The 71,592-nt window shown below is 34.1% G+C and overlaps 7 protein-coding genes across 7 annotated transcripts; 3 read left to right on the forward strand and 4 right to left on the reverse strand.

The window, feature by feature from the left end:
* Positions 1-4,815: 4,815 nt before the first annotated feature.
* Positions 4,816-5,448, forward strand: LOC148584631 (uncharacterized). Its single transcript, XM_088518547.1, has one exon. It carries the CDS (start codon positions 4,816-4,818, stop codon positions 5,446-5,448), a length of 633 nt encoding a protein of 210 aa, XP_088374673.1.
* Positions 5,449-6,583: 1,135 nt separating this feature from the next.
* LOC132184523 (transcription factor MYB114) lies at positions 6,584-8,949 on the forward strand. The gene is made up of 4 exons (XM_059598191.2): positions 6,584-7,092; positions 7,197-7,378; positions 8,106-8,235; positions 8,554-8,949. Exons 2-4 carry the CDS (start codon positions 7,243-7,245, stop codon positions 8,885-8,887), a joined length of 600 nt encoding a protein of 199 aa, XP_059454174.1. The 5' UTR covers positions 6,584-7,092; positions 7,197-7,242; the 3' UTR covers positions 8,888-8,949.
* An 805-nt stretch (positions 8,950-9,754) lies between these two features.
* On the reverse strand, positions 9,755-13,936 carry LOC132184813 (cytochrome P450 CYP72A616). Its single transcript, XM_059598584.2, has 5 exons — positions 13,485-13,936; positions 13,125-13,345; positions 12,760-13,004; positions 11,693-12,056; positions 9,755-10,411 (listed from the first exon to the last, which is right to left on the reverse strand). The coding sequence occupies exons 1-5, from the start codon at positions 13,762-13,764 to the stop codon at positions 9,983-9,985; spliced, it is 1,539 nt and encodes a 512-aa protein (XP_059454567.2). The 5' UTR covers positions 13,765-13,936; the 3' UTR covers positions 9,755-9,982.
* A 16,224-nt stretch (positions 13,937-30,160) lies between these two features.
* LOC132185146 (transcription factor MYB123-like) lies at positions 30,161-31,370 on the reverse strand. Its single transcript, XM_059598959.2, has 3 exons — positions 31,220-31,370; positions 30,965-31,094; positions 30,161-30,644 (listed from the first exon to the last, which is right to left on the reverse strand). Exons 1-3 carry the CDS (start codon positions 31,350-31,352, stop codon positions 30,161-30,163), a joined length of 747 nt encoding a protein of 248 aa, XP_059454942.2. The 5' UTR covers positions 31,353-31,370.
* Positions 31,371-41,342: 9,972 nt separating this feature from the next.
* On the reverse strand, positions 41,343-42,374 carry LOC132185145 (transcription factor MYB11). Its single transcript, XM_059598958.2, has 3 exons — positions 42,242-42,374; positions 41,974-42,103; positions 41,343-41,884 (listed from the first exon to the last, which is right to left on the reverse strand). The coding sequence occupies exons 1-3, from the start codon at positions 42,372-42,374 to the stop codon at positions 41,392-41,394; spliced, it is 756 nt and encodes a 251-aa protein (XP_059454941.2). The 3' UTR covers positions 41,343-41,391.
* An 8,595-nt stretch (positions 42,375-50,969) lies between these two features.
* On the forward strand, positions 50,970-53,106 carry LOC148584632 (uncharacterized). The gene is made up of 2 exons (XM_088518548.1): positions 50,970-52,358; positions 53,026-53,106. The coding sequence occupies exons 1-2, from the start codon at positions 50,970-50,972 to the stop codon at positions 53,104-53,106; spliced, it is 1,470 nt and encodes a 489-aa protein (XP_088374674.1).
* Positions 53,107-63,541: 10,435 nt separating this feature from the next.
* On the reverse strand, positions 63,542-66,486 carry LOC132185144 (ARM-repeat/Tetratricopeptide repeat (TPR)-like protein). The gene is made up of 2 exons (XM_059598957.2): positions 64,701-66,486; positions 63,542-63,651 (listed from the first exon to the last, which is right to left on the reverse strand). Exons 1-2 carry the CDS (start codon positions 66,484-66,486, stop codon positions 63,542-63,544), a joined length of 1,896 nt encoding a protein of 631 aa, XP_059454940.2.
* Positions 66,487-71,592: the final 5,106 nt, after the last annotated feature.

Genomic DNA, 71,592 nt, shown 5'->3' on the forward strand with positions numbered 1-71,592 from the left:
TTACAAACGACAAACACCAATGAAGCCCAAGCAATGCTTGAACTTGAGGATCGGAAGTGGCTTAGTCAACATGTCTGCTGGATTTTCCACCGTAGCAATTTTCTTCATTATGATATCACCTTGTGTCACGACCTCCCGAAGAAAATGATATCTGACATCAATGTGTTTGGTCCTCTCATGATACATTTGATTTTTGGTCAAATGTATTGCGCTTTGGCTATCATAAATACAACAGTCTCATCCTGCTACAAACCCAGATCACTAACCAAACCTCTGAGCCAAATTGCTTCTTTCACTGCCTCTACTGCTGCCATATACTCTGCTTCCGTAGTGGACAAAGCAACCATTGACTGTAAAGTCACTTTCCAACTAATGGCACACCCCAAGAGAGTGAAAACAAAACCTGTCAGAGATCTTCTTTTATCCAAATCACCAGCATAATCTGAATCAACATAGCTAGTGACACTGGAACTGATACCACTGCCTCTATTATAGATTAAACCAACATTTGTAGCGCCCCGTTAATAAGAGCGTATCCATTTCACTGCCTGCCAGTGAACCTTGCCCAGATTCACCATGTAGCGACTAACAACACTGACTGCCTGTGAAATATTTGGACGAGTGCACACCATAGCATACATGAAGCTCCCAATTGCACTGGAGTACGGAATATGCGACATGAACTGCTCCTCCTCCTCACTTTGTGGAGCTGACGCTGCTGAAAGTCTGAAATGAGCTGCAAGTGGAGTACTCACTAGTTTAAAGTTATGCATACCAAAGCATTCAAGTACTTTTTCAATGTACTTTTTCTGTGACAAGTACAACTTTCCCGCTTTTCTATCCCTATGAATCTCCATACCAAGGATTTTTTTCGCAGCACCCAAATCCTTCATTTCAAACTCATCACTCAACATAGATTTCAATCTCTTAATCTCCAACATGCTTTTAGCAGCAATAAGCATGTCATCCACATAGAGTAACAAATAAACAAAAGAACCATCAGACAATTGCTTGAATGCACACAGCTGTCATAGCTACCTCTTGTGTAACCATGTCCGATCATAAAGCTATCAAAGCACTTGTACCACTGTCTTGGACATTGTTTTAAACCATACAATGACCTCCTCAACTGACAAACATGATCTTCTTTACCTTCAGCAATGAACCCTTATGGCTGATGCATGTAAATGGTTTCCTCAAGCTCACCATGCAAAAATGCAGTTTTCACATCAAGTTGCTCAAGTTCCAAATCATTTAGAGCAACCATGGCAAGCAAAACACAAATAGAACTATGTCTCACAACAAGAGAGAAAACTTCATTGAAGTCCATACCTTCTCTCTGACAGTGGTACGCGCCCTTTGCTACCAAACGTGCCTTGAACCTTGCATCTTCAACACCTGGGATTCCTTCATTTTTCTTGAAGATCCATTTGCAATCAACAGTTTTAGCGCCTTTAGGCAATTTCACCAATTCCCATGTTTGGTTCTTATGAAGAGACTCAATCTCCTCATTCATAGCAACAACCCATTGAGCAAACTCACTACTTGTGACAGCTTCTGAGTAAGTGGAAGGCTCCTGGACTGCAGTGTCCTCTGCCACAGTAAGTGCATATGCTAGCAAATCTGTATAGCTATATTTCTAAGGTGGCCTAGTCTGCCTCCCCTGTCTACCAGCCGCAATACTGGTCTCTTGCTCTTCTTGTGGATCATCATCATCAGAACTAGAATCATGAACATCTGTAACAGGCTGACCTTGAGTGTTATCTCGCACCCTTTGTGAAGCCTCCATCTGAAGCTTCACATCCTTGCTAGAACCTTGCTCCTTTCCTGCATAAACAATAGACTCATTTCTCGGGTGAAGCATGTCAGATTCATCAAATACAGCATCTCTACTAACTATAAACTTAGGCGATTTAGGATCAGAACACCACAATTTATATCCCTTCACCCCATCTGCATAGCCTAGAAATATACATTTCTTTGACCTAAGCTGAAGCTTACCATCATTTACATGACAATAAGCGAGACAACCAAAAGTTTTTAAAAATGAATAATCAGCAGGAGTACCAGACCATACCTCATAAGGAGTTTTACAATCAATGACTGTTGATGGAGAACGGTTGACCAAATAGCAAGCAGTATTGACTGCCTCAGCCCAAAAATCTCTAGACAACCCGGCATTTGAAAGTAAGCAATGTGCTCTCTCTAAGAGAGTCTTGTTCATTCGCTCAGCAACCCTATTTTGTTGTGGAGTATGACTAACTGTGCGATGTCTAGCGATTCCTTCATCCTTGTAGAATTTGTTAAATTCACCACCACAAAATTTCATACCGTTGTCTGCTCTGAGTCGCTTGATTTTCTTGCCAGTCTGATTCTCAATTAATGTCTTCCATTGCTTGAAAGTGACAAACACATCACTTTTCTTCTTCAAAAAATACACCCAGACTTTTCTCGAATAATCATCAATTATTGTAATAAAGTATCGAGCACCACCCTTTGATGAAACCTGAGAGGGACCCCATAAATCTGAATGGATATAATCCAATGTACCACTTGTTCTGTGGATGCCTGTACTGAACTTGACTCTGCATTGTTTCCCGAACACACAATGCTCACAAAAGTCAAGAGATCCTGTTTTCTGGTCACAAAGCAAACCCCGTTTGCTCAGGATTGACATACTCCTCTCACTCATATGACCCAACCGCATATGCCATAACCGGGTAGTATTTGAATTTGGATCATTTGAAGAAGACACAGCAGCAGAACCTGTTACTGTACTACCTTGAAGAAAGTAGAGGCCATCAACCTTGTTACCTTTCATTACAACCAATGAGCCTTTGCTAACCCGAATGACTCCACCTTCATCGGAATACTTGTATCCAAGGGAGTCCAAAGTGCCCAATGAAATAAGATTTTTCTTCAAATCTGGTATATGTCGAACATTCGTCAAAGTCCTCACAATCCCATCATGCATCCTAATTCTGATTGTACCAATACCAACAATCTTGCAGGCGATATTATTTCCCATCAAGACTGAACCACCATTGACTGAATAATAGGTAGTAAACCAATCCCTTTTAGGGGACATATGAAATGTACAAGCAGTATCAAGGACCCACTTGTCGTTAGCATGATCATTAGAAAGGGTAATTGCAAGGACAAGGTTTGAACCCTTAGAATTTCCTTCGACAACATCAGCCATAGAAGAGGAACTTTGCTTGTCACCTTCCTCTTTATTTTTCAACTTCGGACACTCGAATTTATAATGCCTATACTTTTTACAGTAGTAACACTTTACTTTCTTCTTTGACCTGGACTGCGATCAACCTCTTGATTTACCTTTACCCAAATCCCTCTCACTGGATCGATCTCTAAAATTAGAAGAATTTTCTGAACGACCCTTAACAAATAAACCCTCTGCCTGATTATCACTACCTTTACTATTCAATCTTGTCCTCAACTCCATAGAATTTAAAGCAAATTTAACATCAGCTAAGGAGATAGTATCTCTACCGTACAACATTGAATTAACAAAATTATCAAAGGCATCCGGTAATGAACACAACAAAATCAGGGCTTGATCCTTATCATCTACTTTAATACCAATATTTTTCAGATCCAAAATAATTCTATTAAAGTCATCAAGATGATCACAAAGAGGCATACCTTCTTTCATCTTGAGGGTATATAATCGTTGCTTCAAATACAATCGGTTAGTGAGGGATTTCATCATGTACAAGCTCTCCAGCTTCTCCAAAGTCCAGCGGCTGTTTCTTCATCGGCAACTTCTCTTAAAACTCCGTCTGAAAGAGACAACAAAATTGCACTGTGGGCTTTTTCTTCAAGTTCCTTCGTTTCCTCCGTTGATGATGTTGATGGCACCTCGCCATCCAAAATCTTCGCCAAGCCTTGTTGTCGTAATAAAGCTCGCATCTTGATGCGCCAAAGGCTGAAACTATTCTGACCATCAAACTTTTCTATTTCAAATTTTGCAGTAGCCATCCCACAAAATAAGTACCCGAGCTCTGATACCAGTTTGTGGTGACAAATGCAAATCCAAGATCACCAAAGAAGTAGAAAAGTATAGAATAGAAAAATTAACACAACCACGCAAGACACCAAGATTTAAGTGGTTCGGCTTAACAAGCCTACATCCACTGGCGGAGACGATCCATGAGAAATTCACAAACAAAAGAGTGGAGTACAAAGAGTAGTACAAACAAAACCACTCAAATCCAAAAGCCCCAATACACCCCAATCTCACTCAAAAGAGAATTAAATACAAAAGAGAAAATATTATCTAAAATTCTCTAAGCTTTTCAGCATTCCAAATGTGAGATCAAATTGAATAAAAATGGTGTATTTCTTCTTCCCTCTGCAACACAAGTCTCTTTCTCTCTATTTTTTCTCAACTAATGTTGCTGCATTCTCCCCCTTAAGACCGAATGGCTCCAACCTGTTAACAACCAAGCCATTTTGTCAAAGCTTCTAGAAGAAGCTTAATAAAGAAGGGACAAAATAGACGTGTGAGAGAGAGAAGCTTAAGTCAAAAGGTATGGGTGTAAAAGTGACCATCATTGTTTGGGGCCCACGGTAAGGTTGAAGAGGAAATGCAAGTCACCTCTTCTAACACATTCTGTTGGAATGTCATTCTTCGATGGATGTTTAGGGGGTGTGTGAAAAGACACAAGTGCAAAGCCCTTCTTTCATTGACGTGGTGGCTGGTAAGCTTGACCACGAGATGCAGCAGAGAGGAGTTGAACCTTTTTGCTTTAATCGCAAAAAGAATATGGGCACATCGTAATGTTGTGGTGCATGGGGGGGGGGGGGGGGGGGGGGGCGTTCACCAACCCAAATAGGATTGTCAAAGAGGCAAGTGCAACATTTTTTCAGTTTCTTCATGGAGAGGACCCGGATGAGCCATTGCAAACAAAACCTACAGTACTGGAAAAATGGAAAAACCCTCCTTTTGGTCGTTACAAGGTAAATTGGGATGTTGCCGTGGATAGTCAAAAACTTTGTCTAGGCTGTGGAGTAATTTTCAGGGATCATAAAGGGTTCGTTATCGCTTCCCAAAGCAAGAGAATCAATGCCCTCCAAGAGCCGGTGATTGCGGAAGCAATGGCAGAACTGGTGGTGATGGAATTTAGTAGGGACTTGGGGCTACAGGATATTATCCTTGACAGCGATTATTTACAGGTTGTCCAAACTTTTAGGGATCTCAGGAGTAATTTCAGACCCTATGGCCCGATTGTGGATGATGCCCGCTCGATTTTACAGAGTTTGCGTAGTTGGATGATATGTCACATGAAGCGGGACGCTAATACGGAGGCTCATGGCCTAGCGAAGTTCGGACTCAACTGTGCCACTAAGCACATTTGGATGGAGGAAATCCCTGGTTCCATTTATAATATTGTTACCTTAGAGCAATCAGCTCTCCTTATTTAGAGCTTTTGCTTTAGTTGTATTACTTCTTTTGAAGGAATAAAAATTATCATTTCTCCAAAAAAAAAAAATCAAAACAAGACTTTATGGCTACAATTTTAGTATATTTAAGAGAACAATGGCAATTATTAATATTATTTTTTTTGGAAAAATTATATTTAGTCCTTAGGTTTTTATTTGATTTGCATTTAGTCATTGATTTTTCTATTTCAAGAATTAGGCCCTTAGGTTTTGTCCAAGTTTAAAATAGACCCCTCTATCACTTTCTTATCAAAATTAACAATTTGTCATCTACCACATGTATCTTATTTGACACGCTAAGATTTATCTCAATAATCCAATGCAATGCCACGCCAACCGAACTAAAGTTTTTTGTTACTATACGTTTACTCTTTAGGTTCTTAGCGGTGACGGAGCTTGGGCTTGCCGGTGTAGGCCATGCCCCTCAACATAAGGGGAAAAAAAAAAAAAAAATTATAAGGTAATTTTTTTTTTTTATGGGCCAAAAAAATTTATAAGGTATTTTTATTTTTTTATTTTTGCCTATTGGCCCATACCCACTAAAATTTTTGGCCCTTAGTCCCTGCCCATACCAAACTCTGCTTCAATCCCTGATTCTTAGGTTTTGTGTTTATCTAAGTTCTACGCGTCAGACTAATGTTTTTCTTTTTTCTTTTTTCTTTTATAAATGACTTAACACTTGTTGACATGTCATTGTATTAGAATGTTTATGATGTGTCAAATGAGACATGTAGGACATGACAAACTGTTAACTTTGATAGTAAAATGATAGAGTGACATATTTTAAACTTAGGCAAAACCTACCAACTGTATACTTGAAATTGAAAATTGAAAGATTAAATGAAAATCTAGGAGATAGATATGATTTCCTCCTTTTTTTTTTTTAAAAAAAAAAAAAATTAATTTTAAATTTTTATGTACGAAGTGGTTAGTTAATTCTGGGGTTTAGGGACTTAAGGTAGAAGAGCTGCAACTTTTTGAAGTGTCAGGAATAGAACATTATAAGCAGCACGTATGTTGTCTAACTTTTTTAATCTTTTTGTCAGAGTTTGGTAAATTATTCATGTCATCATGTGTCCAGGAGTCGAGCTCCATGTGCACATTTGGGTCCCAGACTTTTAATCCATGACAGTTTCCAAGTGGGTGATGCCCTTGACAAGAACAAAGAATGAAAAAAAACCATAATGAGGCGCAGAATTCTCTGTGACAGGGAAGCAAAAGGATCATGTGGATCCAAGCGAAGAGGCATCACCCATTTTCCTCTGACCGATGAATCTAACCAACAACAGCAATTATTTACAGTCGAGTGTACTTTATAATGAATTTGACTGCTATTTTGATCTACATTTGACTCCCTTGTTGTCATCAAATCGTTCATTTTTTGTTGTCATCATTCCATACTTGCCAAGCACTTGAAAGACGCAAAATCCCACATGTAAATAAGCATATCAATGATAACGATCGCGATTGATCTGTATACTTTTCGTTTTTTATTCTTTGTATAGATGTTTCACATACTAGATATCCTCATCCTTCAATCATCAAACAAACACAGATATCTTGTGGGAAATTACTCAACTCAAGGCTCCATTGATTTACTCCAAATCTCACGCTCGTCTATAAATGGTTAGTTGGGGTTCAAATTCTTCTCGAAGAATGGTAGCTACGATATTGATATACGCATATCTCACCATCTATTAAACCCCCTCTGTATATGTCTCTCAAAGTAGAAATTTGGTAGCTTGTCTTGCTTGCACATAGAAGAAACGATCGACAATGGATCCTTTGAGCAGTCGTTGCAACAAGAAAGATGCTAACAGAGGAACATGGACAGCTGAAGAGGACCAAAAACTGGCAAAAGTCATTGAAATCCATGGGCCAAGGAGATGGAAGAAAGTTGCAGCTAATGCAGGTAAACTGTTTGTTTGTTTGTTTGTGGGGAGTTAAATGTGAGGTAAATTGTTTGTTTTGTGGAAATTTCATTGAATGTAGACATCACCTAGTCTTTGATTGTGGCTTTAGTAGAAGACTTTGGAGGGTTAAGTGTTGGATAAATGCATCCAACCTGATATTCCTACTGGCTGGAAGGAAATCATAAGTAAGGGGATTAGGGAATGGAGGGGTAGGAGCTTAAAAGCTACGATTTGCAACTTGGCTCGGGGTGCAGCAGTTTATAACATGTGGAGGAAGAGAAACAGAGTTATGGGGATTGGGAAATTTAAGGCAACTAATGAGAATGTAGCTATTTGTAGCAGTTGGGGTATCTCTCAAAATATTTTGTTTTAATGGATCTTGGTGTCTGTTAATAGAAGGGGGTGTTTAGGAGCTGTTGTTTTTGTACAAAGCAGATGGTGTAGTCTGCATAGAGGTGAGTTGCTCATTTGTTGTTAGTTTAGAGAATTTTGGTGTAATCTGTAGATAGTTGCTTTGTCTAGCATTAGAGATTCCCAGTGGTTTGCTGGAATATGTTTGTTTGATGTTGCTTGTAGAGAGCTATATTCTAGAGAGTTGGTGGTCGCTTGTAGTTGCTGGAGTGTGTATATTATAGAGGAATAAAAATATGTCCATTTTCTTCTCTTCTCTTCTGGGTATTCTTCTAGCTAATGTTTTGTTTGAGCATGAGTTAGACATTGTTGCAGGTCTTAATCGATGTGGGAAGAGTTGCAGGCTGAGATGGATGAATTATCTTAGACCCAATATTAAGAGGGGCAATATATCTGACCAAGAAGAGGACTTAATACTTAGACTTCATAAACTCTTAGGAAACAGGTAAGCTTGTTCTTCATCTGCATGCTTATTCTGCTAGTGTTTGATAACCTTTTTTAAGAGGCGTTTTTGGTGTTTTGGTTGAAAGAATACTTTTATGTGACATAAAGGTTAAAAGACTTGTAGTGTTTTTTTTTTTTTTTTTTTGGTAGAAAGAGAAAAGAGTTAGCAACCACGGTTCAAAGACCTCTGACTCTCATGCATCAGTTGTCTTAAAAACTATAGTTGACAAAAATTTAATTATTTTACTTTAACAGTATATATTGAAGATATATTTGCTTGCGGGGATTTACAGCTCAATTAATTTTGATGAATATTTAGATGGTCTTTGATTGCTGGAAGACTACCAGGTCGGACTGATAATGAGATTAAGAATTATTGGAATTCTCATTTGAGCAAGAAGAAGAAGCAGAAGCAGAGACAAAATAGAGGTTTCATAGTAGAGTCTCAGCCTGAAGAAGCAAAGGCAATGGAGATGGAGAATATGGTGAATAAAAGTGAAGAGGGTGCCTCCAAGGGAGAAGAGAACACACAGGCTAGCTTCAACGAGGGCGACTTCTTTTATGGCTCCAGTGAGGGAGCTCTAGATCTGCAGTGGATGGGCAAATTCCTTGAATTGGAGGAGAGTTGGTTTGAGTTTTTATATGATAAGTGAGTTTTCATTATCTTTTCTTCATTTAATTAGTAGTGGTTTATGCGTCTGTCTTTGATACTATTGCCGAGCCTTTTGATAAAAGGATAATCGCAATTTCAGGTTTTTTTTTTAATCACTATTATTATTATTATTTAAAAAAAAATCGTAAATTGCAATATCTCTATCAAACTTAAAAAAAGTTTTAGTTAAGCCCCAAACTACCTAACCCTTTCACTTATTTTTTTTTTAGGATCTTTCGTTAAATTTTATGGAAAATTGGTAAAATGTCCGTTATACCCCTATCTATGTGAAAATACATTTATGCCCTAAAATAAATAAAAAAATTATAATAATTCCCTAGCCATTGACCACGGCCAAGCTAGGGAAATCCATGACCGTGCGCCTTTGACCACCTTTGGTGTCAAATATAATAGAAAATCTTAACAGACGGAGCTAATGAAAGGGATGGGTAATTTGGATGGTCAATTGCAACTTTTTTTTTTTTTTTTTTGACATGTTCACACATGGGAAGGGAGAGGAGGATTCAAACTAGTGACTTCCGCTTCATGAGGCGTGGTTCACAGCCGATTGAGTTACTCCTTGAGGGACTCAATTGCAACTTTTTGAAAGTTTGAAGTGGACATTAATTTTCAAGAATTTTGGCATTTTGAGTCATTGATAAAGGTCTTTAATTATGTTGTTCAAGGGTCATTGTAGTTAATTATCTCGTCCAGAATTCTCATTAGCAACGACATAGTTCTTCTTAGTAAATGATCACAACATCAAAAGTCATTGCTGTTAAGTTTCTCGATAATGGCTAATATCTAGATGCTCATATGAATTAAGAGTCTCACCAAATCTATTACAGAAAGTCTCATCTCTTAAACATTACCATAGGAATTGAACACTTTTCATTAATAATTAATCATAATAACCTTCGTTACATCAACTTATTGAATTGTAATAGAACACAGCCAACAGACTTGACTGAACAAAACAGACATAAACATGAAACTGAACACAAACATGACCAAACACAACCAACAGACTTGACTGAGCAAAACAGACATAAACATGAAACTGAACACAAACATGGCCAATAGAAACACTTAATTATTAGATTCGGTGTACGATGATTGGAGCCCCATATTGTGGCTGAAGACTAATGAGAGAACAAGGAGCATGAGTGTAAGAGGGTGAGAGTTGAAAGGAAAAATCTCGAAGAATCATTGCAAGAGCCAACTTTGCTTCAATCATGGTGAAATTTTGGCCAAGACATATTCTTGGGCCCCAACCAAAGGGATAGAAGGCATTTTGATCATCCTTTGAAGCTTTGCGAACCCCTTCAGAAAACCTCTCAGGCTTGAATTTCTCAACATCTTTGCCCCAATAGTTTGGATCATCGTGGAGAAACAGTATTGGCAAGGTCAAGTCAACCCCGGCCGGAATGGAGAAGCCACCAATATTTGTTCTTTGCCGAGTGTGTCGATAGAGACAAGTGAGAGGTGGGTATAAACGCAACACTTCATACAATATCATTTGTACCTGCATGTAATTAGATTGTGTGACCGGTTATCTCTAAGCTCTATATTTTGACCATTTTCCAAGTGAATCAAAGAATTTCAGCAGCTTAAAATCAACTAAATTTAGAATAGGGGTATCTTTTCAATGTACGCCTTAAGAGTAATGTTATATATCACACTCATCTTCCATAATCTTATTAGAGTGGCTCACGTACACAACATTTGGTGCATGAAAATTGGTTAATTATTTGAGCATAGAGACTAAGCCACATAGGATTGGGGGATAGGAGGGGGATGGGCGGTGTTGTATTGAATTACTCTAGCATAATTGTATCGGAATACATATGCTCTTTATTTATAAGCTAGATTAGAGACTCTCAATGAGAATTTTATCTTATTTATCACTTCTATCATCCAAAATAAGAATTAATTCTGATTTTAATTCCATAATAATTTTCTTATTTGAAATAAAATACCCAATACTCTAAATTTCTGTAAATCGCATATTAATTATTTACTCAACTTCGAAGGGTCAATTACTCTTTTTTTCTCATTCATAAATGAAGATAAAATATAGTCACCTTTTTATACATGAATGAAAGGGGAAAGCAAGTTCTGGAGGAGAAACTAGGGGAGGTGGTTTTTAACATTTAAAAAACTTCTTTGTTTAAATTAATATATTTTTGTACGAACCTCATAGGATTTCAATAGTCAGATAAATAGATAATATTTTTTTAAGTAGCACCCTTTATACTAACAGTAGGTATTCATGTCCTATTTTTACCAATTTTTATTTTTTTTTATTTATTTATTTTTTTTTAGCATGAACTGAATCTCTATTTCTATACTCTTTCCAGCTTAAACGTCTATTTCAGATAAAAAAAAAGAAAAAGAAAAAGAAGGGCAACTTCACGCACGCTTTGAGAAGACTCACCAAAATTCAAAAACTCTTAGCCATATTTTAAACGTTAAAAGTGATAAAATGACGTTTATACTCCATATTTTTTTTATAAAATTCTAGATTTACTCTTAATTTCTTTTTTTTTTTTTTTTTTTTTCGAAGGGTAATTTGGTCTTTTTAAGCATTTTCGTTAGAAGAATGGCTAAAACTAATAGAAGGGTAAATTGATTAAAATTAAAAGTTCAGGAGTGTAAATTGAAAGTTTTTGAATTTTGAGGAGTTTTCTCAAAATGCGTCGTAGTTCAGGGGTCTAAAGAAGTTTTTTTTATTTTTTATTTTTTTTTAAAAAAAAAACAAAACATATAGAAGGATTTTCCAAGGAGGCATGAGAAAGGAACATACAATCTTGAGTTGATTTATAGCTTCAGAATCAAGTGGTCTCTTGGCACAGATTTGAAGAACCTCGCCTCTTGCCTTTTGTTGCCAATCGGGATGCATAGACAAGACAATCATTGTCCACGTCAGCAAGCCCGCCGTGGTCTCTTGGCCGGCGAAGTAGAACAGCTTGCACTCCTCTATTACATCATCGATTGTCATACCACTATCAGACTCTTCCTTGCATTGCAACAGTAGGCCCAGTAAATCATTGTCGCCAAACTCTCCGTTTCGCATTGCCTGCTCTTTTCCGGCGATCATTTTCCTTAACATTGATTTGATCTCCTTATCTATCTCATATCTCCTTTTGTTCTTCTTTGTGGGTAAGAATCTGCACAAATAATTAAGCATTTGAATTATGACTAGTTGGGATAATTAAACACATGCATACAGAACGCGCTAACCCATTTAATAAACAAGTTGTGTTGGGTTGATTCGACACAGCTTGACCCATATAACCCATTGTTTACTAAAAAGTTTGAGTTGGGTTTTGTTTTTACTAAACACTTATGTGAATTTTAGCCTTTTAGGTTTTTGTTTTTTAATTATAAAAAAATTAATTTAATTTATACAAGTTATGCGGGTCACCTATGTGTTATATGAGTTAGCCTGAAATAGACCAATTCATTAAATAGGTTAATTTGGGTTGACGTGAATTGACACGACGTGAATTGGGTTCGTGTCAGATTCGAGGTTGGTATAAAAAATAAGGTCATCTACTTGTGCTTATCCAAACAAAACATAAAGAAATAGAACAACAAAAAGGTCCTTTTTTGTGCTCATGTATTACTCCCTTAGTTGTAGACTGTTGGATCAACTAAAACACCCCCACTCCCCCAGCCCAATTGCTATTGGGCATTCACCACAAATCACTTTCAAAAGGTTCAGTAAATAAATATTTCTGTCAACAACAAGTGCACCAAATTATGTTTTAATAAACAACTTGTGACACATCTAGATGTAGACCTTGAAAATGGTCCCAATTAATTATGCATAATAAGATTAATGTTAAACAATGGGTTCAATAATTGCACCTGAAACCTGGGATGTAAATGTTGGTGTAGGCTTCAATCACCAATACACCTTGCTCTTTCTGCAGTTCAAATATCCTTTTTCCCTCTTCATAGCTGCTTCCAAAGGCTGTTCGAGCAATAACATCCCCGGCAAGATTTTGAAATTCCTGTGCAACATCTATTTCACTCGATCCTTCGCGACCAATCATTTTCTTCCATCTGTCAATCATCCCAACACAGCTCGTTGAAAATGCTGGCACCATACTCTGTAATTAGTGCAATCATCAAAAATCATTGTTAAAATTTTAAAAACTCTTCAAAAGTTTAAATTAATAATAATAAAAAAAATTAATCATTTAATTTATATTCTAACATGATAAAATTACCTTCAACTTTTCAAAATGGAAAGCGGGTGTGATGAGCCTTCTGCGCTTGGCCCATCGTTCTCCTTGCAAGGTTGCCACTCCCTGTTGGAGAATTTTCACTAGAGGATTCAATGGCGGAGAAACGAACTCATCATTCTTGTCTGCTAATATCAACCTGATTAACTCCGGGTCCCCGATTATCAGCCTGGGTCTTGTTTCAATCCAACTCAGACAAACTTTTCCTAGAACAATTCACTCATGAATCAGTTTCTTGTCTTTTAATTAAACACAAAACAAAAACATGAATTTGGTCAAAGATTTTTTCATATTTACTGCAGAAAAGTAGAGAGAGAGAGGGAGATGAAACTTGATTATAATTACCATATTTTTGAACCATTTCATGAAAGAATGGTAAGACACGTGGAGCAATCCGATGGTTTAGGGTCATGGGTTTGGACAATGCTTGTATGGTGGACTTCTTAATCTCTTTCATGTCACCATGCAAAAGCTTGTAGGAGGTGCCTTTGATTCCCTGCTGCCTCAGTTGCTTCTCAAGGCTTTTGGGTCTCCACCAAATGGTGTAAACAACTCTGATAACTGCACAGAGAATCAGTAAAGCGGAGGAGATTGCTAGGTTTTTGAAAATGTTGTAATCTTCCATCTTCTTCGAGTTCTTAGCTCTCAAGTTAGAATCAAAGGCTTGTGCTTTTGATAGAGGAGTGTTCGAGGATATTTATAAGGCTTCAGCCTTCAGGACTTTGCCACTTTTCAAGGAATTATAGGAACCTCCCATTATTTTCCTTTTTCTTTCTATTTTTCCTCTGATTGATTGGAACCCCTCATCTACCCTTAACCTTTTATGATTTAAATTTTGGAGCTGATATCATATATATATATATATATGAATAAAGAATTATCATATTCTAATTGATAGTACGGCTTGATGTGTGTTAAAATATATAGGGGAAAATGCAGTTTACCCCTTGAAGTTTCAGGAATTTTTCAATTTTAACCCCAAAGTTCAAAAATTGGCAATCTACCCCCTGAAATTTCAAAAATTGACAATTTAAACCTTCCGTTTAATTTTTCCGTTAAATTGGACGGAAATTTTTTTTAAAAAGCCTGAGGGCAATGATGTAATTTCATAGATTTTCGTCTATTTTGACGAAAAAATTAAACGGAGGGTTTAAATTGCTAATTTTTGAAACTTCAATGGGATAGATTGCCAATTTTTGAACTTTTGGGTTAAAATTAAAAAATTCCTGAAACTTCAGGAGGGGTAAACTGCATTTTTCTCAAATATATATTGATTATATGCATGCATAATTAGTACCTCTAGTTTTGCTCTTTACAAAAATAAGTACTTGAGATTTAAAAAGTAATAAAATTGAATCATACACTATATATAAGTTGGGTCATATACTTTTTTATTTTATTTTATTATTTTATTTATTTTATTTTATTTTTTATAAGTGTTTTGCCTCAATATTAAGTAGTCGTATTGGATTTTATTAATGGTTTATGATTTCATGTTTGGTCCAAAAATTTAATTATTCGCCACGTCAAACCTATCCGCGATTACCATGTGTCATTTATATATGCCCCCATTAGTTGTTTTACTATCGTAAAACAAAGTAATTTATAATAAGACCAAATTAAAAGCTAGCTAAAGTAATATACAGTGACTTTCTCCACAAGATGGAACAAAAGAAAGGATTGGCTCCCAAGCTATCTCGAGGAACCGGTGGGTGGCTTTCAATGCACCGGCAGCAGAAGTTTGTCAATGTTGAAGCACCAAAGCAAAATGGTGTCACAATCTGTCCCTACACGCCAAATTCAGCTAGCTGCGCATGGGAGGGGTTTGTCCATATGAATCATATGATGGGACGAGCCCGTGGGCACCAAGCAAAATGCGGTCAATATCTATCCATAAGGGTCAAACTCGGCTGCATGCCCTTGGCAGCTTTTTTCCACATGATCATGCGATGATATTCGTGGGCACCAAGCAAAATATATTGTCAATATCTATCAGTACAGGTCTTCTCAAGTTCTACTGGCCTTTGATGCCATGGAGGGTCTATAGGGCTATGCGGTGCCCCTTGGGCCGTAAACTAGTTGATACACTCGACAACCCATTCGATACCCACTCGATTAAGCTTGACCCAAACTCAAGTTCGACAATGTACAATCTTGCGCGTTACTCTGGAAACCCGCTCGATTAGCTAGTGATACATAACCGGCTCGCTCGATTAAATTCGACGGGGACTCGTGAGTTTGACTCGTTAAACTTGCGAATCACCCGGCTCCTATAGAGTTCATGAGTTCGGCTCATTTAGGGATTGTGAGCTCGACCTGTTTATTGTCCCAATCTTTTAGGGCTTGCAAGCTTGACCCGTTTATCGCCCAACCTAACCCGTTCACCCAACCCAACCCGTTCACCTGACAATGTGATGTCATTCATATGTGTGTTTTATAAATTGTAATCAGTATACTGAAAACTAATCACAATTTAAATTTAAAAACTTAACAATTTGATTTTAGATCACATGTGGTGATCATAGCTAGATTCATTATAGGGGAAAATACACTTTACCCCCCTTGAACTATCAACCAATTTGCACTTTTAACCCAAATATTTAAAAAGTGACACTTTACCCCCCCATCCCCCCAAACTTTCAAATTGTTGCAATTTGACAATTGTGACTTTTTTTTTTCCTAAAATGCCCCCATCCCAAGTTTAAAAAAAAAAAAAAAAAATTAAAGGGTGGCCGAAGTCACCCCCAGGCCCAACTGGGGTGGCCACCCCTTCATTTTTAATTTTTAAATTTATTTTTTTTATTTTTTTACCTTGAGATGAGGGCATTTTGAAAAAAAAAAAAAAAAAAAAAAAAAAAAAAAAGAAGTTAGAATGGTCGATTGCAACAATTTGGAAGTTTGGGGGAGGTAAAGTGTCACTTTTTAAATATTGGGGTTAAAAGTACAAATTGGTAGATAGTTGAGGAGGGTAAAATGTATTTTCCCCTTCATTAATATCTATGATAGGATCATATAATTTAACAATTAACATTGACTGCGGATTGACAGGTAATGATACAATCATATAAGTATAGAAATTACTACATATATAATGTATGATATATCAATTAGATATTTAATATGTAACTATGTTTATGAATTATGTTATTAATCAGAGATTTAATGTGTATACAATTATAAAAACTTATATTAACTTTTTTTTTAAGGGAATCTTTCATATTCATTCATTGAAAAAATATCAAGCGTATAAAGCTCTTACATCAGAGAACATAAAGCTCTAATAAATCATAATCCAAGCTATAAGGTTACAACGTCATAGAGACAAAATATAAAAATCTTACAGTCAAGTCCTATCTATAACTTCAACATCCGCTAACCCATGTCCAAACTTCAGTTATAGAACAGAGCTGCTCCAGACAGACTCAATCTAATACATACGTAGCCCATATTCCCAACTTTTATTTTCCTGGCCATGGGAGCAAAACCTCACACCGAAACTAATCCTCCTCGACCCAAAGGTCAGGACACAAACCTTCACCCCAAAGATCGCCCATGAAAACTGATTTAAGGAGAAGTCAAACCCTTATTCACAAAAAGCGCACTGGCCGACGAGTGGTGATGAAATGGAGCCATTTTGCGCCCATGGACAGCGGAGGAGTCGGGGAGCACGGTGGGTCGGCGCGTTGTAATACCCCGATAAATTATCACCTATTTATGAAAGAGTTAAAATTTCCTTAAACCAATGATTTCTGGAAAATATGCCCAAAACAGAAACCCTAAAACCTTCCTTGATGGGCCCAAGCATTTAGGGCCTTTTTGCATGCAAAAGCCCAAGTCTACCTTCTCTGGATGAGCGCTCGTCCATGGAGACCACACTAAGGGCTCATCTACTGCCCACGCCACCCTCGTGGAAACTGTACTCTGAACACTTTTGGCATTTTGTGAACAGTACATGAATGCTTGTATGAATAGTACACACGAGTGCTCGTTAACCATTTTTGGACCCTTGGTTAATACCCAGGACGCACGCCTGAAATTATTTTTGGCTCGTTGTAACAGTACACAAGCGCTCGTCCATGGGGACCACACGAGCGCTCGTTCCTTTCTGGCAGAATTTCCATTTCGCCCCCAGCTTCCTTCACCTATAAATACCCCTACACCCCATTTGACCCAGCCCTCAAAAGTACCCTCTGGAGCATTGGGAAAGCCCTGCTACTTTGATATTTGAAAGTGTTTTGAAAGTGTGTAAGCCTTGTGAGTGACTTGGGTGAAGGGAGAAGCACTCTTGAGAAACCTACTTGTTGAGGTAATCCCCACACCTTCTTGTTATTATATTGTTAAGTTTCGTTTTTTACAATAGCCTAAGCCTTTTCTTCAAGTTATGATTACTCCTTTTAATGTTTTAAAACCCTTTTGGTATTATAGTTATAAACTCTTCTCTACTTTTGAGGAGGGGCTGAGGGTTCCTCCTCATACCAAGAAACCCTAACCTTAGAGTGAGGAGTGATTTTGAAGAGGAAGTGGAAACCTTGGTGGAGTTTTGCCATCATCAAGGTAATTTCTTGACCATTCCCTTTGCTTTTATGTTGTTATTACTGCTTTCTTAGTATTACAAGTTTTGAAGATGCTTTGACAAATTCTTGCACCTATTTTCTTACAAAGGCCAAAAATGTTTTAAAGAGCTTTAAACACCCCTTTTGATTCCTTAAGATTCCTTATTAACATGTTTTGATACGTTACATGAATCCATTAGTAGCTTAGGATGAGATATATCAACCCTTAGTTTAGATAGAAGCCTAAAAACATAGTTTGGAGTGTTTGGCTGAGAGTCTTAACTCACTGGCCGAACGTCCACTCTTGAGCCAGAGCGTTCGCCCAGGAAGCAGGGCATTTGCCCCATGGCTCAAAATGTGTAATGTTAGGGTTTTAATGACCCCTTTTTGTTAGATAGGACCTAGTACATTACTAGTACTGCGTATAACGATGTGTCATATTTCGTTATAGCTGAGATTTGTGATGTCGGAGGACTCAAGCGAGCACATGAGGTAAGTAAACACTTACGACCACTTTCCTTAAAAACGTACGATATGTCAGCTGACTGAGCACGCGTATGATATAAACATGCCTATATTTTTTACAAATTAGTAACTGCTTAAATAACTGGTTGATAAGATGCATTGTATGATATGGTACATTAGTACGTACGATATATTGGTAATGGGCTTACTATATAGACTTGATTCTATGGGCAAATTGTATGTAGATGTGTTATATAGGCCTTGGATCCAATAGTTATTTAGTGACCAACGTAGCCTTAACGGGCGGGTCATTACAGCACGTACATCATTAGTAACGTGGGCCACCTGAGGTTAGACTCGTTTGGGCTGCTAGTGTTATGGACGGTAGCGTACAATGATTGAGGCACCAAAATTGTATTATAGGTCCCTCGGGATAGCACCAACTCTATTGAGAAGGGGTAATATCTCGGATAGACCATATATGTTTCCACTGCTTAGTATCCTTTCCTTTCGAGGAGAAGAGATCCCTGAGTCTTGTTCTTGGCGGAATAAGGTTAGGAGACGAACCGTGGAGTTAATTACTAGTTAATTAATTTTTGGGCGTTACAGCATGTTATTTTTGTAACAACTGGCTCATGTCATACCTAATTGTAAGGTTTCCTTACTATGTCGTTAGACTTACGCGGTTATTACATCTTGTAGGAAACCTGTTTGTAGAACCAAAGAGTGGCACGGTTGCCACTACGGACTTTGCTTAAGAAAAGATCTTCACATTGTTATCAGGTTTGCTTAAGTTATTATTTCTATTAATTGATACGTGTCTATGTATTGAGGATTATACTTGTTCCTTTCATGATTAATAGACTTCTCATATTATTTCACCTTCCTATGCAATAACCCTAATGTTGCTTAGATGGGCGGTTCCCCATTTAGCTACCAGTTAGTTAAATTTGGATAATTGTCAGTAACCCCACTAGACTGGTCAAGGCTAGATTTGAGGGTGTTACACTAATCAAACATTCCCAAATTGAAATGAAAAAATTAAGATCAGAATCAACGGTCAAAAACAAATCTTGTGCATAAATGGAACCAGATTCACCAAGTCATGCACGCGGAGAGGCAATTTCGGCCTTAACTTTTTGCATGCATGCACCAGAATCGAGGCTGACATGTGCTTGATGCACCTCAGTAGTGCAAGATTTAATCTCAGAAGTCTCTTTTTTTTTTATTAAACTTCAGCCGTTGAATTGAGAAAAGGGAAGATAGCTGTAAAGCAATCCAACATGTGAGAATTATCTGGTGTTTCAAATGACCCCATGAGCTCACTAATGCAACATTCTCAAGTGAATTAAAAGATAAATCTCATAATAAACGGTTAAGATGAAATCTTGTGCATACATGGCACCGGATTCACCAATTGACGCACGTTGTGGATCATTTAGTCTATTCTCTTTCTTCACACATGTATGAGAAACAAGACTGATAGGGCTGACTCGCATCTCAGCCATCCATTTTTTTGAGATTAAATTTCAATTGTTGGATCACTATAATGGACGATAATTGTAAACCACGCCCAAAGTGAGATTGATCTGGTGTTCCGTGAGACATAGTAAGCTTGATAGAATTATATAATCAAACGATTGATTCTATATAATCTATGGACTGTAGTAAAGGATTACACCAGATTTCATTAGAAATAACTGTATGAGATCAAAAAATTTTAAACGTATATGTGGGACATGCGACACGCTAGGAAAAATTGTGAAATTTTTGGATCATATCTCACCGTTCATTATATATATATATATATATACTATTTTAATAGATCCAACTGCTGGGAATCATCTAGAAGGAAAAACTAACCTAAATCAAACCCTTATCTTTCGTTCTCTCCATTCATCGTTCCAGTTGCACTTACACCAGAGACTCAAAGAGAAGCCAAGCGTTCTTTTGCCTACGGGACTGAGAGGGGAACGGAATTAATGATTCAGTTTCTTTCTGATTGGTAATGAGAACTGTGAAGTGAGTATTCAATGCCTCTCCATCATGATTTAAGAATTGAATGCACGCATTCAATCCTTCTCAACCCTCTCCCAACAGCCTGTTCGTTCTAGATTTCCAATCCAACCGTTGATAGATAATCCCCACTATATCTAATTGCTTCTAGCCATTCGTATAACAGTTTTGAGAGAAACTCTTGAGCTATTACGTGACTCTCTTCAATTTCAAACCAGAAGACTGAGAAGATATACCAATTGTTCACCTATCCCGTCCAATCTCGCAGCCAAAAATCACAATTTTTGTGTTGCTTACTTCTATGTTTTGTTAACTTGTGGTTGTGTTGTGGTAGGTTTCTCTTCTTCTAGCCCTAGGCGTAGTACAAACCAATGGCAGAGACAAACATCATGAGTCTCATGATTCTTGATCTGACGGTGACAAATATGGCACTCAAGTACTGTGCTTCCAGTCTCTTGGTTTGATTTTTATTCATTCCCAATTCCACCCTCCTATTCTTTTTTTATACATGCTCATGCGATGTCTATAACTTTGTAACTTGTTTGCTCTTTCCTTTATTATCGATTCAAGGGAAACAAGTGTTCTGATTCTTTTGAAGAGGGAAGCATGTTTATCTTAACTTCTAAGTTCCTGAATCTTAACTCTTTCAATTTTCAGATTTAGTCTGCTAATTTATTTTGTGATTTGGTTGTAACTTGATTGGTTGTTCCTAATTCTAATGTTGCGAATTTTCAACATTTCAAAGAGAAACTTTCACACTCTCCCTCATTGAATTGGTTTTTCTAATTGCAAGCTATAACCCCCTATTGCAACATTATTGAGTTAATAAAACTTATGTCCATTTACAACGAGGATGTTGCTAAGGCTAATTTAGAAAATGCTCAACAAAATGAAAAATATACTTCACATCATATCCAAGATGATGTTTTACAAGTATTGATAAAAAGGGTACGAGACGCAATTTGTGAGAAAATTAGTAATTCAAAATGTTGATTAGGCACGAGATGAGTCTAAGAGAGAACAAATGTCTATTGTTTTGAGATTTGTTAACAAAGATGGTTTCATACAAAAACGCTTTTTTGATATTGTCTGTCTTAAAGATACGTTGACATTGACTTTAAATGATAACATATCTTATGTTCTTTCTCAAAATCGTCTTGATATTCAAAGTATTTGTGGAGAAAAGTATGATGGTGTTTGCAATATGCGTGGTGAATGGAAAGGATTGCAGGGATTATTTCTTAATGATTGTCCTTGTACCTACTACGTTCATTGTTTTGCACATTGATTGCAATTAGCATTAGTTGCTGCATCTCGAGACGTTTCTTTTAATGAGTTCTTCTCAAATTTGAATTTCATTATCAATATGGTTAGTGCTTCATGTAAACATCATGGTGAACTACAAGATGGTCAAGAAGTAGATATCACACATTTGATAGCTATTGATGAACTTGAAATTGGAAAATGAGCTAACCAAATTGGCACTTTGAAACGAGCTGGTGATTCTTGTTGCGGGTTCTTATTTTCATTCTATTTGTAGCCTACTAAGGATGTTTAATCCTACTTGTTCAGTATTTGAAAATATTATAAAAGAATGATCTACTTACTCTCAACGTGGGATGCTAATGCTGCATATAAAATGATTACATCATTCAAATTTATATTCACTTTATATTTGATGAGGGAAATCATGGGTATAACCGATTTCTTTGTCAACATTTGCAACAAAATCTCAAGACATCTTGAATATATGCATTTAGTTTCTAATACAAAAGCACTTCTCCAAAAATTGAGAAATGGAGATTGGGATAATTTGCTTAAGAAAGTAGTATCTTTCTCTAAGCAATTTGTAATTGACATTCCAAATTTGTGTGCTCGTTATGTTGAACGCCAATGTCATCATCAACAGGATCACATTACAGTAGAGCATCATTATCATTTTGACATATTCAATGCTACTATAGACTTTCAATTGCAAGAGCTCGATAGTAGATTTGGTGAACGAGCAATGAAACTCTTAACACTTAGTTTAACTTTGGATCCAAATGATGCTTATAAATCATTTAATATTGATGATATATGTAGTCTTGCGGAGAAGTACTATTCTCTTGATTTTTCTGAGCATGAGAAAATTAATTTGAGATTTCATTTGAAGCATTTTTAATCATCCGAAAGTACAAAGATTGTCTTCCATTGCGGAATTATGTCGAGAATTGATAGAGATAGGAAAATCAGATACGTACTATCTTATTGATAGGTCGATTCGTCTTGTTTTGACTCTTTTAGTATCTACAACAACTACCGAACGAGTATTCTCAGATATGAAATTTGTTAAAACAAGATTTCGTAACAAAATGGTGGATGAGTTTCTTGCGGATAATTTAGTTTTCTACATTGAAAGTGAAATTTTCGAAAGCTTCAATTCATATTTGATACTTGATGACTTTGTTTCTCTAGGACCACGCATAATGCAATTTTATACACTTTAGTTATTTATTTTTTGTACTAGTGCCTACATGTTAAATGATATATCAATTTGATATATATTTATGCAGTCTCATAGATATGCTTTTTGTGATACATATATTGTGTTATAATTTATATTTTGAATTGTATTTATCATATAGTGACAAGTATCATCTCTCACATGTTTTCTTTAATATTTTAATTGTCATTTATTGTCATTCCACTAATTTAGGAACCGAAACATTGATTTTTTAGAAAATCAAAAATATTGAATTACACTTGTTTTTTTTTTTTTTTTTTTTTTACCATTTAAAATAAGATTCCAACATTCAATTAAAATTTTAATATAGCATAGGGCATGCATAAAATCTGAGTACCTTTCCCAAAGTTCTGAAACTAACAAAAAAACACAAATCCAAATAAGAGAAGACCTCCAAACAACAATAGCAAAGATCTAGTAACCACCCATAAGATCATTGACAACATCGTAATGAATGGGAGTCACAGTTTCCAATGTTGCACCTTCCACCATAAAACCCGGTTTAGGGCCCTCTGGCTGCCTCTTTGTGCTAATGACATCACCTTTGGCCTTTGACGCAACCTTCAGTTCATCATTCTTCAGACGGAAATCCTCAGTGCAGCGTGAATACTCTTCCTGATGATTCTATTGTCTACTTAATACCAACAAATCCATACTACCATTTCCACAAGGAAAAGAAACCCAAAATAGAGTACAGTGAATAGATGTTAACTGCTTGTTGATCTCAACGCCGATAGCGAGTTTGGCCACAGCGGCCAAGAAAGAACTTACGGATCATGCCCCGATTATATAAGCGCATAAGTAGGGGTGTCAAGGCGGTTACGGTTAGCGGTTAATGAAGTAGATAACCGCCCGCTAACCGCTTTTTCAAAATTGAGTTTTTTTTTGGCTTCCTTTTTTGGGCTTTTTTTAACCCTTTTTTTTTTTTTTTTTCTTTTTAGTGTCTTCTTGAGTCGAATTGCTATAAAAAGAGCCCATATTGAAAAATAAAAAATATTTGACCCAAAATTTACATTTACTTGTACTTTAAAATAATTTCCTTAAATATTAAATCATAACCAGTTAACTTTTTTTTTTTTTTTAAAAAAAAAACAACATATAAAAAAAAAAAAAAATCAACACAACATAAAATAAAGGGAAAAATATAAAAAAGCCCCCCAAACTACCAGCCGTTTTCGATTTAGCCCCCTAATGTTCCAAAAGTGATAAAGTAGCCCCCTAAACTACCAAACTATTGCATTTTGGCCACTCCGTTAGTCAAAACCGTCAGTTTGGACGGAAACTGCAAAACGACGTCGTTTGTTACAGGTAAGTTACTACAATGCCCTTTTGGGAAAAATATAAAAAAGCCCCCCAAACTACCAGTCGTTTTCATTTTAGCCCCTCTAATATTCAGAAAGTGATAAACTAGCCCGCAAACTACCAAACAATTGCAATTTGGCCACTCTGTTATTCATTACCGTCAAATATGATGAAAAATTTAAAACTACATCGTTTTGGCAATGGTAAGTTACCAAAATGCCATTTTTGGAAAAAAAAAATATCATATTAAAACAAGCAAGCAAAACGGCGCCGTTTTGCTTGAAATTAGGGTTTCCTTACACTTACCAAAATGATGCCACTTTGGTAAGTATTAGGAATTAAAAGAAAAAACCCTAGACCCCACGCAGGTGACCCACGAAAAAACCCCCAACCCCAGTTTATCTTTCTCCCCAAAACCGCCGGCCACCACGTTGTCTATCTCCGACAGCCTGTAAATCTTACCCATACCTCAATCTTTTTATTGTATTTCATGGTGTTGTTTATCTACGAACGTGATTTTTTTGTTTGATTTCTACAATGGGTAAGAATTTTTCGGTGGCGCTTCGTAGCTAGTGGATGGTGTGGCCGGCGGTGATGGATGGTGGTGGCAGGGGCAGTCGTTTTGAGAGAAAGAGAGAGAGGGGCGTTGCGTTTTTTTCACTTGAGGGAGAAGGTTGCCGGAGATAGAACGATGTGGTGGTCGGCGGTTTGGGAGAGAGAGATAAACTGGGGTTGGGGGTTTTTTCTGCGTGGTGTCTAAGGTTTTTTCTTTTTATTTCTAACACTTATCAAAACGGCGTCGTTTTGGTAAGTGTAAGGAAACCCTAATTTCAAGCAAAACGGCGCCATTTAGCGTGCTTGTTTTAATATGATTTTTTTTTTCTAAAAGGGCATTTTAGTAACTTACTATTGTCAAAACGACATAGTTTTGAATTTTCCATCATATTTGACAGTAATGACTAACGGAGTAGCCAAATTGCAACTATTTGGTAGTTAGGGGGCTACTTTATCACTTTCTGAACATTAGGGGGCTAAAATGAAAACGACTGGTAGTTTGGGGGGCTTTTTTATATTTTTCTCAAAAGGGCATTGTAGTAACTTACCCGTAACAAACGACGTCGTTTTGCAGTTTCCGTCCAAACTGACGGTTTTGACTAACGGAGTGGCCAAAATGCAATAATTTGGTAGTTTGGGGGGCTACTTTATCACTTTTGGAACATTAGGGGGCTAAATCGAAAACGGCTGGTAGTTTGTGGGGCTTTTTTATATTTTTCCCTAAAATAAAAAAAAAAAATTCAGAATTGAGACAACTGTCACAACATATAAAAAAAACATATAAAAAAAGTTCAATACAAAGCATATAAAATAAGTTCAAATAAAACATTAAACGATACAAATAAAACATTAAAACTTCATCAATCCTCTCATTTGGTTCTCTAGCAAATCCTGTAGACATCAAAAGAAGAAAAGTTATAAATTTAAACATAACAATATTAAGGCACAAGCATATACACATATCAAAACGTGCTTAATATAATTGTATTGTAATTAAAATACTATGACAATTCTAAAAAAGATAACCTTCATTACTAACAAACCTCTAGGCAAAAGATGAAGCAGCACTTGAACTTGAAGGTTGAGTCACATCTATGAATAAATAATGAAAACTAAATGAAGTTGCAAATAACTAATTTGCAACCGTTGGATTTGGAAAAATAATTAAATTTTAAATATTAACGGTTTGATTCGTTTTACCAAAAGCTTATCCCATGTGGTTGTCTCTACTTAGATCTGGTGTGCTTGTTCAATATGATCCATTGATTATATATACGTTTTCAACATTTAATATTACTCGTTAGATTAGATCAAACAAGGCAAGCTTACGGTGTCTCTGTTACACCATATACATACTTCTTAATAAATACTTGATAAATGTCCTCCATTAATATCATCCAACGGCTATTAGATCATCAAAACATTTTGGACGGCTACGATTACACTTATATACCATAGATCAAATTCAAATTCAGCTATGATTAAATTCAATAAAAAATTCAAAATTCAAAATTCAGGAATTATGAATAAAAATTGTGTTATGTAGTATTATTTAGGGTCAATTTGTTATTTCAATTGTGATTATAAGTAACACATTGTTGAATCTAATGTCAATTACTTAATTTGATATTATATAATCATATAATCTCATTAAATTATATCATATGATTAATTATTTAAATTATTATCATATTTACTTATAATCTTTTTTCTTTGAATTGAACTTAATATCTAATGGTAAATGGTAATGTTCAAACTCCTGAATCCTAAATTCCTAAAGTTTCTAATAATGCTTTAATTAAATTGTAGTTATAAGTAATATATTGTTTAATTCAATTGAATCAATTGTGATTATCATTGTACATAAATCATATGATTAACTTGTAAACTTATGACTTATGAGTTATGTCATATTATATATGTATTATTTATTATTATATAATCATATGATTTAATGATCAAGTCATCATGTGATATAATCATATCAATTATAGTGATAATGTATAAATTACTAAAATTATAATGATAATACATTAATACTTAAATTTAGTTTATAAGTAACACCTTGGTTATTGTTTAATCCAATGTCAATTACTTAATTTAATATTATACGAATCATATCATCATTTTACATTAATAATATGATTCACTTGAAGTCTTGAATAAAGTATTTGAATTATCATTGAATCATATGATTAAGTATTGATATTATACATTTATATTATTCATATACATATGTAGACTTATATAGACTTATAACATATATAGACTTATAAGTTTATAACATACATTGGAAATAAGTCTCTAGATATTTAATTGTTGTATTAGTATGAATTGGTATACTTATGAGTTATGTCATATTATATATGTATAATTTATTATTATATAATCAAATGATTTAATGATCAATTGATCATGTGATATAATCATATAAATTATAGTGATAATATATTAATACTCAAATTGTGATTTAATTATTTTTTTAAAAAAAATTGTGATTTAATGATCAAGTGATTATATGATATAATCATATAAATTATAGTGATAATATATTAATACTCAAATTGTGATTTAATTATTTTTTTAAAAAAAATTGTGATTTAATGATCAAGTGATTATGTTATATGTATAAATATTTTTATAATTATAATTATAAAAATATATTATATAAAAAGGCGGTTAGCGGTTAACGGTTACGGTTAGTAGACCCAATAACCGGTAACCGGTAACCGCTAGGCGGTTATAACGGTTAGGCGGTTAGCAGTTAATACGGTTAAGCGGTTAGACGGTTAGACGGTTAACGGTTATAACGGTTAGCGGTTAACAGATGGTTTTTAACCGCCCGCATTGACACCCCTGTGCATAAGTGCCTTTCCGGAAGGGCTGAGAGAATAGTGCATAAGTGCCTTTCATTCAACCTACTCTGATACTTATTAGAGTAAGTTGAATGAAATTTCTTTGGAGGAAATTTGTGTCCATCTGACCACAATAAAATTTTACTTTCTATGAATAACAATAATTGAACCCAAAGTTCCTCACGTACATCCTTATCAAATTCGAAACAAATCAAAGAACTAAAGTATAATTCATATGCTATTTCAATTAATAAAATAATTAATAACAAAAACGCATGGAGAAAACCAAATGAAGCTTCTCATGTCAAAATATATATCTTCATATACAACTAATAAAGTCGTCATTAATATGTATGATGTTTGAAAATTTATTTTATTATTAGCGCCACTGTCACTTAAAAACAGTTGATTATTTGTGTCGATTCAAATGTCGTCGCTTTTGGTCTTTACGTTAATGTTGTCGATGCATTTGATTAAGTGGCTACATTTGATTGGGTTTTATTTTTTATTTATTTTTTTATTTTATTCGATTGGGGTTGTTTCTTTAGATTCATAGTCTTTAACCTGCCCTTAAAGCACCTAGGATAGGTCCAAATAAGATAAGAAAAATAGTAGGTAGAAAGTCCAACAAGAAAAGTCACAAAGCATCCTCAATAATTGTTTGAGCATTATGTTAAAGAAAACCAATTAACCATATGTTTAAGAAAACGTGCTTTTGACAAACCCTTTCCACTCTGTTTTCTCTTTTACTTAAAAAAAGTTGACTTGAAAACATTTTAACTACTTTGTATATGACGTTAATAATTTTTTATTGTTATTCAAATAAAAAAATTTAGGGGAAACTTCACTTACATCCTATACTTTTGCACTTTTTGTAGACACCTCTCTATTGTTCAAAAACTCTAACTTTGGTGTATCAAACTTTCGTTTCGTTCCAAATACCCCCCTACCGTTAGCTTTTGCAGTTAAATCAAACGGTAGATTTAGTAAAAGACCTTTATACCCCTAAATTTTTTTAAAATTTCAAATTTACCCTTATTTATAAATAAAAAATTATTATTATAATTATTATATTAAAAAATAATATAAAAAAAATATAAAAAAGTGACCCACCGAGGGTCACTTGTGACCCACCGGAGGGTCACTCACTTGTGGGTCACAATACGGGTGGGTTAGATTCACCGGTAAATTCACGAGTCAGGATTTTAAAAAAAAAAAAAAATTAATAAAAAATAAGGGCAAAATTGAATTTCACACCTCTCCGTTAGGATTTCACAGAAAATTGAATACATCAATGAGAGTTGAATACATCAAAGTGAGAGTTTTTGAACAATGAGGAGGTGTTTATAAAAAGTGCGAAAGTATAGGGAGGTAAGTAAAGTTTCTCCAAAAATTTATTATAAAACAAAAATTTTTCACTTCTCCATATAAAAAATTCAAAACTTCATTCTATTTCTTATCACATTAATCTCTTCCTACTATTATAAAAAAACAATTCACCTCAAAAAAAAAAAAAAAACTTTACCAAACAACTTTACCAAACACATGCCATCATTTCTATATTGAAAAGATGCATGCAAAAGAGAGCTAAAGACTTGACTAAAGACAAGTAAACGCATCCCACCACTTGTCAAGCCTAATATTGGGACAAATACTTATGTTTTTTTTTTTTTTTTTTTTTTTGGAAATAAATACTTATGTTAATAGTGGCAGAAAGGTTCCAAGGGCTTAGGGCCTCTTGTATTTTTCTGGTAATCAGGATCCTAAAAACTAAAGCCCATCTTTGTAAAGAAAGTCTTACATATATACCCATTTCCAACAGCAAAAGTTGTTTGGCACTAAAGCCCTCTTGTAAGGTCTCATTCTTTATTCAATTTTTCTATTTTTTTTTATTTTAATTATATTAAAAAAGAGAGCCATGGATTAGTTCTTCATAAATTAGTAATTAGCTCTACCAAAATTCATCCATTTGCATGTAATGTCAAGATTTCAAATAAGACCACAATATGAAACCCAACAGCACTAGAAATGAAATCACAGTTCAATTTCAAATTTATTCAACTTCATGAAGAGCAATGAACATGTGTGATTTGAAAATTGTATATATTCAAGTTAGACACCATATAACTAATGTTCAATAAACTGACTCCACCATCTATGAAAAACTAATATTTATTAAAATAAATAATCTATAAAGAGACTTAAGGTGGCTCGCATGTCACAATCCATCCCTTAATTTTCCGTTTCGATCCTGGTAACCCTTTTCTTTTTCTGTATCTAATAAAAAAAAAATGCTCTAAATTTCACATTGACAAGAGATTGGAAATCAATTGAAGCATAATGTGCAAGCTAGCTGGTCCTCTATTATATAAAGTTTCAAATCTGCTTTTGGGATTGTACACGCTCGATCGACCCACTCCCCTTATGTATATAATAAATAAGGGATTAAAGTACAACGTTTTGGAAACATCCAAGAGTAGGTCATCTTTGTTTTAAACATATTTTAATTTAATATTCCTCACACAATAACAGAAAAGGAATTAATTGTATATGTTTTTAGCAAAAGAAAGAAAAAAAAAACATAGATTTTCAACTACGACAACAATTTATTTAAATGGCTGTACTGTTGCTTACATAACAAGGACAAGATTATTCTCAGCAAGATGAGAGATTGAAACAGTTTGCTTATAATCAGTGATAGAGGACTAAACAAAAACTAAGAAATTGAAAAAATAAAAATAAATAATAATTAATAATGCAGATGTTAGATTATGATCTATGGTAATGGTAACTACCATCTGCCACCCATTCCTTCAGCGTTTCATCTGAGTATGAAAGGTTCTTGGAGCCACCATTGTTACCACCTTCCTCAATTCCATTATCAAACTGATGACAAAGCTTCCAAAACTCCGAATCTGATATGTCAGACATCAAAAGATCCCCCACATCAAAATCCATTGCAAAGTTGCCTGAATCATCTTCCTCAGAAGTCAATGCCACATTGTTTAACATGTTTTTGTCTGCAGAGGTTGCTGGTGGTGCTTCACTGGTTTCTGGATTTTCGGCTTCCACCGGCTGTGGGGCAACCGAAACCTTAGTGCTCTTTGAAGGATTGGTCTTGGTTTTCTTTCTTAAATTACTGTTGGAATGCTTTGATTGTTCTGCTTTCAACTTCTTGCCCAAAGTTGTGTTCCAGTAGTTCTTGATTTCATTGTCTGTTCGCCCTGGAAGTCTCCCAGCTATTAGGGACCATCTACAAACCCCCCAAAAAATAAAAAAAAAATAAAATAAAAAAATTAATCTTTTGCAAAATTAATGCACAAATAAGAAAGCTAGCATTATTATTTATTTACATTTTTGTTGGGTAAACGCCAAATACACGACCTGCCCGTAATTGTAAGAACTTTGTATCGGTTAATTGAGGATTCAAACAATCGATCTCGTAATATTAACCAAACGAGTCCAACATTTGAACCGGCCAACAAGTAGGTAGCAATAAGTTTTGGTCCTTTATATATATCCAAATTTAGAAAGTATGAGAGTGACAGGGAAAAGAAAAGACAAAATAAAGACCTGTTGCCTAGCAGCTTGTGAAGCCTAATGATGAGATCCTCTTCGTCGAGGGTTATATTACCCCTTTTAATATCAGGTCTCAGGTAATTCAACCACCTTAGCCTGCAACTTTTTCCACATCTCTTTAGACCTGCACAAAACAATAACTATGTATGATTTTCATTTTCATGTAGTAGATAAACCCAAAAAAAAAAAAAAAAAACCATTAATCTCTTTCATTTCCTTCCTTCCTTCTCTACTCCTCTGCTCACTTACCAGCTTCTTTGGGAATGTTTCTCCATTTCCCTTCCCCATGGGTTTTGATGTAATCTTTGAGTTTCTGGTCCTCAAGAGCAGTCCAAGCCCCCCTGTTCAACCCCTCTTTAGAACAACCAGGACTTTTCCCCATTTGCACTACTAGTGAGAAAAACACACAAAACAAAAAAAACACAAATGTTGTCTTCTTAGCCTCTTTGTTTTTTTTTTTTTTTTCAAAGGAAAGGAGGCTTGGCCGGGTGACTCTTGCCCTGGAGCATGATAGGCATTGAGAGAGATGACTCATTCTTTTATATTGTGTTCGATTTGTTTGTCAATGACCAGATCCAACCATCAGTCAATGTCCACCCTCGGATCAAATAGCTTAATTTAATGTACATGTTACAAATTCTAGCAAGAAAAATTGACCCACGAGAGATATTTACAATTAAAAACAGCCATTGGCATCAACATTTATGCATCCCATGTGACTGCCTTTGGTGAGTCCTTGTTTTTCTGGCGCGGGGGGGGGGGGGGGGGGGGGGGTGGGGGGTTTGGTACACAGGAATATACCTAAGAATGAAATTGTTATTCTATAATTTGATTGGGCGATCATTAATAATAGTAACTATTTCATGAAATAGCTTTTCATTGGTCGATATTTCTCTTAAAAAAAATAGAGCTGGCAATTTTTAACCCAACATTTAAATTCGACACGAAAATGATATGAAATTAAAAGAGTTAGGGTTGAGGAATCTGACACATTTAATTAAATGGGTCACTTACCAATATAGTCTTATACGCATGCCTCGACACAACTCGAACCCGACATGAGACATAATGACTGTTAATTTTTGACATGACCCGCCAACCTGACACATGAATCAAATACAAACTTAGAGGGTTAAGGTTGAGGAAATGAAGGGTTTGACATGTTTAATTAAATAAGCTGGGCTATAAAGTTAGGTTTGACACTTTTAATATATATAGTTTTATATTCATGCTTTGACACAATCCAAATTCAGACGTGAACACAAATTGCCACTCTTAAAAAAAAAAAAAAAAGGTAAAGAATTAATACTTGTTTGTTTTACATTTATGATACACGGGCGTTAGAGTTCAATGTATTATTAATTATTGATGGACCTTTCATTAAACATTTATCGTTAAAAAAAAAATAATAATAAATAAATAAAGAGACATGGAATTCATTAAAAAAATCTGGCTTCAATCTGGCTTCTAGCTAGAACTCGTTCCCATCATGCTTTAGTCATAAAACCGTAAGAAATAATTTGAATATTGTTTTATATATTATCTAGAACTCACAATCATTTATACTTGCCATAAATACCGCCATCCATTTCGCACAACAAATAAAATCAAATAAAAAAATTCTATAAAATGCATTATATATCTTATTATAATATGATATATATATCGAAGAAAACTGGCCTGGCCGTGATCAACCAACGATTCTCTCCAATTTTTCTATGCTTCTTGTTGAGATCTCATGAGACTTGTAATTGGTACGTGCTGCGAAAACATGATGGGTTAGAATTTAGACACCCAAACACAGATCGTGGAGAGGATTCGCACCCCATAAGGGCTGTTTGATTAATTCATCACTTGACACTCAAGTGCTGCTAAGTTTAGTCAAATGTATGGGCTTGATATTTAAGGGTTTAGTTTATTTAAGTTTTGATTTAGTTACATATATAATATAGCTATCAAAACTTTTTATTTATTTATTTATTATTTTTTGGGGGGCATAAATCATCGTGCTTAATTGTGAGATCTCAAAGGATTTGATTGGACTCACATAAAATGACAAAAAATGGAATAGAAAAGTAGCTACTAGCTAGGAGGTGTTTGGCAATTGGCATCTCTCTATAGAAAACGCACTCATCACTCATCACTTTCGAGACAGACAAACGCGTTTACAAGTTGTTAGCTTTATTTTGTAGTAAATTTTAGAAATACAAGTGTGTTTTGTAGACATTTTTGCTGTGTTTGTTGTTTGGTTGGGTATAATAAAAAATTATTAACCGTGGTATAATTTTTTTTTTTTTTTTTTTTTTTTTGCGAGGTTTCTTCCTCCTCTGGAACTTCTCCGTATACTTCCCGTTTGCTATGATAGAGTGAACTCCCCCACAAAAAAGAGAACTATTTTTGTAATCAAAACTGTGAAGTTTGCTATAGGGATAATTTTACTTACTCTCCATGAAATTACGCGTTTTTTGCAAATACCTCTCAATGTTCAAAGTCTCTCACTTTGGTATATCGAATTTTGATTTCCTTCCACTTTCTCCTTTCCCTTAGGATTTTCTATTAAATCCTAACAGAAATATGTGAAATTATTAAAATACTCTTACTGAAATTACTCATTTCACCGTTTAATTTAACTTCAATATGTAAGAGAAGTGAGAAAATAAAATGAAATTAAAGTTCTATATACAAAAGAAAGAGACTTTAAACATTACGAGAGCCTTAACAAAAAGCACGTAACTTCATAGAAGTAAGTGGAATTACCCCTAAATTATAACATCATCTATGCAATTGTTTTAACTGCCTCATTGAAATCTAATCAAAAAATATCGAAAGACACTTCTTTAATTCTAGTTTCCATAGCACAGATGTAGAGCATTGCATTCATCAAATACAAACACGACTTTATCAAAAACTGAAATTGATAGCCGCTGGTGGCATTTCCTATATATATATCTAGCATTTCCTATATATATATATATATATATATATATAGGGAAATGCTAGATAGTTTTTTAGTATTTTTTTGGTGTCCTCCCAATTGTAAAGTGGTTTTTAAAATCATCGTTGAATTTAAGATTATTGACTTTTAATCTATTGGTAATTTTAAAAGTCATATCACAGTTGAAAGAACACCAGAAAAACACTAAAAGAACACTTAGCATTTTTCATATATATATATATATATATATATAACTCCAAAAGATGCACAGAATTTTATTTTTTATTTTTCTATTTTAAGAATTTGATTCCCATAATCCCTTACTTGAAGCTCCTGCTACATTTATTAACTGCAAATTCCTGCGCCTTGTTCAATATTGAAAGACATCCTTTTCGCCCCGCCAATCAGGGCGAAACTTCATAACTGACAATTTAATTTAATTTAATTTAATTATATAGTGGGCTCATATATCTCATCAAAATAATATAAAATTATGCTCTCATCAAAATGTGGAAGAAAACAAATCAGAAGAAGGAAAAAAACTTCAAAGTCGTATCCCTTTCCTCACTGGCACTGCTCTGCAATATTCATCAGAAATGGCTTCTAGTTTTGGAAAATATACTCTGGAAGTCAAGACGCCATCGTTGAGGTTGAGGTTGCTTTTCCTGATTTTCGGTACGAGTTAAACACTGAAAAATATTTTCAGCAAAAATATTTTTTTCTGAAAACAATTTTCATAAAAAGAGTATATATATTTATTAAATCTATACCTAGTCACTAATGAATATAATTGGGATAACTCCACTTAAGACTCTAGCTACCACACATTTTGAAAAGATTTCTTAAATTTTAAAAACTCTTAATTTCACCCAATTTTGGCGTTAAACCCTAACGGAAAACACTAAAATGACTAAATTACCCTTTAATTTTCTTCTTTATTTTTTTATTTTTTTATTTTTCAATTTGCAATTAAGGGTATATTTAGAATTTTATAAAATTTTTAGGGGTATAAAACGTCATTTCAACCCTTTTAACATCAAAAAGCTGACGAAAGGGTAGATTGCATCAAATTGAAAGCTTCCAGGGTTAAATTGAGAGCTTTCAGAATTTAAAAAAGTATTTTCAAATCCAGTAATAGTTTAAGGGTCCTTATTTGCTTTGATCTTCTTTTGTTCCACACTTATTTTACTTTATAAATTTTCTGAACAGTAAAACACGTACATTGATATTAAAAAAAAAATTATTCAAATAGTTTTTTTAATGAAGAGAACTAATTAAATAATGAATTATTTACATTCTAAGGATCCGTTTGTTTCAACGTAAAAAGCTTTCCGTCGAAAAATATTTTCAACCTGAAAAATGATTTCTTGGAAAACATTTTACGGTGTTTGGCGTGTACGGAAAATCACAAATTTTTTTTATACATATATTTTCATTAAATTATATTAAACTCAAAATTATGAAAATGTCCTTGCCAAGTCTTATAGTTGTCTTAACCGAGTCCCATAGGGACCCCACTGTGACTCGCCCGGACCCCGCCTAGACCCTATTTGGAACCCTCTAGGATCAGCCCGGGACCCGCCCAGGACTCGACATGGACATTTTCATAATTTAGAATTTAATATGATTTTCTATACACACCAAATATCGGAAAATGGTTTTTATGAAAATATTTTCCGCCAAAAATATTTTCCGAAGACGGGTCCCCGTGGGGTCCCAGTCAAGTCAGAGGCGAGTCCCAGCAGGGTCCTTGGCAGGTCCCAGCGAGGTCCCGGACAGGTCCAGTCGGGTCCCGATCAAGTTTTGGTGGGGTCTTGGGTGGGTCTTTGCAGGGTCCGTCGATTTTAAAATAAGATATTGCTTAAAATCGGAAAATAGTTTACAGCTTTAAAAAATGTAAACTATTTTCCGAAACTTAAAGAAGAATTTTCGTTCAAAAGGAAAATATTTTCCGTTAACTATTATTTTATGTCGCATCAAACATGCGAGAATATGAAAACTATTTTCCAAAATTCTTTTTACTGCGAAACAAATGGAGTACTATAAATAACTAATTTCTCACAATCACTATCTTAATATCATTATAAATTTATCACTTGTCTCAAAAATCTAAATTGACAAAGAAAATTAAGAACTTAATTAATGAATAGATATTCTTAAAATGAAAAATGAGAGATACATTGAACTGTGATATGAGACCTTAAATTAAGCTAGTATCTGGGAAAGATGAGAGATTAAATTTCCGACATGTAGTAAATCAATATATATTGTTTATTAAGAAAAAAAAAAAAAAAAAAACTAAGCATGCACGATCATCTTGGTTTTTTAATTATTCAAAATCTGTATTGGTCAGCCAATCGATTTGTTTGTCAACAAAGTGTAAGGTGGACCCATGCGCACTACCATAGGCTAGAACAGAAAATTAATCTATTATTACCCCCAAACTAGATTAAACAATTGATCAATTACTATTTTTCCCAGATGACAATGTCATCTTCAACATAGTATAATAGATAATGAAGGGCACGAGGAATTAACATAAAAAGAGATCCTCAAAGCTAGAACAGACCACAGTACCAACACTCAGAGCAAATTTACAAATGAAATCATTTTATTTATTTTTGGATTATTTTATCAAAATTGTTAAAAAAAAAAAAAAAAAAAAAAAAAAAAACCCCTCTACTTGACAAATGAATATGAATTTTTTTTTTTTAAAAAAAATGAAGCTATAATCATATATATAAGCAAAAATATAAAATCATTACAAGAATTGTTGTTGATATCCAGGTGGGAATCCTTTTTGTTGATATGCATCCAATAAAAACACAAAATATATGGACTGGATCTTGATTCTCGATCCAAGGGTCCAACCTAACTTATACGTACGCCACTACACCTAGCTACTGACCTATTTACTTTAATTATTATTATATCTTTCACTTTCTCGCACAGAATAGTTGCAATTTTGTCAACAAAAAAAAAAAAAAAAATGGTTGCAATTTTGTTGAAATATTTGTATTTAGCCATATGATGATTTTATCATCTCTTTTTTCGGGATCTATTATTGGTAAATGCTTGGATTATTGAAGCATTATAATGCAATAGTTCAAATGAGACCATGCATTATGCATAGGATATGTGTTAATTAAGAATTCCTTGGTCTTATAAATACTTGTTTCGTTTTCTTTTTACCCAAGGAGTCAAATGAATCAATTTCCAATGACTCGAAAATTATTACCAGATGAAGTGTTTTGCACGCACCAGATCTCGGTCCCTAGTTTAAGGCTTTTAGGAATTATTATCTAATTATTTCTTCCTTATTAATTATTATTATAATTATACATTAATTATGATATCGCCATTAGTTTTGGTGGTGGAGAGTTTCTTGGTGTTTGTATAGTAGGTGAAAGATCGAGCCAGCCATCTTCATATCCCGGATCTCCGATCGAGTTGACTAAAATCTTCTCCGATCGAGACAAACACATGTAGATGCCGGGCTCAAATCCTCATCAATATTAATATCACTCTTTTAATAATAATTCCACGTTTCAAATAATGCATGTCCATTAATTAATTAGCCTTTTTTTCTTTTTTCTTTTTCATTTCAACGTAGGGTTTATTTTGTTTGCGGTTTGTGGTTTTGTGCTCCATTACTCCTTGTCGTTACCAGTAAACGACTTAAAGAGATGATGCACGATTATTGTACTTTAATCATTCTTTAAGGAATAATTAAAGCATGATTATTGCACCAATAAACGACTTAAAGAGATGATGCACGATTATTGTACTTTAATCATTCTTTAAGGAATAATTAAAGCATGATTTAGGATGATTTGTCGGTAGGTCACTGCAGATGGATCAGTACTTGCTTTGTTAATTTGCTGCTGCGATGAAATAATTTGATCATATATATTTATGCCTACCATAAATTTACTCCCATCTTGTAGATTGATTGGTAATCGGTGCTTTGTGTCCCCACGTGCGGCTAGAAACCTAGGGTCTTGTAGTGAGTCTCTATAGTCAAGCTGTAGGTGGGTTTTTTCCAAAGATGCAACCAAGTGATCGACCACCCATCAGCATTATATTTTCCATCTATTTTATATTTGGTTGTTATTGAAATATTGTTTATTTACCCGTTAATTAGAATTAAATCTTCAGATTGTTAAGGGTATTTGATTATCATAGTTGAATTTACTCTCTATCTTAAAAATAAGAAATTTTGTATTATAGACCGGCGATAGGCAAATTAATGAGCACAATATATATAATAAAGAGTGTTAAAGTAGATGTATAATACGGAACTCGTAATTCTTTGTCTCTTTTTTCTCACTCTTGCTTATGTTCAACCACATAAACATGACCCATATATATACCCACATAACCGTTCGATCCTTCACCAAGATGCATCTCCACGTGAGAGTCAGCTCATTGCACAAAAAAAAAAAAAAAAAAAAAAAAAAAAAAAAAAAAAATCTGTTTTAGTGAGAATTTGGATTGTGTCGGTTTAAGAAACCGACACTATAACATGTCGGTTTCTGTTCAACCGACACCAAATTAAAAATAGTGTCAGTTGAATAGTAACCGACATTAATAATGGTGTCGGTTTACTGTTTAACCGACATCATTTTTAATTTAGTGTCGGTTTTTGTTCAACCGACACTAAATTAAAAATGATGTCGGTTGAATAGTAAACCGACTCAAATTTTCAATTTTGGACACAGATTCAACTCTCCTTTCTAATTTGAATCTTTTTTTGGGTTTAAAAGTTTAACACACTATCATCCCATTTCACGTTTCTTGCCTTTTTTTTTTTTCTTTTTTTTTTTTTAACTGGATCTACTGATCACCTTTTTTTTTTTCCTGCATTTTTCTATAGGTGGCCGATCATTTGGTGGTTCCTCAACATTTTTCCCAAGCCAAAGCAATCAAGAGGACATTGGATGTTTGTGAATCTAAGCCCATTATAGAAGTGAAGTTTTGTGCTACCTCCTTGGAATCCATGGTTGATTTTGTGCGTGCCATTTTTGGATTGCAAGCCGTAACCAAAATCACACGAAGAAGAAGCCCAACAAAGAGATCGAGAAAAGAGAGGGAGAAGAAGGAGAAAAGAAAAGAAGAAGAAGAAAGAGATTTTGGATCTGATCGACATTAAAATGAAAATAAAAATGAAAAAAGAAATCAATAAATAAGTGGAAAAACTATCACTAATTAAAATGTGTCGGTTTGGACAAACCATCACTAATTAGTGTCGGTTTTGCCTAAACCGACACCTTTTCCCATTTCCCTACCCTTGTTTAGCTACCTTTTAAAACCGTCACTACTTTTGTAACGACAGTTTTAGCCTTAAACCATCACCAAAGAACCATCACTAAACCATTATTTTTTTGTAGTGTTGTTCAGAAATCGCCAAAAACAAATGGGCAGCGTGAGGCAATTTGTCAGGTTACTCTGGATGCCGATGATGCTCGTGGAAGTGGAAGAGAATCCATTGGCTAACCTGCCACCGCAAAAACGTTGGAGGCATTGGGGACTAGTCGTAGATGAGGGTTTCGAAATTTCATCAAAAAACATGCAGGAAAACAACTTGTCTGGAAATATGGGTAGAATGGTGGTCGATGAGAGACCAATTTTATCACCAAAAATAAAAAAAAAAGAAAAACTTTGGCCTCTTTGTCGAGGGAAAGGAAATAGAATATAGCGAGACATACATGTTATACATGATTTTCTCAATTATGGTTCAACTATCTATTTTTGCAAATTTATTGAATTTGTAGACTTATTCACTATACAAAGATGGACAAAATATATAATAAAGAATAATTTTTATCATTTCTTAAAATATGGCTTCCCATGATCATGGCTGGCCGTGTGCAAAAAATATTTTTTACTTCGCTAGCTATTAGAGACAATCTTGTTGTGGTTACCGAGAGGAAATATTTTTGTAACATTAGTTATGACCCAAATGTTATCGTTGATATTCAGCTATCACTTATCAGCGACGACTGCGAAAAGTTGCTGCGGATAATAACGTATCAATGATTACTTTTGTGTTTTCTTTGATTGGATATCAATGGTGCATGTAGCTGATTGGTGGCCGAGAATGGGCAATCTATTTGAGAGGATGCCTTACGTCATGCATAAATTTTATAAATGTATCAGGATAATGCAAGTCCATATTGCAACCTTTAAACAAAAAAAAAAAAAAAAAAAAAAAAAAACTTCACTTTAAACCCTTAAACTACCACATGATTTGACATACCCCCCGAACTTTTTTGAAATCTCTCAATTTGGACCATTGAACTTTCAATTGCATTAAATTTGAACCACTCGGTCAATTTTTGCCATTAAAACTCTTAGAAAGACAAAATTACCCTTTAATTTTCTTTTTATGAAAAAAAAATTGGAAAAAATGGAAAAACAATATTTTGAAAAAAAAAAAAAAAAGGGTCACAAGGTGGCCCAACCGTGGGTCACCTTGTGATTTTTTTTTTATATATAATATTTGTTTTAAAATTTTAATTTGAAATTAAGGGTAAATTTGAAATTTTATAAAAAAGATAGGGGTATAAATGTCATTGTATCACTTTTAACATTTAAAATTTGAAGGAAAAGTTTAAATTGATTGTAATTGAAAGTTTAGGAATCCAAATTAAGAGTTTCAAAGCTCGCGGGATATGTTAAATCACGTGGTAGTTTAGAGGTCTAAAGGGAAGTTTTTTAAAAAAAAAAACAAACAAACAAAACCGGTAATTTCCATTAAAGGGCAACTCAAACATGCATTTGAAGTAAAAAAAAAATGGCACATATGAGTCATGTGAGCTACTTTTCCTCAATTTTAGTGCCAAATCTGACAAGAGACTGCAAAGTTACACGAATGTATCAATTTGAGATGTTCAAAGTAACAAAAATAATAGCTTGAAAGTGTCTTTACTACATAGTGGATAATCATTTGATCGTGTGTGAATTTTTTATCGGGAGTTACATGAGTGAGAGAGATGAGTGGATTATGAGTATTACAAATTTAAAGATAAATTTGTATAAGAAATGAACTTTTCATAAATAAAAATGAAGAAAGATGAAGCGGAGGTCACTAGTTCGAATCTCTCCTCCCCTTTCTCTTGTATGGACATGTCAAAAAAAAAAAAAAATGAAGAAAGATGTGGAATTAATGATTATAAAAGTAACATTTATTTTACTTCATTCAAATAAACAATAACAAGTTGAACATGAATCGTGGTATTTCTGCCTAGCCGCCTAGCTAGGTATACTAATTTAATGGACTTATCCTTTCTTTTCTTTTCGTTTTTTTTTTTTTTTTTTTTTCTGAGTTAATTATTGATGGACTTGTTCGAGATTTGGAAGAGTTGGACAGCATATAACATTCACACGAATGATGATGACAGAAAAGACATACAGATGTGAGAAAAACTCGGGAAATTAAAAGAAAATTATTATATATTTGAGGTCATCTATTCCCTCAGCTTAATTATTCAAGAAAAGAAGCCAAAGATCTGAAATCTGAGTCCACACTAGCTACAATGTAATCACTGGGGCTCGAAATCTGCAGCATTTCCTCAGGTGACAATTGTGTATAATTTGCCAATGGTGGTGCAACAGCTTCTCCTTCTCTCACACTAATATTCATATTAAACATTTCAGAATCATCAAGAAAATCCGAAAGGATTATATCTCCAAAGTTGAAATCCATCAGCAAGTCCATTGAGTTTTCTTCTATTGATGCTGATAACCCATCACTGGATTGGGATTCTGCTGTAATTATGTTCACCAGGTTTCCATCCATGGATTTGTCTTCTAATGCCTTGGCGGGTACGTTATCTGGGTTTCTGCAGGCTTCATCGACTACTCTGGCTATTGAGCTTTTCTCATTGTTTTGCTGCCGTTTAGCCAAAATGGTGTTCCAATAATTCTTGATTTCATTGTCTGTTCGCCCTGGAAGTCTCCCTGCTATGAGAGACCATCTTCAAGACACAAAACCATAAACTCTGAGTTAATAAGAAAATGCTGAAATAAAAGCAAAAAGTAGTAAAAATATAGCAAGGAAAAAGACCTGTTGCCTAAGAGTTTGTGGAGTCTGATGATGAGGTCTTCTTCATCATGTGTAATGTTGCCTCTCTTGATATCAGGTCTCAGATAATTCAACCAACGAAGCCTACAGCTCTTCCAACATCTCTTAATTCCTGCATATATATACATATATATGAGCAATTATACATTGAAAAAGGAAAAGAAAAATAACACTTTTTTTTTTTTTTTGAAGTGATCTTTTTCTACAATCTCTAAAGCAATGCCACTAACATTTGTACTCGGTGAATTACCTGTTTCCTTGGGAACTTTTCCCCATTTTCCCCCTCCACGGGATTTGATGTAATCTGTGAGCAATTTGTCTTCATCAGCTGTCCAAGCCCCCTTATTTAGTCCCTCTTTATGACAACAAGGGCTCCTTCCCATTTTCGGCTTTAATCCTCTCTCACTCAACTTATTATTTCCTACTGAATGTTAGAGTCCATTTTATAGAGCTAGCCAGTCCATTTCAAAATAATTAAAATTATATAATATTTAAGACATTTTGAGCCTTAGAATCAACGTGCTTAATTGGATTTTGATATTTATATATTTATATATAGGAAACCAAAGGGACCAATTGCCATGAATTTTGTCTCAAGATTAACATATTGATCTTCCCTATATATTCTAATAGAAAAACATATTTTTAAAAACAATGTTAAATGAATTCGTACGATCTAGTTTGTAATAAATTTCTATCTGGCATAATATGATCGACTATAGAATTGATTAACCAATTATGATGTGTTTAAAAATGTTTTCGGGGGCCATGAGAGTACACTTGTGATTTTCCATACGGATGTTGTTGGAAGGGAATCGTCCACTACACAATATGACAATGTTGGTTGAATTAATTAACTCATTTTTTTCTTATTGTTTATTTTCTTAATCAATTAATTCTCGTGGTAAAGAGAAAAGAAGGTTTTAGTAATCAAATTCAGCTAACATTCTGAGTTTTCTGCTAGACACTTTCAAACTAACTTTCCAAGTATGGTCTATAAACTTGAAAGTTTGTTGCTGTTTTTTTTCTCTCTTATCTCTATCTCTGTCGTCTGAGTATGATCCGACCACTGAAAAAGAAAGGTGTTCAAGGTGCCAATAATGGCTGCTTTTGTTCAAAAGATAAAAGTCACAATCACAAAGAGCATTGGGGCAGTTGTATCATCCACGTGGTCCCATTTCAACCAGCTCATTACCTCGAGATCCACGTGTCTTTTACTATTATTTTTCTTTTTTTCAACTCCATAGAGCACTATTAATTAACCCAACCAGCAAAATGTTTTTCACTTTCTGTCTTCCTTTTCATTTTTTTTGTGGTAAAATCATGTTGCGCAACAAAGTCAGACAGAACATGATGAAATCCCACGTGGTTTGGAACATCTATCATGCTAGCTTGCATATAGGTGCACTCCGCAACACAAGAATGTCCCCTCCATTAGGGATGAGATAGCCCTATCATGCTTCCCCGGCATTCTATTAACTATGCTGATACAACACCCCTCCCCCTTTTCCTTTATTTGAATTGAACAAAAAAAACAAAAAAAAAACAAAAAAACAAAAAACAAAACTATGCTAATACAACAATATCTAAATCTAGCATAGTCTGAACTATACTGTACAATCCAACTATCCTTGAGGCTTTTACTTGATATCCTCCAATAATTCCGGAACTCCAGCGGCTAAAGTCTTCTTGTGAAGAAAAATTGTTTATGAGGTTTAACTAAGTAAACTTTAAGAGAGGAGAAGAATATGCTTGAAAAACGCTTCCCGCTTACAAGTTCAGACTTGAACTAGGAACGAGTGGTATTGCCCGTCTTAAAAACTCGTTCGAACTCTAATCTGAAACGTGCAATACTGACTTTAGAAATTTCTTTAAGGCATCTTATTTGAACTTGAACATTCCTAGTTCGAACTTGACATAGTGGAAGACTAAGTAACTAATCAAATAGCAGCGTCTTTGATTCTACAAGAAGAAAAAGATAAAACTCCACAGAGTATTTGAGAGTAAATTTTCTGATTTGATAATAATTCAATTGATGAGTTTTACATAATAAGTTAGCCTATTCATATAAGAAAAATACTTATAGAGAAAATAAACCTAATCATAATAAAGAAAGGAAAATAATTAAAGTAAATTTAACCCTATTAAGGAAATGAAATAAAGTTCTAGTAAAATAAAATAAAATCCTGATATAAAATTGACAATCAGCAAGAATTATGACAATCTTTCATTTTGTACTTCCATTGCCTGAGAACATGTAAAATTCTGATTAAGCAGTGTTGCTTAATCAGAACTTGATTACTTAAAATTTATTTTACGAAAAATTTCTTAAGTACAAAACTTATCTAATCTTAAACCAAATTACATCAAAGTGTTTTAGGCACCGAATTGGTCAACTTAAAAAGTAACACATGCTATGATACTTAATTTATGCAACAAATCATGAAATATATATTAAATATGATAAGGATATATATCAACTTTCGTATATAAATCATGCTATAAACTTTTAATTGTTAATGAATAAGTTTATGCATATTTAAAAGCACGTTTGATATGACAATGATCTTTACTTGCATGTTTCCCTGAACTTGTATCACGTATCAATTTCTCTAGTTTTCTACAAATTAACTTTCCTCTTCCTCACAATTTTTTAAGCTTCTCATTCATTTTCCTATTAATTAATACTCTCAAAATACTTTTATAGGTACCAGAAATCAACGATGAAAACTTAAGAATTTTTCAAACCAGAACTAGCTAGCCTCTTTATAGGGAAATTCTCGGCTTGTTTGAAGGAGATTATTTACTAATCACTAAGAAATTCTCTAGCGAGTGACACGTGGCACCTGACACAAATCTGACATGTGCCTCTCGTTCGAACAAAAATCTTTCTTGTTCGAACAAGCTAAATTTCATTAATCACTAAGAAATCTAAATTTCGGAGCTGATATTTCATTAACACGTGACTCATTTAAACAAACTCTCCTTAGTAATCAAGAAACAAAATTTTGATGCTCTCACAAGTGGAAAACCATTCTCATTCAAACAAACTCATGCATGGAACAGTAAATCAATCATCACTTTTGCTACAAATGTCAGCATATTGCATATAAACCAAATCTGAAAAGCTCTTTTCAGCACGCAAGCCATGATGAGGGTATTTTATGGCTCAAAAATAATCTTTTCACATCCACAATCGTATTTTAAGTTATTCATTGCCATTTCTAAGTAATATTCACTCTCTTGGGAGTGACTAGAGCCTCTTTTCCCTATTTTCCTTTATATTGTATTTTTAATGGGTATTACAATGGCAACCGTTAACTCTACGCACTTGCTGAGGTTCTAATAGAGACACGTATAGTGCTAGTATACGATGAAGTCATTCTAGAAGTATTAATTTGTAGCTTTAATTTCACCACTTGTAACACCCCCACCCACCCACCCACCCACCCACCCACCCACCCACCAACCACACTACTTGTTAATTGTTATTCTTGCACCATCGTTTTCTTCCTCTTTTTATGCTCCTCCTTCGGCCCTTTTGGATTGCTACAATAATGAGTTTGACCCACTTGCAATTGATTGCTACACTCTACTTCTGAGCCCAGTCGCCTTCAATGAGGATAATATTTTGAAATGAGAGAGATAGGGCCACAAGGGAACCACGATTTTTTTTTTTTTTTTTTTTGTAACAAGACATCCATTAACAAACCAAGGGGCCAAAAGCCTTACAACAGGAGAAAGAAAGAGATTAGTTTCGCTAATTTGGTGTAAAAAAATTAAATAAAAAAAAAAAGTAATCTCTTCGAAGAGATTAATAATAGAAGAGTAGAAGAACAGACCCAACATTTAATCCTATAATGGGTTAGATTGTTTAGACTATTATTATTTTTATCATGAAATCTATCCGAAACCCTATATATTATTAAGTAGAATGATACAAATGTACTTCAGATAAGTAATTATTTAAAGAATAATCAGTCTTTGCATTGTTATTAAAATACAAAGTATTATTTTTAAAATAATTCCTAAATATTTTATTATCTCAGCAGTATATATATTTTTTTTCTTTTCAGAAAAGTTCACATACACCCATCAAACTACCACCCAATTGAGAATGCCTCAAACTTTCAATTAGGTAGTAGTTTAAGCGGGTATGTAGACTTTTCCTTTAAATAAAATTATTTTTTTTTAATTTTTTTATTTTATATCTTATTAAGTTGTGTCTTAAAATAATAATAAAGTGAACTGTTTAATAAAAAAAGTAATACCATGGAATTGATCAAAGCAATCTAAGAAAATATTTACCCCTTTGTTAAACGGAAGAAATTTGGCCTAGTATGATATAATCTTTTTGTATAACAAGAATAATAATTATGTTCTTTAGAAATTAGAGAAGAAAAAAAAAAGAAAAGAAAGAAAGTAATGTCTCGGTTTGCATTGCATTAGAGCATTCACGATGGATTCTTAAAATAAAAGCTAAATTTGAGGAGAAAAATTTACTTTATCAAATTTAGATAGCCACTTTTAAAATGAGTCAAACATCAAACTTTCTATCCCTTTTTTCTACTGTAGTTAAATATTATTATTTTATTTGTTTTAAACCAACCAAAAAAGAGAAGGGTAAAAAATAATCTTAAAAAATTATATAACTTTAGCTTTTAGGGCTTGGAATATTGTTAGGAGCATCTATTACAAGAGTTAAATATAAATTAGAGAATGGAGCTTGTTAAATTGATGTTTTCATGAGTTTTGTTAAATTTTTAGAGAAACAGCTAAATATAAAGAGTTCATTATAAATGCTCTTATAAACAGTCCATTCATGCATTATTTATTGGCGCACTCAATTGCTCCACATTTTGGAGGGAATTAAAATGATAAGTGTGCATGTAAAAGGTAAAAGGTCAGATCTCACAGGGGACCTGATACAGCAAAACCATTGCAAACTCAGTATTTTTAGGCAAATGACTCGTAATAGCTAAATTTGACGAATGATGCTATACTTACTCCCACTTTTTTTACATCAATAGGTGAATTTTAAAACCACCATTGAATATGAAATATAATGGATCTTTATGGCATTTTGATCCAACAACGGTGATTTTAAAAGCCACTTACGGGTATAGAAAAATTGTGTAAATAAATGAGAGTAGTATAGCATTCCTCAAATTTGACTATCATATGTTATTTTTTGTGTCCAACAAAGTAGTTACTTTAACATTTTTTCTTATAGTGTAAACAGTATAATAGCCTCGTTTGTCTATTCATTATTCACACTACAAAAGTTTTTTTTATTATTTTCTGCATCACCCTTTTTTCTTTGACTCTCTCCCTCTCTCCTCTTCCTTTCACACTTTCTCCCACACAAAAGAATATTTAAAAAAAATAGATAGTAAAATAAATAATTTGTTAGAGTGTGTATAGAATGATGGGTAACTAAATTAGAATTTTGTACTTTTTCAATAGGTATTTTGCATACTTTTGCTGGAAATGCTCTTAACCATCATATTTTGTTCCATTAAGCCATTATACTTTCCATGCAAATCTTTTGTTCCAATAAATTATTTTAGAAAGTGAGATTAAAATAGATGATGATTCTAAGTAATGCGCGCTAAAAGTCTTTCTTGTATCCCTCCAATAATTATGTGGTTTTTCAAATCACAATTGAGCTTGTGATTGATCATTTGATCATTATTGAATTTTGATTAAATTGTGGTTTTAAATGCCATCTCATTTTTAGAATGACACAAGAAGGACTTCTAAAATTACTCAATGATTCTTGACGCCCACAATGTTAGCGTATATTTGATTATCCTATATTATGAGATTTGATTGCAATTAGATTTGATGGTAATCAAATATGAAATTATGGGGTTTAATTGTATTAATTTCGGAGATTTGATTTTAATCAATTTTGATAGTAATCAAATTTGATTGATTTGATAATCATACTTATCTACCTCAATTCTACTATAAATAAGAGTCTTTTGTATTATAACATCATCGAGGAATAAGAACAAAATATAGTCACCAGTTCGAATTCGCCCACCCCCTTCCCTTGTGTGGACATGTCAAAAAAAAAAAAAGAAGCAAAATATAATCCTTAAGGGGTAGCTTAATTAGTTGGGGACCACGCCTCATGAAGCGAAAGTCACTAGTTCGAATCTCCCTCCTTCTCTTCTTGTGTGGACAATTCAAAAAAAAAGAAGAAGAGCAAAATATACCCTTTTGGGTTTTATCCTATTGACGTAAGTCATATACCAAACCATGTAAAATTCCTTGTGTTTATTTTCTTTTATTCCGCTTTTCATATTTTTCATAGCTTTATATTTCTTTTCATGGTATCAGAGATAAAAACTAACACCAGTGTTCGATCCCAATGGTCTTGTGGATTTTTTCCCTTTTTTTTTCTTGTGTTTTCTTGTGTTGTTCGTGATAGTTATTACTTTTGCAGATCTCCTCTAGATCTTGCATAGTATCTTAACCAAAAAAAAAAAATGGCAAGCTGCCTATATTATTTTGGCCATTTATTGGAACATTATTTTGATCATTGTTGACCCAAACTCATCTTTTGGCATTTGTGATATTGTTTAGTGACCAGGCTCGACCTTTATGGTAGTGTTTGAAGACCCAACCCATTTAAGGCCCATAGTTGGCCTCATTTCAACCCATAACTAGCTTTTATTTTAGCCCATGGTTTTCTCTCATTTAAGGCCCATAGTTGATCTCATTTTCAGCCAATTTGGCTTCATTTTGGCTCATAATTGGCCCTCTTTGACAAATTGTTATTTAAGGCGCATATCTGATCACCATCATTGAACGCCTCTAGTCACCACCACTGGATGCCTCCAACTCTAGCAAGTTTATGGCCATTATCTTTGGCCTCCACTGCCAAATGTTGTTATCTCCAACACAAAAAAAAAATATATATATATATACAAAAAATACAAAAAAAAAAAATATAATACAAAAAAAATTCAAACTCAAGGTTTTAGAATCTTCCACCTTGAATTTGAGGGGGAATGTTAGAGTATATTTGATTATCTTATATTATGAGATTTGATTCTAATAAGATTTAAAGGGTAATCAAATCTAATTGATTTAATAACCATACTTATTTAACTCAACTCTCTTATAAATAATAGTCTTTTGTATTGTAAATTTTATCAAGGAATACGAGGAAAATGTAGGCATTTGGGCTTTGTTCTATGACGTAGGTTTATAAACCGAACCACATAAAATTCTGTGTTTATTTTCTTTTATTCTGCTTTTTATATTTCCACATCTTTATATTTTCTTTCACAGAATTCTAGTACTATATTATACAGTATAGATTTTGTTAAATTCCAATAATTATTTTTAAATTAAATAATTAGGGTGTTAGCATATCAACATTTACTAGTTTTATCAACCAAATATTTACTACAATATTTACCTTATTTTACAATATTTTAAAGTAATAACATATTAATCTAAAAAAAATCATAATCATTTAATTTGAAAATGACACTTGAAATTTGAGGAAATTTAGATGGTAGAACACTACAAGAAAGTGGTTGTTAGTGACTACATTCTAAACAATGACCCAAAAATCGTCGCTGGCGTCAAGCAATAATTTAGGGCATGTATGGTATTCATAGTAGTCATTCCTTTAGTAATAGGAACGAGTAGTCGGAATAAAACAAGTTGGAATGGAATGACCATTACAATTCTTTTGTTTTGTGACAACAAATATGCTATCACTAGAATTGACCTAAAATATAAAAAATACCCTATATTTATAAATAAATAAATTTTTGAAAATTTTAAAGGTAGCACACACCTAAGGGTTGACCGACCATCCTAACAGGACACCAGAAGTGGTCGAACCAAATACCCAATTTAGAATTTGATCAATCCTCCACAGTGAAAAAAAAAAAAGAAAATCCAATCAAATTACAGAAATTTGAAAGTAATTGACTTAATTAAGTTGGGATAGAGGAGGCAGGGCTGAGCAACCAGTCGTACTCTCCAATACCCAATCGGCACACCATTTTCAGATCTTTCATCATCCAAAAACACCTTATTTATATACTCATCGGCAACCATCGTGTTCTTATCGTTCCCAAACAAACTGAGTTTTGTAGCCTCCAAGTCTCTCGCACCACTCGAGTTCAAATTATTCACACCCTCACCATCATCGATCATCCATACCCAACAAGGACACCTACGGCTTTGAAAATCCTCGAACTTGGTGGAGTTGTCAAGAACCAAGCCGATGGATTGTTAGGAATCAAGTTTAATTGGAAACAGGAAGAGGCGAGAGTCGAGAGGGCTTAAGAGAATTCAAAGAGAAGGTGCAATCATATTTTTTGATCAAGTTGTCAAGGTTGTTACAAATTAATGTGTCATTCTAGTTAAATGTTTATTTTGGTTGTGTTTTTCTAAACTCTAGTTTGTAATAGGTGATTATGTGTGTGGATGGTGAAGCCACGTGTGTGTGGTTCTAAAACCTACCTTTGTAAAAGTGTGTGTACTTGACTTTTGTACTTGGCAGCAGCTGGAAAGTAGATGTGTAATGAATGAAGAATATGCAGAAAAAATGAGAAGAGAACCGAGAGACATCTAGAATCTCTCTTACGAAAAATTGCTTGCCTCTCCTCTGTTTTTCCCTTGCCTTTACTCATTTTCTGCAGAAATTCTACAACAGTTTTTCCTCTCTTATTTCTTGTGTTTCCATTGTCTAATTTACAGCCCATTAGGAAGTGTTTTGCTAGAACATCCAGCCAACAGAGTTTGGTATTAGAGCTTGGTTCGAAGAAGTGTTTTGGGCAGAAATTTGAAGAGAAAGAAGAGGATAAGTTGAAGGAGAAGCAATGGCCAACACAAGTAGCAACGTGAATTGGAGTAATGTCCAAGTACCAGTTTTCTCTGGTGAAAATTATGATTTCGGGTTTATAAAGATAAAGACCTTGTTTGTCTCTATAAATTTATAGTACATGGTAGAATCAGGATGTGAAATATCTGAATCCACATCAACATTGACTGAAACTCAAAAGAGGGAGTTGAAGGAGAACAAAATCAAGAATGCTGGATCTCTTGGGATGATTCAAAGGGGATTTCATAAACTATTTTTTTCAAGAATTATGGGAGCAACAAGAGCTAAGGAGGCTTGGGATATTCTCCAAGAAGAATTTCAAGGAGATAAAAAGGTAAGAACCATCAAACTCCAAACTCTTAAAAGAGATTTTGAAAATATGAGAATGAAAGAAAATGAAAATGTGAAAGATTCTTCCACTAGATTTTTGAAGTTGGTAAATCAAATGAATGCTTATGGTGAAGATATGATTGATCGTAGAATTGTGAAAAAAATATTGATAAGCTTGCATGAAAAATTTGATCCAATGGTTGCTATAGTTGAAGAAACGAAAGTCCTATCTAGTATAAGTGTCCAAGAGTTGTTGGGTTCATTGAAATCTCATGAGCAAAGGTTGGAACGACACTCCGAAAAGTCAATAGAGAGTGAATTTCAATCTAAACTCTCTGTTAATTCAAAAAATTCTGAAAAGAGAACATTACGTCATGAACAAGGTGAAGGGGACACAACTAGAGGAGGTAGAAGTTTTAGAGCAAGAGGAAAAGGAAGAAGTCCAAGAGGAAGAGGTAGAGACAGCTATGAAAGAAAACCAAGTGTGGAAGGCTCTTCACAAAGATGTAATATTTGCAAGAAGACTAGTTGTGTTGAAAAAGATTGTTGGTTCAAAGGAAAGCCTCAATGTTGTAATTGCAAGAAGTTTGGCCACTTGCAAAAGGATTGTAGATTCTTGAAGAACAATCAACAAGCTAATTTCACCGAGAAGAAAGAAAGTGAATGGAACTTGTTCTATGCATGTCAACATGTTTCCGAAAAGGAAAATGATACATGGTTCTTAGATAGTGGTTGTAGCAATCACATGACACCGGAGAAGGAAATTTTTCTTGACATAGATACCTCATTCCATTCTAAAGTGAAGTTAGGAAATGGTGTTGTAGTAGATGTTAAAGGAAAATGCAATGTTGGAGTTGAAACCAAGATAGGGCTAAATAAAATTTGTGAAGTTTTATTTGTTCCAGAGCTTGATCAAAACTTGCTTAGCATTGGACAACTTATAGAGCATGATTATGTTCTTCATTTTGAAGGTTGTACTTGTACAGTTTATGATGAAGGAAGAGCAAAATTGGTTGTGGCTGAAGTTAAAATAGCTCTAAATAGAAGTTTTTCACTCACTTTCAAATATGCAAAAGACATGGCTTTAAAAGCTGGTGTAATTGATGAATCACGATTGTGGCATAAAAGATTTGGTCACCTGAATTTTCAGAGTCTCAAGCTACTACATCAGAAAAATATGGTGCAAGGGCTTCCTATTATTAGTGGAAAAAAAAAAAAAAAAAAAAATTGTGAAGGTTGTGCTCTTGGGAAGCATCATCGACAACCATTTTCCAAACGAGTAGCATGAAGGGCTAAGAAGATGCTAGAGTTGGTGCATACTGACATTTGTGGGCCTGTGCAAACTCCTTCTCATTCTCAAAACAGGTATTTCATTCTCTTTATTGATGATTATAGTCGCATGATTTGGGTTTATGTCATGAGACAAAAATTTGAAGTATTTAATATCTTTAAAAAGTTTAAATGTCTTGTTGAAAAACAAAGTGGTTGTTTTATTAAAGTCTTGAGAAGTGATAGAGGGAATAAATATACATCAAATCAATTCCATAAATTTTGTGAAGACGAAGGTGTGGAGAGGCAGTTGATAGTCTCTTATACTTCACAACAAAATGGGGTATCTGAGCGGAAGAATCAAAACAGCATGGAGATTGCCAAGTCTATGTTGAGTGAAAAATGATTACCAAAAGCATTTTAGGCTGAAGCTGTATACACAACTATTTATTTGATGAATAGATGTCCAATCAAGGCCGTCTGGGATAAAACACCATTTGAAGCTTGGAGTGAAAGAAAGCCATCAATTAAGCATCTCAAAGTGTTTTGATTGTATTTGCTATGCTCAAATTTCAAAGGAGAAAAGATACAAGCTGGATGAGACAAGTGAGAAGGGTATATTTGTTGCCTATAGCTCAATGTCAAAGGGCTATAGGTAGGGCCGGCCCAATATATTTTGGGGCCTTAGGTGAAACTTTGAAATTGGACTTTACTTTTTGTAATATTTAAAAAATAAATGAATAATATTTATTTTAATATTTTTATTTAAAAATCAGTCTTCTCACTTTTTGGGATGCAAAATTACTGATTAAGTTTTTATATTCAAGATTTTCTAACATCTTTTTTTCAATTGATAATATGGCTAATCCATTTAATATTTCTTGTGACATTGTTGATCTTAGGTAGGATTTTATCAATTTTAATTTTGAAAAACTTCTTTCTGCAGAAGCAGCTATAACATGCATTGTCAATAAAATTTTATAAGCGATACATACATTTGGAAAAGAATCAAGTCTTTTTACATAATTTAATATGTCAATTGGAGCACTTTCTTCTATTTGTAAAATTTATTTTAAAACTTTTAGTTCTGAAAATAAATCTAAACCATCAAAATCATAATCGATATCATGCTTTAGGAAACCTTCTAGATTAAGACATTTATTTTGCAAACCATCATCATCTAGTGATTTTAATTTCTTAAAATTAAATAAAAAATCAAAATTATTTTCGTATATTTGAATTGGGTCAAACCTACTTTGAATTGAAGAAATAACTTGATCTACTATATATAGGTAGTAATCAATTTTAAAAGATTCTTTAGCAGATTATGTTGTCTCGTCATTAGCATTCTCATCAAATTGTTTCTTTCTACGAATTATACGTTTTTCACGAAAAGCATGTTCTATTTCCATTTTAGTTGCAATCTCTTTAGATGAAATTATAGCAGATGTAAATCCAGTTTCTCTATAGTTTTTAAAATAAGAAATAAGACCTTCTAATTGATCTATAGCAACATCAATATGCATGTCTTTCGATTGTAAATTTTTACTAACAGTATTAACAGCAAATAAAATATCATACCAAATAGTCATACTCAATAAGAATTCAAAACTTTCCATCTCATAGGTTGCTAATCAATTAGCTTCACTTTTTGTTTTAGGATCTTCACACTACAAGAAATCTACTCATCAGGGGTGACTTATTAGGGACGACTCCTTAGTCGTTGCTAAAGGTCATATATTAGCGTTGACTTTTTAGAGTTGGCGCTAATGAGTAAGCAAGCATTAGCGTCCACAAAAATGTGGACGCTAATAGTTGACAAAAAAGATAAGTATTAGCGTCAGCTTTACAGTGGATGCTACTACGTCGACGCAAAAAATACTAGCGGGAATTATACCAAAGGCGGGAAAATTATTAGCGGCGACAATATAACTATTAGCGTCCACTATAGTGGACACTGATAGTTTAGTATCAGCGTCCACTCTTAATGGACGCTAATAGTCCTATACAAAAATTAAAAAAAAAAAAAAAAAAAAAAATTAATTGTACTCAATAACGTCCACTTTTAAAGTCGACACTGATGATGGAGCATTAGCGTCCACTTTGTGGACGCTCAAGCTCTTATACAAAAATAAAAATATAAAAAAACAAATTAAACTAAAAGCTCAACAATGTCCACTAAAAGTGGACGCCGTAGATATCGCATTAGCGTCCACTATGACTGTGGACGCTAATAATCGACCATTAGCGTCCACAAAAAGTGGACGCTAATGGTCTTGTAAAAAAAAAAAAAAATTAAAACTACATGATTAACAGTGTCCACACATAGTGGACGCTGATAATATATCAATAGCATCCACTCATAAAGTGGATGCTGAAGACATATTAGCGGACGCTAATGGTCTTGTAAAAAATAAAAATTAAAAATTAAAACTACATGATTAACAACGTCGACACATAGTGGACGCTGATGATTTATCAATAGCGTCCACTTTTATGGTAGACGCTGAAGAGGTGGTATTAGCGTCCACTTTAGTCTTGTAGAAAAATTAAAAAAATAAATAAAAAACAAATAAAGCTGAAGATTATAGATTTAATTGAACATCTAAAAATGATAAAATGTCCTTTATACCCTCAAAACTTTTAGAAATTATAAATTTTCTCTTAATTTGAAACTAAAATTAATTTAAAAAAATGAAAAAAATAAATTAATTTCAATTTATTGTAGTCACGCAACAAACTTGACACAAATTGAAGATTCGATTTAACATCCGATCGATCCTAGTGAATTAGTTCGATTGATCATGATAAAATCAAATGATCGATCAAACTTGATACAAATTGAAGGTTCGATCGAACATCCGGTCGATCCTAATGAATTAATTTGATTGATCGCGATAGGATCAAGTGACAATCAAAATTGAAACAATTGAAATTAGGGTTAATAACTTTTTTGGTACCTCAATTTTCATTTTTTTATTTTTTTCCCCCTGGGTCATGATATAGAGCACGCTGGCGTGCTTCAACAGTGAAGCACGCCAGGCTAATTTTTTTTTTTTTTTTTTTCAAAAAAATTAAAATAATAAAATAATAATAATAATAAAAAATCACGGCCGGCGTGCTTCACTGTTGAAGCACGCCGGGCGTGCTCTATATCTTTACCCTTTCCCTCCTAAGTTTTAAAACGTGATAAATCTAGTACCCAACCTATGGGAAAAGACAAAATCAATACCTCCGTTAGTTTCGTCAGTCCCACTTAACAGAATTTAGTCCCACTTAACGGAATTTTCACGTGTCACTCCCATAATACGCCATGTGTCCTAAAAAGTAAAAATAATTATAAATAAATAAATAAACCTAAAAAAAAAAAAAAAAAAATCACGACTGTTTGGTTGCCGAGAAAACAAGTGAAAGAATATGTTCCAATCTGTAGACCAAAAGCAATAATCACAACCAACTCTGTCCAAAAAAAAAATTAACTTATTAAAACTAGAAATGATACCAAACAAATTCCTATAGGAACATCTGCTGTTTGCCGGATCAAGAAAAGCTCAAATCAACTAACATTTAAGCAATTTTCCCTACACTTTCTCGGCAACCAAACAAACATTCGGAAATTCCTCAAAAACCCTTCGACCATTTTTAATTCCTCAAACATTCAGAAATTCCTCAGAAATTCCTCAAAGTCCTCCGAGGGCGAAGGCAGTACAGCCCCACTCGTTTCCTCAAACCCTTCAACCAATTGATTCATGGTCTCAACGCCGTCGGGGTCCGGGAATTCGAGACCGGACGCGGGTGTCCCAGAGATCGGCGGTGAGGAGTCCATCTTCTAAGTCCCAACTCCAGATCCAAATTTCAGACACTATTACAGAACCCCATAGCTTGGATGATAGATCTCATTGCACCGGAGATGAGCATATAAATCAAAATACACAAAACCCAAAACATTTTTCTTGCAGGACCACACACCAGTATGAACTAAAGACCTAAAGACCAAAAGAGTACGAGAAAGACTTAAAAACTCACGTGGACTTTCAGGTGAAAAATGAGGAATGGGTATGAAGTTTTTTCCTTTTTTGGTTTGAATTAAATGTGTAGTGTTCTTGAGCTGTTCTATCTTCAATTGAGTTTCTGGGTTTTGATTACTGATCTATTGGTTGGGTTTGAGCCTCTTGTAAGTAGTAGCAATGACTCTTCTTCTTCTTCTTCTTCTTCTTCTGTTGTGAGGTGTTCTAGCTGTGTGATAGGCAATTGGGTTTTTCTGTATTTTTTTTCATCTTGTTTGCATTGAGTTAAAGTTCAAAGCTTTGGTATTGGTTCATTTTAAACTTGTAGCAACTTTATTGGTGGGCTTAACAGCTCATTGCAGGCATAGATTTGAAGTAATTGTCAAATTTATAAAAGTGGACTCCCTTGTTTTCTCGGCAACCAGACAGAGGGCTGTTTTTTTTTTTTTTTTAGTTTAGTTTAGTTTAGTTTTTCTTTTTCTTTTTCTTTTTTAATTATTTTTGCTTTGTAGGACACGTGGCGTATTATGGGAGTGACACGTGGAAATTCCGTCAAGTAAGACTGACGAAACTAACGGAGGTATTGATTTTGTCTTTTCTCATAGGTTTGGTACTAGAATTGTCACGTTTTAAAACTTAAGGGGAAAAAAATAAAAAAGTGAAAACTGAGGTACCAAAAAAGTTATTAACCATTGAAATTAAAGGTTCGTTCAAACATCCGTTTGATCCTAGTGCATTTGTTCAATCGATCATGATAGGATCAAATGATCGATCAAACTTGAAACAATTAAAATTGAATGTTTGATCGAAAGTCCGATCAATCATAATGAATTAGTTCGATTGATCGTAATAAGATCAAATGATTGAAACAATTGAAATTGAATGTTTGATCAGACATCCGATTGTGTTGCTCCCCATTTGATAATTTCGGTATATAAGATGTACTAGAAAAATGCCTAGAGTTCTCATATTTAGGAAAATCTATATTATTGTATCTTATTGCACAATTTTCTATTAATAAATCTCTTAATTTTGCATCAATATTTTTCAATTGGCCTAGGTCATAAATATTTGTAATAATAGAGTTAGATACATCAGTAGTGTTGTCATTATCTTTTAATTCTTTTTGATGAATTTCTTGTTCATTTATGAGTTTTTTACCAAAATTATCCTCAATATTTTATTTATTGCTAATAACAAATTTATTTAGAACTCCTCTATGAGATTCAATAAGCTTTTCTACTTTATTTTTTTTTATTTTTTTTTTTAAGTTTTTTATAACCAGATGCATATTTTCTATTTTCTAGTAGGCATGTTTGATTCAAAATATTAACAAATTAAACAAACACAATTTATCAAAAAAAAATATTCTGACTATAATAAAATGAATTATAAAAATAGAGCAATAGAACCTGATTTGTCGAAGGAATAATGGAACAAATTGATCAAGAGGGCCTGAGCTGAGCGAGAAAAAAATTTGAGAGCACCGAAGAATGAAGATGAAGGTTTTGGTTTTGCAGACTGTATGTAATGAATTTGAAGACTTTCGTCTAGTATAACACTATTTTAACATATCAACCATCATTATTATCTCTACTCTCTAGAGTGATGGTCTAGAGAGTAGAGTGTGCTTGACTGCTTGTGACACAAGCCTCGTGTCCATTGGAGACGTGAAGTCTTGTCACAGGTTTCCTTCCATGTGTTGTGTGTGAGTGCTTGAGTGGGTTTGTCATAATTAATATATATATATATATATATATATTTTAAATTGTTATTTGTTAAGAGACTTGAGTGCCTAAGTGGCTGTCATAATTTTTTTTTTAATTGTTATTATTTTATCATGATTCTTATTAAATTGGGACCTTATTACATTGCGGTTTTTTTAAATTACTTATTTACCATGATTAGAGGCCTTAAATTTTAATTAAAAAAAAAAAAAATTTAGGTCTTATTAAAATTTTTTTTTGGGCCTTATTAAATTGGAGGCCCTAGGCGAATGCCTAAGTCGCCTAGCCTTTGGGCAGGCCCTGGCTATAAGCTGTACAACTTGAAAACCAACAAAGTAATCATCAGCCGAGATGTCTTATTTGATGAGAAAACTAAATGAAATTGGAAGCAAGGCCAAGTTGAAGAACAATTGATTCTGGTGACTGTTTTATAGCAAAGTCTAACTCAAGGAAGTGCAAGCAATGATGATAGCACTCACCCATCATGAAGTTTGACTCCATCACCAAGCTCGCCATCATCTCCAAGCTCAAGATCAACTTCTCCAAGTTCAAGTCCAATGAGATTGAGGAATTTGGATGATATCTATGCAAGGTGTAACTTTTGTGTTGTTGAACCTGAAAACTTTGAAGAATCAATAAAAGAAGAGAGTTGAAGAAAAGCTATGGAAGATGAAATTGAAGTTAGTGAGAAAAATAGAACATGGAAGTTTGTTGATAGGCCTCAAGACAAAGAAATCATTGGTGTGAAATGAATTTACAAAGTGAAGTGCGATGTAGATGGGTCGGTTCAAAGAAACAAAGAAAGGCTAGTTGCAAAAGGATACTCACAGCAAGCTGGAGTTGATTTTCATGAAACTTTTACTCCGGTAACTCGCTTGGATACAGTGAGAGCTCTAACTTCTTTAGCAGCTCAAAAGGGTTAGTTATTGTACCAACTTGATGTCAAATCAGCATTCTTGAATGGAGAATTGAAAGAGGAGGTGTATATTGAACAACCTCAAGGATTTGTCACCCAAGTTGAAAAAGAGAAAGTGTATAAGCTAAGATAAGCTTTGTATGGGGTAAAACAAGCTCCTAGAGCATGGTATGGCCATATTGACAATTACTTTAACGAGAGTGGTTTCAAAAGGAGCAAGAGTGAGCCAACCTTATATGTAAAACATCAAGATAATGTTGATTTGCTTATTGTTGCATTATGTGTTGATGATTTGATATTAACTGGAAGCAATACTAAAATGGTTGAAGAATTCAAGAAAGATATGGTGAACAAGTATGAGATGAGTGATATAGGGCTGCTACATTACTTTCTTGGCATTGAGGTGTATCAAGACAGAGAAGAGGTGTTCATTTCACAAAGAATGTATGCTGAAAAAATTGTGAGAAAATTCATAATGGTTGGTTGCAAACCAATGGCTACACCCCTTGCAATAAATGAAAAATTAAATAAGGAATATGGAGGGAAAAATGTGGATGCTACTTTTTATAGAAGTTTGGTTGGAAACTTGCTATATCTCACTACTACAAGGCCTGATATTATGTTTGCAGCAACTTTTCTATCAAGGTTCATGCATTCTCCAAGCCATTTTCATTTTGCAGCAGCAAAAAGAGTGCTTAGATACATTCAAGGCACCACAAGTTATAGAATAAGGTATTGCAGAAATTCCACGGTGAAATTGCTTGGCTTTTGTGATAGTGATTGGGGTGGCTGTATTGATGATATGAAAAGCACCTCAGGTTGTGCTTTTTCACTTAGATCAAGTATGTTTTCTTAGTCCGCAAAGAAGCAACAATCGGTTGTTCAATCTTCAGCAAAAGCTGAATATGTTTCAGTAGCATTAGCTACATCTCAAGCAATTTGGTTGAAAAGAATACTTGAAGATATTGGTGAGAAGCAAGAAGGGGCTGTACACTTGCTTTGTGATAACAAATCAGCCATAGCAATGGCAAAGAATCAAGTTTATCATAGTAGGACCAGACACATTGCAATTAAGCATCACTTCATCAGAGAAGCAATTGAAGAAGGTGAAGTGGAGTTGAAATTCTACAGGTCAGAGGAACAGGTAGCTGACATTTTCACCAAAACACTATGAAATGAGAAATTCCAGCAACTCCAAGAAGCATTGGGAGTTCAAGAACAACACATTAAGGGGGAGAATGTTACAAATTATTGTGCCATTCTAGTTAAATGTTTACTTTGGTTGTGTTTCACTAAACTCTAGTTTGCAATAGGTGATTATGTGTGTGAATGGTGAAGCCAGTGTGTGTGGTTCTAGAACCTACCTTTGTAAAAGTGTGTGTACTTGACTTTTGTACTTGGCAGCAGCTCGAAAGTAGATGTGTAATGAATGAAGAATATGCAGAAAAAATGAGAAGAGAACCAAGAGACATCTAGAATCTCTCTTCAGAAAAATTGCTCTTCCTCACCCTTGTTTTTTCCCTTGCCTTTACTCATTTTCTGCAGAAATTTTGCAGCAGTTTTTTCTCTCTTATTTCTTGTGTTTCCCTTGTCTAATTTACTACCCATTGAGAAGTGTTTTGCTGGAACATCCAGCCAACAAAGGTCCTCGTCGTGGGTGGCAAAGATAAGGGATTCAAGGTCATCGGTTCGGAGCTAGTACCTGAGCATTAAAGGGCAGATGTTGAGGATGGACTCCATAGGTATTTTGGAAGAAAAAAGAAAAAAAAAAAACACAACTTACTCTTAAAGGAATAGTCATTCTCATGGAAATGTTATTCCTAGTAATAATGTGCAACCAAACAAAGGAATGACTATTCCATAGAAATAGCTATTATATTCCAGTGATCTATTATGCGTATCAAATGTGCCATTAATATTAGGGATGATAAATTGTTATCACTAATGTGTCAATCCTAATAGTAAGGCTGGAAATTATTTCAAACAAAAAAAATTACAAAAAGGTATTAATGATAAAATTGTTGTTGCAAATAACAATTTATATTAATAAATAATAGGTATACAAGGTTACCAAAAATTCACAACATACCTTAACTATAATCCTCCTATAATTAATACACATATTTCTTCCTAAGAGGTAGCTCAATTGGGCTGGGGCATACTTAATGAAGGGAAGATTACTAGTTCGAATCCCCCTCCCCCCTCTTGTGTGGACATGTCCAAAAAAATACACATATTTTAGTAAAAAAACATGGGACAATGATGGGAACCTCTTATTTAACCTCTCACATGTTTTAATTCATTATTAAAGATAGCACATTTTAAATAATTTAAAAAGAATCTCTCTTTATAATTTATTCATTTTAAAAATGTGCGACCTTCGAATGATTGAAGTTGGATTCGAACTATTGTCCTCAAACCTTCTATTTGTCCATACATTTGTGTTTTTTTTTAAATAACACTTATTGAAAACCCTAGTTGCGATGGTTTTCCTATTTAAAAGTAATGATGCGGTCTAAGACCCACTTTGCCTCTATTACTGAAACCTGATACCTAAAGAGAGAGAGAGAGAGAGGAGACATAAAGAATGCTACTCTTGACGGTTGGTCTCTCTAAAACTTGAAAATCTTCTACCAAATCATACAACATGCATGTGTACTCTAAATGAAAGGTGCAATGGAACATGACTTGGAACCTACAAGATAAACCAACAATATTGACCTAATGCAAATGCACTCACCATGTACCTTATGCCAAAAATGTGGTAAACAACCCAAACTCTAACTGAAAAAACATTTTCAACCCCGAGTCATTATCAACATTAACAAACAAATAATGAATAAGCCAATTACCACAAAGATAAATGCCAAAATCAAAGTAAGTATAAAATAAAATTTATATAGAGATTTTAACAAAGTACTGAAAACATTTTAAAAACTCTTCAAAACTAAAACCACTATGAGGGCCAACCAATACCAAAGGAATCCACAATGAAAGACTTGTGTTACAATGAGTCAACTCACAAAATTTTTGTAAACATTGACTCAGCTTGCAACCGCAACACTCAAACTCGAGTTGTCTTGTTTCAACAAGATCTTCAAACCCTCGATTTTAGCATCAAAATTTCATCAATCGACTCAATCTTAAACTTAAACCTCAACTTGTTTTTACATTGAATTTGTCAACACTAAAATCTAATACTTTACTAATATAATAAGAAAAGGCAAGCCAAAGCCTACTCCTAACAAGTTGCTAGATCAAAGTAGAACATCCTTCAGCCACCCGCCAGCAATAGAAGGGGTTTGATTCTTATTACGTACACGTGATGTGATGAAAATGACTAATTCAACGAGATATATATATGTTGCATGCATAAAGATTCAAAAAGATATCATAGTCATGGATACCATCTCCATGGAATTGGGTTCAATCTTTGAAGATGTCTTCCTCAGTTGCTTTCATGGCTTTAGGGTTAAAAGAGAGATAAATCTTTTTTACTTTTGTACAAAATAAGTTGGGGGAGAGGTTGATTATAATTAGGTAATTTGAGCAGACATTTTAGGTTGTAAAGATAACATCAACAATCAGAGCCATCCGGTTTTAATTAGTTTTTTGCACTTTTTAAACTTTTTAACTTTAATTAATAGGTGAGATATACATGGATTAGAATTTATCCATATCTATGTAGGGTCTTGAATGATTGTAAATGAAGTATATAAGGTTATATATATGTATTAATTGCTGACCGGAAAAGATCGAGAAAAGAAAAATCAAATTGCAGCTACCTCCATCTCCCATATTTTTCTTCTATATGTATTATCTGCATAAAAGTACCATAATGTTCTTTGTTTTGTAAAATTTGTTTGTTTTGGTTTTCTTAGTTGCTCTTACATGTTCTACACGTATTGAAGTACTCAAAGAGCATGTGTTGTAAGTAGGGAAGACCTAATTCCCTCAATTTGGGATAAGTAAATCATAAAAGCTCTTTTTTTTTTTCCACAAACTTCTTAGGTGCCAGCCATAAAAATGACCTTTAGTAAAAGTTTCCAAGATCATAATGCATGTTTCATTGAATTTAAACGAGAAAAGGGCCAAGCCAGAAAGTCAAGTTATGAAAGGTACACCTTTTTCCTGTTTTTAACTATCTTCTTATAATTCTTTATCCGAAACCCTTTTTATTCAATATGGTAAAGTGGTCATCCACCAACCACACTTGCATGCACATATGATACTCAAGCCAGTTCAAAAACACCACTCATTCCGAAATTTGCTAATCTGTGCAAAGCTACAGTTCTCCTGCTCAGATCGTCCGAAATTGTAAATTTTGGAAACTTTTACAAGCATTTACGATCTTCTAAGCACTTTTCAAAATTTTACATCAGATGTGATGAATCTGATGCCCCTCACTGTATCTTTGCTCCAACATATAGCCAGCCAACTGGGCTTACATTGATCGAGGTCCAGCAGCTTTCTTTGATCTCCTTCTAGCCCTCTTCACTTTTCTCCTCCTCACTTCTTTTACGAGCAAAGGTTCTTCTATAATGGTGGACAGACCTGAAAAAGTTGCTATCAAAAGTGATTGACAATTTGCAAATATATCTAACCCTTAAAAGTTGCACAAACTGGAAAAAGGGTACCAAAATCCATTTGAAATTCAAATTATAATTCCAGTGACTTTGAACTATATTTATTGTCAAAATATATATCCTGACATTTGTCTTATTTGTCTGACTGATTTATTTTCTTGTCTAGGTTGATTATATTTCCTTATATAAATTAATTTTAGAGGTAACTTCACTTTATGAGGAAGGCAAGGCTTACAAACAAATTTTACAGAAAAACTTTTACAAACTGATTTAGCACAACATGATTGGATATAAGATAAGTTCAAATTTTTGAAAAACCTGATCATATTGTGTCATATCAGTTTGAAAAAGTTTTTCTGTAAAATTTGTTTGTAAGCCTACCACTCCTTGTTTTTAATTTGGAATTAATGGTAAATTTGAAATTTTATAAAAAAAAAAAAGTCAGGGGTATAAACGTCATTGTCTCACTTTTAACGTTTAAAATCCATTCTCAAATCCCTAATTGGTAATTCATAGGTATAAAGTGAGAGGAGTGCTAGGCTTACAAACAAATTTTACAGAATTATCAAGCGATTTGAGAAGGGATTTTAAATGTTAAAAGTAAGACAATAACGTTTATATCCCTGACTTTTTTTATAAAATTCCAAATTTACCCTTAATTCCAAATTAAAAAATAAAAAGAAAAATAAAGTTAGAAAAAACCAGGGATATTTTGGCCTTTTTATGGATAAATCAGGGAAGTTAACGGCTAAATCTGATAGAGGGGTTCAAGTTGACTGCAATTGAAAGTTCAGGAGTCCAAATTGAGAGGTTTTGAAGTTTTAAGGACTTCTCATATTGCGCGATAATTCAAAAGTCTAAAGTGCAGTTTTCCCTTAATTTTATCATGTAATATTTTCTCTTAATTCTTTGATTATATTTCATACGTACACAGTTTAGAACACACCCAAATTAATACAGTTATTTTAATATGGTAACATATATTCTGACATTAGGAAAGACAGAACTGAAACTTACCAGATACAAAATCTTTGTTCTCCATCATCTTCCTCATCATTTCACCATGTTGTTGCTCACCATTGATGTTGGTAACACTAATATAGTCACCGCCGTCAGATTCTTGTTCTGTTCCCACTTGACCGCTGATTCTTGTCTTTGACTGGGCGTTGGCGAATAGCCAAGTGGCGTCCATCTGTTTGCTGATCATACGAGCCGCGTAGTACGGGATCTTCACGCGCTTTGTGTTCCCAGACTTCACGCAGCCGTTGATGAACATTATGCAATCCATCAAGCTCTCTTTGGCCAACCCTTTCATGTCATAAGCTTGTGATCTTCTCCAAAGACTCTTACTGTGGGAATTTGCAGGCGTGGAGAGGCAGAGAGCTCGAGTTGAGTCACTAATGGCAGAATCCGCATCCCTAAGCAGCAAATGACACTGAGCTCTATTACTATGCAACACCATTCTCTCTTTTCTAAACTTCAAAGGGCACAAATCTAATGCTTCAGAATACTTCTCTAGAGCTTCTTCAATCTCTCCCAACCAAAACATATGGTTTGCTTGTTGTTTTATCAAACCTATTATAACCCTTCTCTCTTCAACCTTTTCTTCACACATAAGTTTCTCCTTCCTCCTCCTCTCTACTTTCAAATTCCATAAATCTTGCAAGGCTTTTTCAACTTTGTGGTTTTTGAACAACAATTTGCATTTTTTGTGGTCTAAAAGAAGGAGTTTTGTGATTGCTTCACCTATGTTTGATCTATCTCCAAGGCTTCCAAGTTCAACCAAATCCATAAGAAACAATGAAATTACCTCAAAAACTTTGTACCTTGTGGAATGGTCTTTGAGAAGCAATAAAAGACAGTCGATTCCCATATACTGCCAATCATCAGAAGATCTCGAGAGATTGCAGAGAGTGTCTATGATTTGTTTTGATTCAGCAATGCTTTTTCTTCCATATTTACTGTAACACAAGATTCTAATAAGGCCAGCCCCAGCAGGAGACGCGTGATTCACCAATCCCCCCCACATATCACACAAATTTGTCAAGAAATCTTGCCTGCAAATGAGATTCAAACACTTTTGTTTGCATGCAAAACAATTTAGAAGATAAAGAGACCAGCATTGAAGCTGGCTAGCCCATTCTTCAGCCTTCCGATCCTCCATCTCCGAATCTCCGATGCCTCGTGTCAGCAAATCACAATGATACTTCAATTTCACATTCATGTTCTTCACTCCTACAAAGTTGAAGTAGACAACATCAAGACAAGTAGAAGCAAGTGTCATGGCTAAACCAACAACTTCTTCTTCATAAACCGCTACTGCTTCAAACGTTTTCTCATAGCTAGCGAGGTGTCCGAGCGCTCGAACCGCAACCCTTTGCTCAACCCAGCTGATCTTTCCTCTCAAGAGCTCCATTAATGGCGGTATGACACCTGATTTCGCTGCCATTTCTGCAAACTCCACCTTGTTCATGGTGTAGGAGCCAATCACATGAGCAGCATAATAGGGTATGTATATGTTTTGGCCCCTGAGAAGCCAATTTCTATCATTAATACCCCTGTCGATTAAATTTGCCATGCACTCGAAGATGCCGAGGGAAGGGAACTCAGGATCATCAGGCTGAGTCATTGCCATATGCCATAGACCGCTGAGCACCAAGACATGTTGCTTGTTGTCTGTGAGGGGCATTTCCTTGAAGCATTTTTCCATTCCCACTCTCCTGAGTGAGGAGTCTTTCTCTTCCAGGCTGCAAAAGAAACAAGATGGGTTGGTGCAAGTCTTCTTTTTCTTGAGGGAATCCATGGTGTTGAGAGAGAAAGATTGAGTTGGGTGTGTTGGATTTGGTCAGTTTGTGTAATAAAAGATTCAGTAGAGAAAGGAAAGTTTTGGAAAGTAAGTGGAGTACTGCAGCCGAAGAAAAAGTAGGGTTTTATAATCTAAAACTTTTGACACAACTTCCATATTTGAAATTCTGCTCTTCCTGCAAGGGGATGAAAGGGTGAAATTATTCCACTTCTGACTCATTTTGTACTTTCTGCATTTTTTTTACGTGCTTGAGATGAAGGACCAATAGTCACGAGGGCCTCGAATTTGAATGAGGATTTCTCGCTACTTCACTTCACTTTTTTCTTTTTTTGATTGAGCAATTCATGCGTGTAAAGGTAGGTGTAACGACTAATTAGTAATTAACCCTACAATGTTAACGTTCAGTTTTGCACAGTGAGTAATTAAAGTGAGATTTAGTACTACTTATTAATCACCCTTATAATCTTACTTAGCGTGGATAATTCATATTCCCAACGTAAGATTAACTTTTTGAGATCTCATATTCTCTCTTCGAATCCTTGACATCTTAGTCATCAGAACCCCTACCATGCAGTGGCTTAGCGCCACATGGTATATGTTACTAAGTTTCTCTAATATTATTTGTAACAAACAAAGAAGCGTGTCTCGTCTGTGCTAGCATTCTAGAAACCGCTAGTAGTTGCAATTGAAACTTCTTAGAATCACTTATAAGTTTAAATGTTTCACCTAGTAAAGAACTAATGTGTAACTTAGCACTCATAAGTACCTTTATAATCCATTCACTCAATATGGATAATTTATATGCTCAGTGTGATATTAATTAACTTTTTGAGGTACCAAAAAAAGGGTTTAGTACTTTAGCATTACAAGCAAACAGAAGGGCACTTAAAACTTGTTTGGGATTGCGTTTGAGAAATAAGGTTTTTAAGTTAAAAAACCTTTTTTTTTTTCAAAAGCTATATTTTTAAGCTTTTGCCAAAAATGCGTTTTGACCATTTTTAGGCTTTTTGAACCCTTAAAAACGCTTTTAATTTTTTAACAAACGAATACTTTTTTTTTTTTTTTTTCAAATAAACTTTTTGAGTGTTAAAATTACTTTTAAACTCCTCAAACGCAATCCCAAACAGACCCTTAATTAGATAGCACAAGAGGAACAAACCAATATCTTCCTGCCTAGCCTGTCCTGGTTGAATTTGTTACATCCACCATATATATAAGTATAACCTAGTTTTAGGTTACATTTTAAGCTGCAATGTTGAACATGGTAGTACTGCATGCATAAGCAGCACTTGGGAACAGCTTTTTTATGTCTTCCAATATATAAGATAAATGATCGAAGTGGCAGTGGATGATGCCAAAGATTTGAGTCCCTCTAAATGTGTAAACGAATTTACCAAAGACACAAAACCTAGATGATATTCAGCGACTGCTACTTAGAAAATATGTGTTTCTGCCCAGATTGCTTCACAGGCTGGTTGTGATTTAATTTACTAAAATATTTAATTTTTATACACTACTTAGCATGGTGCTTCCCACATCAGAAAGCAAGTGGTCCTCACCTTTCACATTCGTCTTCCATCCTCAAATCACTTTTCCACTTTCCTTCTATTTTCCTCACTCTCGTTATTCTGTCTCTTCTCTCTCATACAAGTGCGTTTTTATTTGACAAAGGGATCACGTAATTAGGAAAAGATATAAAATAAAATAAAAAATCTTTGAACCTCCCAAAACTCACAGACAAAAATTAACTCATGTCGAAACAAAAATTTCCAGATATCTATGTACAATTGTCATCATGTTGTCTTCTTTAAATTGTCGTCCTAAGTTTCTTTGTCAACACCTCTAATGCTACTCCTACACCTCTCTAGATGCTTATTTAAACAGTAACTTCTCCGGAAAAGCTATGAACTAAAATTTTCAAAAGTTATCAGCCAACAATTCCCTCTCATTCTTCCACTTCAATGTTATGATAATGTTATATGTAATGTGCACAAACGGGCTATCTGGGTAAAAGGTTTGAGGGACCACAGCTTAGATATGGTGATATGGGGGACATTGTCTTTCTTAAACAGAACCTAGATGTGGTCCCTCGACATCCAGCTTGTACAACATATAAATATTAAACATCATAACCTTATAAATATAGGAAGAAACATAAGATCAAAATCCGGAAATAATTTTTGAAAAAATAAATAAAGTGTTAGTACAATTGGCGTAGGTCTCAAGAGTATGCGGCGGCTATATACCTTATAAGAGCATTTCCAACAGAGCCTTTATATAGTTCATAATAGCTGCTATTATGAGCCACTTTACCTCTCCAGCAAACCCTGCAAAGTAGAGGATTTTTATCTAATTATAATTTGTAATTAAGTTTACTGTAGCAGTTTTTACTATATAATATGAATTTTCTCTCGTCGTGTTTTTCTCTCCTAATCCTTTCTCTTTCTGCCCTCATCTTTAAAATATAAAAAAAAAAAAAAAGAAGTAACATTTAAAGATAATAGAGAGTATAAGAAAGAAGATGTTAAAATGAGTAGTGAAAGTAAAAATTTTGGAGTTTTGCGGTAACTATTTTGACTACTCTTGCTGAAAATGTTCTAAACATCCTATACATAGATAGATGGAAATTGAAGCACAAGTTGGTACAGGTTTTAATCTTTGTCTCGTAGTGGTAATTGAGATTAAAGAATAAGTTTAAACTCGAGGAACTGTATGTTCAGAAGGTGCTATATTCCATCTTGTTGTATTGGGATGCATAAATGTGGTATTTTATTACTTGTTGTACACTGGGCGTGGAGAAATGCTGCATCTGTTCCTAAGCTTATAATGATGAAGATTAGATTCGGTATCCCAACACGGCAAACTATGCGGGTTAAGGTTGTTTTGTTTGATGAATTAATGCTTCATATACTTAGAAGAATCTAGTATCTTAACCCTAGCCTCCTGCAGGGTGAGGTGTAATTCTAATAACGGGAAGGTTACATGATAAGAAGTAAACTACTTTAATTATAAATATCATGAGCTATTCTATAGAAGGAAAGAAAGAAATTATTATATCGTAAATATTAGTCAAGAAAACTTCAACAAATGATGTGCAGGCTAGGAAAGCATTTTTCTTCTCTAGTCCTCATTTTTATTATATAGCCTTGAATACACTTGCACCCATATTCATGGGTTGTGCAATCCAACCTTCAAAGATCCAGCAACAGCCATAATCGCAGATACACCCTAACCGCACTCAGGACGACAAACAAAGTGATACCAACACCTTCACATAATTGTAACTTCAATGCGGTGTACTCCATCCTATCCTTGATACCGTGTTGTATAAACATTTTCTTAATTTGTTTGGAAAGTTTCCTAAAATGAAAATTTTCCTATTTTAAAAACCTTTTTTTTTCTTTTTTTTTTTTTTTTTTTTTTTTCTTGTTTGAGCATATTTATGTACCCACTTTTGAGTGACAAATTTGTTTTTTAAAAACAATTTAACTCCTTAAAACATTTTCAAACATACAAAAGCATTTTAAACATGAAACATGTAACATGTAATGAATGCATCAATAAAAATATAACACTGAAAAATTTCTAAGATAGAAAATGATTTCATAATTTAGTGAGAATTAAATACATTCTAAAGAGATAGGGATTGTTACTTATCTCGATACTCAGCTAATACCTGAACAATAAGGTTCAGCTATGTTAGTTCTATGCTAATTAAGTACATATAGAACATAACTAGAAGTCGGTTCTAAAATTAACTTAATTACTTTAACCTTTCTGACAATTTTTTCTTTTTCTTAAAGAAGTTTCATTCTTAAAAATAGGCCAAGGGCTTAACCCTAGGGTTTCTCTCTTTCCTTCGTTTTGTGGACATTAGTCCAAAATAGGGTTTTATTTTCATAATCATTTTATTTTATTCTATTCTAAATTTTCATGAAATTTTAAAACAATGTAATAAAAGTAAAGTTGGGCTTGAAATTTTACTTAGGAAATGATCTAGCTTTCCTTTTAAAAAATCTTAAAAATATTTCTATGGCCGGGGACTTGGGTTAGAAATATCCCATTTGGACCTCATTCTGATTAAGTTTACCATCTAATTAGGCCCATAACATACTTAATCGACCTAAACTAGCATACAACACTTAGCCAACTTGGCCCAACAAGCTTAAAACATAACTAAAGCTTAACACCTAATTAAATACCCTTGTTGTTAGGTTTTGTAATTGACTCATTCGGTTTTCCAAAACATAAATTTATGTTTTGGAAATTTGGGTAGCATGTACTTAAGTCTGCAATTGAAGGATCTTAAAGAAACTGTTGAAAAAGAACAAGTACAAAGGAGTGTTTGAACGGGATAGAATGTACTTGTACGGTGTCTGCGACAAAAAATGATCATTCCTTGAGAGGTCCGAACGGTATAGCAGATATATAGACGATTTCAGACCAACTGCTTTGTAGACAAGAAGTTAATATGTCTGGATGGCAAGTATTCCAGAAACATTCTGCTAAGCCCTTCGGGAAAGACTGCACCTATCTCATTTTTAGAGTGATCATGGCCTATATGCTCTTTTGTTATCTCAGTTAAATACCAAAACATAATGACATGGTATTTAACATAGTCAAATATGAAGATTTTAATATAAAAGTGATCACATATAAGAATTATGTGTAGTGCTAGATACTCAACTCTCATTCCACTCCTATATAATTATACTGATGTGGTAGTGCCAAGAAACCATTGGATCAACCTTTATCATTGACCATCTATCTGTTTGGATAGAAAAGTCAAATTTGACCCAAGTCTTCCGAAAATACCCTTGTTTTGATCCTTTAAAAACCAAACTTACCACTTATAATTATTAATCAATAGAAAATGCTAAAAAATAAATAAATAAATGTGGAAATGGAGGTGCCTTGCTACTTCTAGGGGTGGCTCGCTATGGGGTGGCAGAATCACCCTATACCTTTGGGTTTTATGATTCTTTTTTTTTTTTTTTTTCTTTTTAATTTTTTTTTTATAGTTTTTTTTTATTATATTATTATTTTTATTTTACAGAAATGAGGGTATTATAGGAAAACTAACAAAAATGTGGTCACAGATGG

This window comes from Corylus avellana, chromosome 7 (assembly GCF_965113065.1).
Source record: "Corylus avellana chromosome 7, dhCorAvel1.hap1.2, whole genome shotgun sequence".
Lineage (NCBI taxonomy): Eukaryota > Viridiplantae > Streptophyta > Magnoliopsida > Fagales > Betulaceae > Corylus > Corylus avellana.

What these genes read in the sequence shown, in the direction of transcription:
- LOC148584631 (XM_088518547.1), top strand. Translation starts at nt 4,816, where the DNA reads ATGGGGGGGGGGGGGGGGGGGGGGGCGTTCACCAACCCAAATAGGATT.
- LOC132184523 (XM_059598191.2), top strand. Translation starts at nt 7,243, where the DNA reads ATGGATCCTTTGAGCAGTCGTTGCAACAAGAAAGATGCTAACAGAGGA. An exon ending in GAAAGTTGCAGCTAATGCAG is followed by an intron (nt 7,379 to 8,105) that starts GTAAACTGTTTG and finishes ACATTGTTGCAG; the next exon opens with GTCTTAATCGATGTGGGAAG. An exon ending in CATAAACTCTTAGGAAACAG is followed by an intron (nt 8,236 to 8,553) that starts GTAAGCTTGTTC and finishes ATGAATATTTAG; the next exon opens with ATGGTCTTTGATTGCTGGAA.
- LOC132184813 (XM_059598584.2), bottom strand. Translation starts at nt 13,764, where the DNA reads ATGGAAGATTACAACATTTTCAAAAACCTAGCAATCTCCTCCGCTTTA. An exon ending in TCCATTTTGAAAAGTTGAAG is followed by an intron (nt 13,005 to 13,124) that starts GTAATTTTATCA and finishes CACTAATTACAG; the next exon opens with AGTATGGTGCCAGCATTTTC. An exon ending in ATTTACATCCCAGGTTTCAG is followed by an intron (nt 12,057 to 12,759) that starts GTGCAATTATTG and finishes TTATTTGTGCAG; the next exon opens with ATTCTTACCCACAAAGAAGA.
- LOC132185146 (XM_059598959.2), bottom strand. Translation starts at nt 31,352, where the DNA reads ATGGGGAAAAGTCCTGGTTGTTCTAAAGAGGGGTTGAACAGGGGGGCT. An exon ending in AAACATTCCCAAAGAAGCTG is followed by an intron (nt 31,095 to 31,219) that starts GTAAGTGAGCAG and finishes TGTTTTGTGCAG; the next exon opens with GTCTAAAGAGATGTGGAAAA. An exon ending in CACAAGCTGCTAGGCAACAG is followed by an intron (nt 30,645 to 30,964) that starts GTCTTTATTTTG and finishes GGGGGTTTGTAG; the next exon opens with ATGGTCCCTAATAGCTGGGA.
- LOC132185145 (XM_059598958.2), bottom strand. Translation starts at nt 42,374, where the DNA reads ATGGGAAGGAGCCCTTGTTGTCATAAAGAGGGACTAAATAAGGGGGCT. An exon ending in AAAAGTTCCCAAGGAAACAG is followed by an intron (nt 42,104 to 42,241) that starts GTAATTCACCGA and finishes ATATATATGCAG; the next exon opens with GAATTAAGAGATGTTGGAAG. An exon ending in CACAAACTCTTAGGCAACAG is followed by an intron (nt 41,885 to 41,973) that starts GTCTTTTTCCTT and finishes TGTGTCTTGAAG; the next exon opens with ATGGTCTCTCATAGCAGGGA.
- LOC148584632 (XM_088518548.1), top strand. Translation starts at nt 50,970, where the DNA reads ATGGTAGAATCAGGATGTGAAATATCTGAATCCACATCAACATTGACT. An exon ending in TACTACATCAGAAAAATATG is followed by an intron (nt 52,359 to 53,025) that starts GTGCAAGGGCTT and finishes CAAATTTCAAAG; the next exon opens with GAGAAAAGATACAAGCTGGA.
- LOC132185144 (XM_059598957.2), bottom strand. Translation starts at nt 66,486, where the DNA reads ATGGATTCCCTCAAGAAAAAGAAGACTTGCACCAACCCATCTTGTTTC. An exon ending in GAACAAAGATTTTGTATCTG is followed by an intron (nt 63,652 to 64,700) that starts GTAAGTTTCAGT and finishes CAACTTTTTCAG; the next exon opens with GTCTGTCCACCATTATAGAA.